Below are 69719 nucleotides of genomic sequence, written 5' to 3'. Positions count from 1 at the left end.
TTCGGAACGTTGAATTTTATATTTTTGAACTAAAGTTTGTTGATTTTTGTTGCACATTGTAGTCTTTGATGAACTTTCAAGTTCCACGACCGGATGACGATTTCGATTATTATGGGAATAGTAGTCACGATGAGAGCAGAGGTAGCCAAAGTAGGCAGTTTGTCTTAGTTTTTGGAGTTAAGCTTTTTATGACCAATTATATTTGATTTTTTTCTTGAAGATTTGCATGTGTGATATACATTTGTATATGGTTGTTGTCGGTTGGAATGGTGATTAGCGAACTTATAGATGTGCATGTTTGTGATTTTTTGCCGGTTGCATGTGTAGATGGAAGTGTTGGTAACGGGATGATGTCTGACAGAGAACTGAGTTCAGTGAAAAAAAGAAGGCGATCCCAAATTAGTGACTGTGAGGACGATGACAGTTATTACGGGACACGCATTACAGAAGAAAGGTATCGATCAATGCTTGGAGAACACATTCAGAAGTACAAAAGGAGGTTCAAGGATTCCTCGTCAAGTCCTGCACCAATTCAGATGGGGATTCCAGTTCCAAAGGGTAATAAGGGCTTAAAATCTAGGAAACTGGGCAATGAGCAGCAGGGGAGGTTATATGAAATGGAAACCTCGTCAGAGTGGCTCAATGATTCTAATCCTCAAAAATCAGTGAACCACCATGATGCAGATTTGGCACCAGAATGTGGCACCGATAGGTTTGCTTTCTCCTCTAGTTTCCATTTCAGCATGGGTTTTTCCAATTGCTAAGCATATGTATGATGATTATATTAAATTATTTGGTTATTTTATTTTCATCTCTGTATTTCATGCAGAATAATGTATGAACCTCCTTATCTGGATATAGGAGATGGTATAACTCACAGGATTCCACCAATTTATGATAAGCTGGTGTCATCTTTGCACTTACCGAGCTTTTCAGATTTTCGGGTGGAGGAAGTTTACTTAAGAGGCACGTTGGACTTGGGATCCTTGGCAGAAATGATGACTAGAGACAAAAGGTTGGGCCCTAAAGGCCAGGCAGGGATGGGCGATCCCCATCCCCAGTATGAATCCCTTCAAGCTAGACTTAAGGCATTGCCCACTTCGAATTCAGCTCAAAAGTTCAGCCTCAAGGTCTTTGATATTGGGTTAAACTCTTCCATCCCAGAGGGTGCAGCTGGAAATATAAAGAGATATATTTTGTCTGAAGGTGGTGTTTTACAGGTCTACTATGTGAAAGTTTTGGAGAAAGGAGACACATATGAGGTTTGTGTTCCTTCACTTATGATTATCTGGTGGGCATTGGCTGGGTTATGGGTGTGTCTTCCTTTTCATGTGACATCTTGGGCTGGTTTCTCATTAATGTCTTGTCCTGCAGATCATTGAACGAAGTCTACCAAAGAAGCAAAAGGTTATTAAAGACCCTTCTGTGATTGAGAAGGAGGAAATGGACAAGATTGGGAAAGTTTGGGCAAACATAGTAAGAAGAGACATGCCAAGGCATCATAGGATTTTTTCGAGTTTTCACCAGAGGCAACTAGGTTATGCTAAGAGGGTATCAGAGAACTGTCAAAGAGAGGTACTTATAATGTGTACGTGCTATGTAGTCTTCTACTTGTTTCCCCTTCACAGAATGTGAGATGTGGATTCCGATACCCAAACTTGGGGTTTGATTTTCATCAGATGGCATTCGTAGTACTTATACTGAAGCTGTCTACTCTTTTATTCTTTGTAGGTGCAATTGAAGGTCAGTAGATCTCTTAAATTGATGAGGGGTGCCGCAATTCGTACAAGGAAACTAGCCAGAGATATGCTACTATTTTGGAAGAGAATAGATAAAGAGATGGTATCCTTCCCTTCTCCTCTGTGAAGTGCATCGAGTACAAGAAGTATATGCATGAAAATATAAAAATGCATGTCCTTTAATCCTATTGGTCTTAAATTTAATCATCTCTAATGATGTGTAGTTGGCCTGAAATTCATATTTTTTCAAAGCTCATGGCTAAAGTTCTGTAGATCTTCTGTCTAATCATTCCTTTAGAGATTTAACTGTCTATAATTTTGATTATTATTAGTATGGAAAGTTATCATGCGTTATTTGGTTGTAATGGGTTCTTGGGAGTTAATCCTAGAAAGAAATAGTATATTTGATTTTTTTTTTCTTTGACAAAAACTTGGTAATATTTTATTTTAATTTTAAATATGGACACTTGCAGGCGGAAGTGAGGAAGAAAGAGGAGAAAGAAGCAGCTGAAGCTTTGAGGCGCGAACAGGAGCTTCGAGAAGCAAAGAGACAACAGCAAAGGCTCAATTTTCTTATACAGCAAACGGAACTTTACAGTCACTTTATGCAGAACAAGTCAAGTTCACAGCCATCGGAAGATCTGCCTGTAGGTGAGGGGGAAAAAAAGGACAAAAAAGCATTTTTGAGCTCCTCAGATGATGAAACTAATGAGGAAGAAGACCCTGAGGAGGCTGAACTGAAGGAGGCCGCTTTTAAAGCAGCTCAAGAGGCAGTTTCAAAGCAGAAAAAGATAACCAGTGAATTTGATAATGAGTATTTGAAGCTATGTGAAGATGCTGAACCTGAGGCAGCACAGGATGTTGCTGGAGCTAGTAGCATAGATCTACATAACCCGTCCGTTACTCTTTCCTTTATTGTTTTAGTCTTGCCTTTCTTCTGGACTGTATTAGGAAATTGGAGGCAAGGTTTTTTCAGCCAAACTGATAATGTTTCTATTTATATATGTGCAGTTCCACAATGCCTGTAACATCAACTGTTCAGACACCGGAGTTGTTCAAAGGATCCCTTAAAGAATATCAGCTTAAAGGTCTCCAGTGGCTGGTTAATTGTTATGAGCAGGTTAGTCTGTACCCAAATGGATACACGTAATATATACACGTACAGTTTAATTTCCTGGATTCATTTTCTCTTGATCTATTGTTTAGAGGGTTTATTTCTTTCTTTTATTTTCTTCCGTTTATCAGGGTTTAAATGGCATCCTTGCTGATGAAATGGGCCTTGGAAAGACCATTCAGGCCATGGCATTTTTGGCTCATTTGGCTGAGGTAATAGTTCAACTTGCTGTTTTATGCATAATGATTGCCTTTGATGTAACTTGGATTTCTTGACCTATTCAGGAGAAAAATATTTGGGGGCCTTTTCTGGTTGTTGCTCCTGCCTCTGTCTTGAACAACTGGGCAGATGAAATTAGTCGTTTCTGCCCTGCCTTAAAAACTCTTCCATATTGGGGAGGAGTCAACGAGCGTCAGGTACTTAGGAAAAAGATCACCTCTAAAAAACTTTACCGCAGGTAATTTTCTTTGCCCTTGCTATTATTTTACCCTTTCAAGAGAAGATAATGGTGGTAACTGGCCAGTCTTGGAAGTATATTAGTGCTTGAGACGGTGTCTAAGCAGGCTTGCAACACGCCCTTAGACGGAAAATTTTGTGTTGACCTGGAATATATTAACAAAGTTTTATATACCAAAAGTTTCTTACCTAAATCAGTAAATCCTATTTTCTTTACTTTAAGAAAAGGCAATTGTGAACAAAGAAAACAATACTGATAAAACAAAGAATTATATAGGTTTTAGAGAACACTATGTAATAAAAAAACAGTAGAACCTGTAAATTGGTTGTAACTACAGCCAGATTTGTATAATTTCTTCTTACAGCTTCTTAAAAGAGAACATTGTTTTAGTTAATCTCAATTATCATATTGGTATGGGAACGAAGATTTAGTTCATTGTGTTTCATTGGTGCTGTTGCTTATATGGGAAATTACACTTTTAAAGCCATTGAATAAGAAATGAATAGGGTTGTTTTGCTAGGACATTGTATTTCATTGATGCATGAAATGGTCAATAATTAAAAAAGCCCTCATATAGTTATTGTCAATCAGTAGCCTTGGAAGTCATCCCTAGAAATAAGCTAACACAGTTGTTACAGCCTAGATTAGTGGCAAATGGGATTTGGAGAGGGGTAGAGAGAACGGTAATTAGAGTGTCACTAAACTTTTATTTCTCAAAAGTACGCCTTAATTGAAGGGGGGGGGGGGGGCTAGGTGACAGCTTAAGTGGCTTTACCCATGAGCTGGCCCTAGATGGTGTCCTATTTCATTAATTCTGTATCTTGGTAATTTTGTTTGTGTTAGATGTTTTAACCATTGAAGTATGACTACAATTTACTATGGCTAACCTTATAAGGAAGTTTACAGCAATGGTTTTTGAAATTGTTGTGTTATTATCCCTTGTGCGGAAGAAAATAAGGACGGAATAGGGGATTGACTTATTCTTTGGGATTTGGGCAACCAAAGTAGCAAAATTTGTTGGAGCACAAAACTATGTACATCATAGAAAAGTAAAAGTGAGCTATCCCAAAAAGTCGTTGTGCACTTCTCTCTATTGTTATTCTCCCCTAAGTTTCTCATGGGGTTAGTGTAGATTGACTATTTTGGAGTGCCAACAACAGCACACAAGTAAATACGTGCATATTGATTTGATTTTTTTGTGCATGCATATTGAAAATCAAAAGAAACCGAAAATTGAAACAAAGAAAAAACAGAATTTGCTAATTTCCTTGCGGACCACTCAAGCAGTTGGAACTCAACTCTACTAAAGAATGCTGCACCCCTTGAAAGGCACTTTCTTTGTTTATGATTTATATGTGGTAAAGCATGCTAATCATCCACCCGAGCAATCCCATGCTTTATTTCCTGTTATCGTGTTAAATGATTAATTCTTTTTGAATTTCTTTGCAGGGATGCTGGATTTCATATTCTCATTACCAGCTACCAGCTGCTAGTGGCTGATGGAAAGTATTTTAAACGTGTGAAATGGCAGTATATGGTATTAGATGAAGCCCAAGCAATCAAAAGTTCCAACAGGTTTGGACTGAAATCTTCTTTGATGTTTATTAAGGATTTTGAACATAATCATAGTCCGTGGTCTTCCATTATTGTGACATATTGAATGTATGATAAAGTGAGACCAGGTGCCATAAAGAAGAAACCATTTTTATCTACGAGTGCCAAATATCCTAAGATTTTCATGTCTATCGGGTGTTTTTGTTGTATTATTTAAGAAACCGTGTTAATTTTAGAGTGCCAAATATTCTGAGTAAATGAAGGTTTGTTATTTGAGCATCCAAAGAAGCGTCCAGGGGTGTACATGATGTGTTTTTAGTTGTCCCAGCATGGAAATCTCTTATGGAAGTAGTTTCGTACAACTCATTGGTTTTACATTCTAGTTAGATTTGCAGCCGTAATAATATTTTGGTTTGGTTCCCCTTGATCCTTGGACCAGCCATATTATTAAGTAATACTCAACTACACCTGCTGACGCTCGAAAAATCCCATTCAGTTTGATTTCATTTATTTCATTCTTATCTCTTAAAATTGTGTGTGCTCATCCATATCTCATTTGATATTTTGATCTTACAGCATAAGATGGAAGACACTTCTAGGCTTTAATTGTCGAAATCGCTTGCTGCTTACCGGTACACCTATACAAAATAATATGGCAGAGTTGTGGGCTCTACTACATTTCATTATGCCAACCTTATTTGACAGCCATGAACAATTCAATGAGTGGTTTTCAAAAGGGTAGGCATCTTGGACCTGAAATTCGTACCCGCAAAGTCATAAAGTATTCTTGTTAATTAACTATTTTCTCAAATATTACCAGAATTGAAAACCATGCTGAACATGGGGGTACTTTGAACGAGCACCAGCTTAACAGATTGGTTAGTACCCTGACGCTGATACTTGTATTCATTAGTACATTTTTGGATTGACTGTAGATCTTCCTGGCCCTTCGGTCTGATCTAATGTTCCTAATTTGAACGGTCTGATCTAGTGTTCCTAATTTAATATTTTTGGAAAATGCTGGTCTGTCAAATATCTACTGCTTGCAAGACCTGTAAATTGTGAATAGAAAAAAATGTATATAATCCACTTTAAAATTCTGACTAAAACTAGTGTGTCAAAGAAACTTTTATGGAACATTCTGACTGGAAAAGGGTTGATTTGTTTTTCGTATGACAATATAGACCCAACTATAACTATCTGTATTGAAGAAATCACGAGGCTTCTATGATATCATTTCCTATTCCATCATTCCATCTTCCTGTATCCGTTGACTGTACGTAATCAGTGTATATACTGGTTTAATCTTTTGTAGTAATCCCAGCGTTGTTGCATCACACCTCTCTGCAGTCCCAATGTCTGACCTGTGCTATGAAATGTGAAATTTGCTTTTTTTTTTTTTTTCTTTTGTTTTGTGGAACACTGCTGACCACTTCTGTTGTTATTCTCCTTACAGCATTCCATATTAAAGCCATTCATGCTACGCCGAGTTAAAGCAGATGTGGTTTCTGAGCTGACCAGGAAAACTGAGGTTACTGTGCACTGCAAGTTGAGCCCTCGGCAACAAGCTTTTTATCAAGCCATCAAGAACAAAATATCTCTTGCTGAGTTGTTTGACAGCAATCACGGTCATCTTAGTGAGAAGAAAATTTTGAATTTGATGAATATTGTCATTCAGCTGAGAAAGGTATGCTAATCTAACTTGGTATCCATAGCGGTTTTCTTTTGTCATAATTTTACGTGGCGTATAGGGTGCGAACCGTGCGAAACAATTATTAAATGTGTTTTAGTTATGTTGTTTTATTTTCTATAATATTGTCCACATCAAGTGTTCTATTTGTGCAATGATAGGTCTGCAACCATCCAGAGTTATTTGAGAGGAACGAAGGAATTACATATCTATACTTTAGTGAGATACCAAATTCTCTTCTAGCTCCTCCATTTGGGGAGTTGGAGGATGTGCACTACTCAGGAGGTCAAAATCCTATAACATACTCGGTACTTTCTTAGATCATTTTTCCTGTTACCCAATTATGTAGTTTTCTTTTATGTTCTTTAAGTTTTTCTTTAGTGCATAGGTGAAATAATCACTTTGCTTGCACACTACACTTGACATACTGGTCACTGAAAAAAAGGGGAGAGAGAAAGAAAGAGAGGGTGGTACGTAGGTCTTGTGGTGAGCGGTAAGGGAGGGAAAATTGAAATAGAGGGAGGCTCGGGGGCAATTCCATTATTTGATGAGTAATTTGCAGGCATAACACCATTTGATGTCATTTTTCTGGCACAACATGTAATTCTAACGTGATCTGCACTTGTACTTTCTGTATGTTGTTGGTTGTGTGAGCTATGTAACTTGATTTAGAAATCCAGATTTTAATGTTTAAAGGAGACATTAGAGCTGGTCAGAAAGTGCAAGGGTAAATGAAATGGCCGTTTGATTTCAATGATTTGTATGTGCTATGTACTGAGACACTGAGTCAGAAGTCTCATGGTTACACCTCCAATTTACAGGTTCCCCATTTCTTGTAATCTTAAGTGATGATTTATTAGAGTAGATTGAAAAAGTCAAAGACAACATCCCTAAACTAATACCACGCAAACTAATATTGCATGACCGAACTTATTCTTGTCAATCATGACATTTGTACTTTATCGAATTCTTCAAACTGTTTTATGTGAGCCAAGAATTTATTTATACATTGATTCGAACACTTCCTTTCACATGTGGGTTCTCTCTCCACCACTAAAGCCATACACGTGAAATGCAACCTATATTAGTTGCAATTGCAGGATTCAAGCTCAGGATTTTATGCTTTGCAGAATGATATGCTTATTGGTTCACCATTATTTTCAAAAGTTTAAGCTGTTAGGTACCGAGCTAATCCGAACAATATGATGGACCATGAACTTGTACTTTCAAGTAGCTCAAAGCTATGTGAAAATGTTCCTTCGTGTTCTTATGTATAACCTCTTAGAAATCATGTCCTTTCATGTTGTTATGACCTATGCAGATTGGACCTGTATTTCGAAGGTGGATATCTTTTAATGATGTCTGAAGAGGAAATTCAATACCTGCTTAATATGATGTTATTTTTCACAAAACTGCTAGCACAATAATCACTTGTGTATCTTATAGTAGCATTTGCAATATACTTATTCACCTGCAGAAATAAATTAAACCAGCTGCGTCCATGCACTGGTATTTCTGCTTTTAGTTTCCAGTAACTTACTGACTAAAATTTTAAAATGGAATTTCTTTGTTTCATCCAGATCCCTAAACTTTTCTATCAAGAAATTCTTCGGAGCTCTGAAACTTTTTGCTCAGCAGTTCGACATGGTGTCTACAAAGAATCATTTGAGAAATATTTTAACATATTTTCACCGGGAAATGTTTATCAATCAACACTCTTGCAAGAGGATAGCTCATCTGTTGGAAGTGGAACTTTTGGCTTTACTCGTATGATGGATCTGTCCCCTGCTGAGGTGGCATTTCTAGGAACTGGTTCTTTTATGGAGCAACTGATGTTTTCCATTGTGAGATGGTACGGACAATTTTTGGATGGAATTGTGGACTCACTAATGGAAACCATGAATGATGATTCTGAATGCAGTCATCTTGAAAGTGGACAAGTGAGAGCTGTTACACGAATGTTGCTGATGCCTTCTAGATCTGTAACTAACTTTCTTCAAAAGAAATTGGCTACAGGACCTGGTGATGATCCATTCGAGGCTTTGGTTGTCTCTCATAGGGATAGGCTACTCTCTAACACTAGGCTTCTTCATTCAGCATACACATTCATCCCGCGAACTAGAGCTCCCCCAGTATGTTTATATTTATTCATTTTACTTTATTTTTCCTTTGTAATTATTTTAGTTATTCAGAATGACCCTAAAGGAACAGCAAAAAAATTGTCATTATCTTTGTTAACACTAGATTGATATTACTTGATCAAGATTGTATAATTTTGATAGGTCACTGTCTGTTGCTCAGACAGAAACTTTGCTTACAAAATGATTGAAGAACTGCAATACCCATGGGTGAAGAGGATGTTTACTGGGTTTGCACGCACATCCGACTTTAGTGGACCCAGAAAACCTGAGACTCCACATCATTTAATACAAGAGATTGATTCTGAACTGCCTGTTTCACATCCTGCTCTTCAGTTAACATACAAGATTTTTGGGTCTTGTCCTCCCATGCAAAGCTTTGACCCAGCAAAATTGCTCACTGTAAGACTGTTTGTCCTTTTTTTGGTTTCTTTTCATATTCTCTAATGAACACGTTTTTTTTTCTGTGTTTTTGGATTATACTGAAGTGTAAAAAAGATGAGCTTTTCTACTTTATATATAGGATTCTGGGAAACTTCAGACGCTTGATATATTGTTGAAACGCTTGAGGGCAGACAACCACCGTGTTCTCTTGTTTGCTCAAATGACGAAGATGCTGAATATTCTTGAGGTAATTCACTTCTTATTGGACCTTAGTTGCTCTAAGTTTGTGGGTTCACATTGGATTTTCTAATTTGGTTCCCATTTCAACCATACCTAATTATATACGATGAGGATCACTGTAAAAAGAAAGTCAAGTTTTTCCTCCTCTTCCCCAATCACCATCTGAGTGTTAAGATAGGTGTGATCATGTTAGTCAGTATACATGATGCGTCTTTATGTGCCTAAGGAAATGTTTATATAGGGTAGTTACCCTTTAGTTTTGTACTTGTTGATAAGTAAGATGTTTTGACAAACTTGAATTAGATGTTCCATCAGGCTTAAGTTAATTGAGTTATTTGCTAGTCAGCCTGTCCTTTTGGAAACTTTTACCGTACCATAGTACATATTGTATTTCTCTTGCTGATAACTCTAGATGTGCAGGACTACATGACCTACAGGAAATATAAATACTTACGACTTGATGGATCCTCCACCATTATGGATCGGCGCGACATGGTTAGGGACTTCCAGCAACGGTAGGGATGTCATTATCATATGAAGGCTTTGATGAGCTGCGTCTGTTCTCAACTCCTATGAATACACACTTATTCATTATTATAATAGATGATTGTCTTCTTGCAGAAGTGATATTTTTGTGTTCTTGCTGAGTACAAGAGCTGGTGGACTTGGCATTAACTTGACAGCTGCCGATACTGTCATATTTTATGAAAGTGATTGGAATCCAACCCTGGATCTACAGGCAATGGATAGAGCTCATCGGTTGGGTCAGACAAAAGATGTGAGTGTTTGTTTGCTGAATCCAGGCATAGACTTTCTGTTTTCCAAATTTGGTTTTCTTTGAGCGACCGATAAAGGCTTAATTAATAAGGAAAACTAATGAAAAGGGCTTGAAAACTTTGAGTTTTAATGGTAAGGACAAAATAAAGGGTAAAGTGAATAGTACCAGGATTGACTTTTTAGTGTAAAAATGTGGTTTTTCGTTAAAATGAACGGTACCGGGTGCTTTTTGTTAAAGTTCCCAAATTAATATTCCTCCCTGTGCTTTGACAAAAACCCCACTTTCCCTCGTGAACTTGCAAATGGGTCACTTTACCCTGTGCTTTCATCTTGCGTCCCACACAACTCCATTGAGTCCATTATCATCTAAAAACCGTTACTTTGCTTATGTGGCACGCATGTAGGGCCCACAGATCCAACGGTATAGCTTCATTTAGATCATATAATATTATTTCTATTTATTTATTTTAAATTTTAATATTCACAAAAAATGACTGAAAAAAAGGAAAAAGTAGATTAAAAGCAAAAAAAATATCAAATCCTTTTAAAAATAAATAAAGGTTAAAAAGTGGGAAGTGTTATTGGCACTTCAAAAATCTCATTCTACACTCCTCAGAAGTGTATTTTTCTTTCCAAATATAAAAAGTTTGGAGTGCAGAATGAGATTTTTGGAGTGCCAATAACAATTCCCTAAAAAATTTAAGAAAATAAGCCTCTAGACCCTTTCCCCGACCGCCGCGACCAAACCTCCTTCCCTATAGCAGCCAGCATCCAACCCCCTTCCACTATCGATTCCACCACCCACCCCCATCCCTATTGCAGCCAGGGTCTACCCTCTCCTCTGAGCTCTGCCCATCGCCCAAGCCATTGGATCCTAACCCACCCTGACGATCCATTTCGGTGGTCCTAATGTCCAAAAACCATGGCTTTTTAATTTGTGATTAGACATATTACGCTTCTTGATATCTTTCCGTTGGGTTTGAATTTTACACAACTGGGTAATTTGGAGTAGGCATTAGAGGAGTGGGGAAGGGGGTATTGGGCGGGAGGGGGTGTGGTGTGGGAATGGGGAAAGGGTGTTAGACAAGGGAGGAGTGGGGAGGGGGTGGGTTTGCCAACACCGACATGAGATGGGGATGCCTAGGGTGGGGTATGCCCTTTTCTTTTTCAATATTTTTAAACAAAAATTATAATTTGTGAAATTTCTAAAATCTGATGCCACGTTAGCAAACTAACGGTTCTTATGATGGAAAGGGTAACATGGGCACAATATGATAAACTTTATTGTGGGATTTTCGTGGGGGCATTACCACCATAAAGTTTTTCATATTCAGGGTTGGCCTCTGGGATTTTCGTGGGGGCATACCGATAAAGAAGCCAAATTAAAAACTTTATTGAAGATTATGTAATAGGTTTCGGGTTCGAGACTTGGGAGCAGCCTCTCCATAAATAGGGGTAAGGCTAGCCGACATTCACCTCTCCCAGACCCTGCGTAAAGCGGGAGCCTTGTGCACTGGATACGACATTTTATGTAATAGGGAACAAGACAAGGGAGACACCTTATAATCAAGCAAGGCATCTCCGAAGCACATTACAAACAAATGGCTCTACAGATAAAATGGTCAATTCATTTATAAGCTAGTAGCATTTACCGGTATTAAATGATTTTTTGGTTTTTAAATATAATTGTAAGTTCTCGTGTACTCATGGTACAGGTTACCGTCTACCGACTAATTTGTAAAGAAACAGTTGAAGAGAAGATTCTGCAGCGAGCAAGTCAGAAAAAGACTGTCCAGCAGCTTGTAATGATGGGTGGTCATGTTCAGGGTGATCTTTTGGCTCCTGAGGATGTTGTATCTTTACTTCTGGATGATGCTCAGTTGGAGCAGAAATTAAGAGAAATTCCGTTGCAGGTGCAGTTTAAGTTGTCTGTCTTTCAATTCCTTCAAACTTTTTAACTCATTTTGTGACTCAATTTATGTTGCATTCTACAATTTGGTAAATCGTAATTCGTATGATATGTTTTTTTTTCAGGTTAAGGATAGACAAAAAAAGAAACAAACAAAGGGTATCCGGGTGGATGCAGAAGGGGATGCCTCTTTAGAAGATTTAACAAACCCTGCATCCGCACCTCAGGGCACCGGTTATGAGGACTCTCCAGATGCGGAAAAAGCAAAATCTAATAATAAAACGGTAATGAACTTTATCTGGAACCTGTTGTATTTACACCTAGGATTAACACCTGGCAAAATGTAATGCTTATTATCGTATCTGTGGCAGAGGAAAGCTGCAACTGGCAGGCAAACTACAAGGCCGAAGAATTCACAAAGCATGGACGAACTTGATAGATATGAGTTGGATGATACCTTACCAAATACCGATCCACAAGCTACGAAACCCAAGAGGCCAAAGAGGTCCAACAAGAGTGTGAACGAAAATCTTGAGCCGGCATTTACTGCCACACTTTCTGCGGTTCCAGAACAGACCCAGTATCCACCAAGGAATTAGTTTGGATCTCATGGTTTCAGAGCAGATCCTGGCGAAACATCTCAATCAGAAGGCAGTCCCTTTGCTTGGTAATATCATGTATAGTAGATGACTGTAATTGCGTGATGAGCAAGAGCATCATTTCCAGGTCGTTCTGTCACTGGCCCCATTGTGCCTGGAAACGACGGGGGCAGAGTTGCAGAAAACAAAGTTAGAGCTGTATGATGTTTGTACAACATATTCATAATTTGTTCAGGGTTCTCTGGCCTTCAAATCCTTCGATGGAGAAGGGTTGTATATAAAAGTATGTTGATGCACAAAACCAGAGGTCTTGGTACAATGTAAATCCGACTGTGAATCTGCAGAAATGTAAATAACACAAGATGTATCGTGGTTCACCCTAAGGTTTGGGCTACGTCCACACTGATTGTATTGTACTTCTCTGAGAGGATAGAGAGGGAGAGGGTGAGAGCTTCTGAGGGTGAGAGAGGGGATCTCAGGCCTAGGAATTGGCCTTCCCTAATTGTGAGGGTGAGGGGTCATTTTATAGAATAAGGACTCCTCACTTATTATATATTTGCCCATTTCTTTATTACATAATTACATTTAAGTCATTCGAATATTTATACGAGGTCTAAATACAAGGCCCTAAATATGGTATAAATAGTAGTTCACCAAGTCTTCAGTCAAAAGAGTCTTTTGGCTGGAGACTTGAAATTCAGTCCATGTGTGGGCCGAAGTAACTAGATGCTGTCTTGAACTGATGCTCGATATGATGCAGTACTCAATCTGAAATGACGCTCAACTAGAAGTAGCACACGCTGCGAGATTGCTCGGCTCGTGGCTCATGTTGCCTTGGTTGACTCGGCTTGCAGCGTTTGAAGGTAAAGGAGTCCCTTTTATAGAATAAGGGCTCGCTTCTCAATACATGAATGATGGGCTAGAGTTGATGTTCTCTAATGATGGTGAGGGAGTCCCTTTTATAGAATAAGAGCTCGTTCCTCGATACATAAATGATGGGCTAGAGTTGATGCTCGCGGCGTTGCTTTCTAATGATGGTGAATGAGTCTCTTTTTATAAAATAAGGGCTCGCTCCTCAGTACATGAATAATGGGCTAGAGTTGATGCTGTTCTAATGATGATGAGGGAGTCCATTTTATAAAATAAGGGCTCGCTCCTCAATACCTAAATAATAGGTTAGAGTCCCCCAAGTATTTTTCATAAGGCCCAGTTGAGGCCCAATATATGGTACATAATGTAGTCCCCCAAGTCTTCGGTCAATAGAGTATGTTGGCTGGAGACTTCAAATTGAATCCATGTATGGGTCGAAGTGGCGGTTGTTCGGATGCGGTATTTGTATACCCTGCACTGAAGCTTTGTAAGTGAAGCTTTGAAGCTGGAGCTATGTAAATGAAGCTTTTGAAGCTAGATCTTTTGTAAATGAAGCTTTTGAAGTTGTAGCTTTGTAAATGAAGCTTTCGAAGCTAGAGCTTTTGTAAATGAAGCTTTTGAAGTTGATTGACATGAGTGATGCTCATGAATGTTTGATTGACATGAGTGATGCTCATGGATGTTAACATGAGTGATGCTCATGAATGTTGACATGAGTGATGCTCATGAATGTTTATGTATGATTGATATGAGTGATGCTTATGAATGTTTGTGTATGATTGACATGAGTAATGCTCATGTATAATATGAAGTATTGGGCGTACTTTTGATCACCTGGTTGGTGGTATGAAGGAGAGTACGGGTTGTACATTTCATTACCTGGTTGGTGGCATGAATGACTAGTTGCCAAATGATAGTAGAGTACGGGTTGTACATTTCGTCACCTAGTTGGTGGTAATAGCGGCAGGTTGCCGAATAATTGTGGAGTACTGAGCGTATTTTTGATTGCCTGGTTGGAGCTATTTTGGGCTTATGGGCATTCGCCCTCGACACAACATTCCAGCCCATTTATTTTGGGCTTTTGACTTTTTTTTTTTGTTACCCTTTGATGGGGTTTATACAGATGTCTTCGAAAGATAAATAAATTACATCATACAAAAACAAAAAAAAGTAAATTACATCATTGTGGTGGGATGTTTATTTCTTGCTTTTGCTTTCTCTTTCTCTTTTCTCTTTTGGCAGATGGCAGATGGCAGACAAGGAAATCACGTAGAGTGTCTCTTTTCCCCTTCTGCTTTTGCCGATAAAATCAGTGGAGTCTTCAAATTGCTTACTTTCTCTTTTCACTTTCTCAGAAATCAAAGAATGCTTTCACATGCATGAAACATTTTCTCCTTTTGCTTTCTCAGAAATCAAAGAATGATCTCACATGCCTGAAACACTTTCTCCTTTTGCTTTCTCAGAAATCAGAAAATGATGGCTTTTTCCTTTTTGCTTTCTCAAACACATGATTTCACACGGTACCCCCTCATGATAGTACGCATAGTAGAACTCAAAATCAACGGCAAGCATATTTGCATTGTTAATCAGATAAATTCAATGAATATACCTGACCCAAAAGGGCAGCAACATCATCTCAGTCTCAGTCTGAATGCAGAAAATGCCTGATCTACGTCACCTTAAACTGAGAAAGCAGCTTAGCTCCGCCTTGTATCTTTTCTCGGCTGCGCGAACTGGTCGGAGAATGTGAACGGCGACCGCCGATTGGACGTAAACAACGCAACTTTTCTGGGAAATTTGGGGTTGGAGATTGAGAGAAGATGGAGACGCTCAGTCAGTCACTCTCTTCCTTCTACTGTTTTTTTGCTTCACTTTCATCTTTATCTTATTCTTCCTTAGTCTGCAGATGGACAAAACAAATCGCCTATGATCAATCAAAACCCATTAAACAAAGACTGATCAACGATTAGAAACGATCGAAAAAAAAGACCCAGAAAAACCCCAACTCATGCACATCCGTCGTACGCCTGAGAAGCAAGTCGGCGATCGGAACGCTGCATCGGTTTGGAGAGAGAGAAGACTCAGAGCCTGACCAACTGAAAAGTGAGTCTATCATTTCAACGTACTTGCACTGGCGCAGGGCATCCTTTGTCTTCTTAAAGATTGGCAGCTACTCGAATCTGGTGGCGCCGGCGTAGGGAGAATAGAGGGTGTTACCGAGACGGCCGACGGGGGCGTTGGAGGGCAAGGCGGGGAGGGACATGGGGTCGGAGCCACAATCGGGTTTCTGGGTCCGAGAGGTCCTTTTGCTTGCGAAAGTACTTCGATCTGGGTTTTCTCACTGCGGCTGGATCCGGCTGCGTTGAAAAAAACTTAGAAAAAAGATCGAATCTTTGGCGACAGAGAAGTATGCGCGAGACAGAGGAATGCTTTGTCAGGGGACACGATCGAAACTTCGGTTTTATTCCTACTATTCCTTCATTTGAACTTGAATGGTTCTCCGGAAGATAAGAACTAGGATTCGCATCCTTATGAGGCGGGAATCACGGGATTGGTGGAAATTTTTCAGCTTGAGGAGTTTTGAAACTTTTTGTAGTCTCGCTAGGTTCACACCACGTGGAACTCCAGGAACTGGGTCCGAGAACTTCGCCCGGAGAAGGATTTTTCGAATCTGTTGAAATCTGGAAATCAGGATGTGAAAGTCGTAGTGGTACCTATTGGGTTTTTTGTTTAAATCTGTGTATTTTGTAGAGAGAGAAAGGAGATGGGACTGAAGCAGGAAGTGAGTCAGCTGATTTTGTGTTTCTGGGTGGGTTTTGCAGATCCACGGTGGACAGTGGTGAGGTTGTGAAGATTTCACGGTGGTGTGATGAAAAATTGAGAGAGAACCGACATAACTCTTCGTGTTGTTTCCCACAGACGACGCCAAATGTTGATGCACAAAACCGGAGGTCTTGGTACAACGTAAATCCGACCATGAATCTGCAGAAATGTAAATAACATAAGATGTATCGTGGTTCACCCCAAGGTTTGGGCTACGTCCACACTGATTGTATTGTATTTCTCTGAGAGGATAGAGAGGAAGAGGGTGAGAGCTTCTAAGAGCTTCTGAGGGTGAGAGAGGGGATCTCAGGCCTAGAAATTGGCATTCCCTAATTGTGAGGGTGATGGGTCCTTTTATAGAATAAAAAATCCTCACTTATTACATATTTGCCCCCTTCTTTATTACATAATTACATTTAAGTCCCTCGAGTATTTATACGAGGTCTAAATATGAGGCCCTAAATATGGTATAAACAGTAAATGTTGATGCACAAAATCAGTGAGGACTTTGGTACAACAGAAAGTGTTAAGTTTGTGACCTTCGCTAGATTGCTCCGATCACTAGTGTGGATAAGTATGCAAATGGATAGAGACAGGGAAACAAACACAAAATGTACTTGGTTCACCCAAATTGGCTACGTCTACGGAATAGATGAGTTCTCATTAATTGTGAAGGGCTTACACAAGTACATAGGTTCAATCTCTCATTTTGTGAGTACTAGTGAATGATTTAGTACAAATGACATTAGGAAATATTGTGAGAGAATGATCTCTATTTATAGAATAGAGTTTCTAGTTTCATTCTGACATTGACACGTGTCGTGTTGTGATTGGCTTCTGATGTTGACACGTGTCGCGCTATGATTGGCTTCTGATGTCAACACGTGTCGCGATGTGATTGGCCTCTTGGTTTGAGGGAAACTCTTCTGGGTCCTTGACGGTATAACGTTGACCGGTGCTCAGTAGTTTCGGGATTGGTCAAGTATGGTACAAACAGTGCTCCCCTAAGTTCCCTAGTAAGGGAAGCTTCTCGGTTGGGGATTTGCAAGATCTAAGCCATTGAGTAATCACGAAACTTCTAAGTACCGAAATGTGGTATCATTTTCACTTGCCTTATCTGTCTCGTACGTAGATGTGGCATCTTCTCTTGAAGTACTTTTCCTCCATCTAGGGGTGGTATCTTTAACCGATGAAGATGCACAAGGTAATGTATCAATTTCACTTGAAGCTTACTTGTAGTTTCGGGCTTGGTCAAGTGCGATACAAAACCCTATAGTAGGAGTTCCCCAAGTCGCTGAGCTAGGAGATTTGCCGAAAGAGGTAACAGACAAGGTAAACAATCAGACTTCCAAGCAAGCAACCTGGATCGGAGGTTCGACTTCGGCTTCCGGTTGATTGTTCTCATTCTCCTTGTGTCGTAAACAGCAACAAGGATAAGGAGAAGCAAATGGAGAAGAGATGATATGAGATACTTTTGCTTTTGAAGAAGTAACTTTCCACAGGCTTATTCTTGAACTGGGCTAGAGGGTTTTATGGTTTCCTCTAGAGTATAAGGCCGACTCAAGAATTTGAGGGTCAAAACAAGTCCATCAAATCAAGAGTGCGTTCGACCTTGATGATATGGGATACTTTTGTTGTTGACGAAGTAATAGATGAATCGGCACGTGTTCTGTTGCGCTTGTCTCCATATGCTTCTTGTATCCTTCTCACTTGCCCTATCTGTTTCTCAGGCAGATGTGGTATCTTCTCTGGCATAAGATGTTGAAGATGAGTACTCGCAAGCAATGCCAAGTAAGTAATCAGGTAAAAGGTTCCAGGCAGTCAGCTCCTGACTGGAAACTTAATTCCAAGTGCTGACTAATTGCTCTCTTTCTCCTTGTTTTGCAGGTAAGAACAAGGCCAAAGGAAAAGACAGGGAAAAAGCATGATATGGGATACTCTTGCTTTTAACCCTGATGATATGAGATACTCTTGCTCTGGTGTGGCTTGTTTGCAAATGTATTATCGGGAGGAAAAGAAGCTGAGTATTTCGAGAGACTCTGCTGAGAGTGCCCTCTCGGATGTGAAGAAAAGTTGAGCATTTTTTTTCATTTGCAGGTCTGCCTGGTTGTGGAGGATGGAGGTCGACATATATAGGAGTCTCCCTAACAACAAGTAGTAGTGTTATTCCTTTACCCTTCTTGGTCGTAGCAATGTAGTGGGAGCTGCAAGCTTTATATGTTTTAACTTTGTCAGAGCGCTTTGGAAAAATGGTATGTGGTATTTGGAAAGCTGATGTTGCGTGTGAAGATTGTAGACAAGCTTTATCCAAGGAAATCTAGTTCTCGAAGTTCGTAGAGCGGTGTCTCTTCGGTTTTCGAACAAGCAATCCTGTCGGGGATCTGGCTCTCGAGATTCAAAGAACGGTGTCTCTTCGATTTTTGAGAAAGCAATCCTGTTGGGAGTCTGACTCTTGAGATTTGGAGAGCAGTGTCTCTTCGATTTTTGAGAAAGTAATCTTGTTGGAAGTCTGGCTCTCGAGATTCGGAGAGTGGTTCCTCTTCGATTTTTGAGCAAGTAATCTTGTTGGGAGTGTTTTCTCGAATGTGAGTAAAGGTTGGGCATTTTTGCTAGTCTGCCTTGCCATGGAGCACAGAGGTTGACACACATTGCGACTTTCTTGTTATCAAGCAGTGGTGCTGTTCCTTTACCCTTGTGGGTAATAGTAGGGTAGTTGGACCTTCAAAATTTATGTGTCTAAACTTTGTCAGAGATCTTTGGCAAAGTTATCTGAGGTACCCGAGGAGCTGATGTTGCATGTGGAAAATGGTGCCTCTTCGGAATCCGGAGAGTGGTGCCTCTTCGATTTTTGAACCAACGACCATGTTGCCCTTTCTTTTATAAGGGCACCAATTGTGTGCAAGAAGTACATTCAGAGAGTTATTGCTTGTAGGAATTTTCCCCTTAATTTATTGCACCTCATTTCTCCTTCATCAATTCTGAGAATGTCTGGCCCATCCGACTGTCATTTTGACTTAAACTTTGGTGAAGAGGGAGTCATGCCTTCTCAAGACAACATATGGTGCCCATCCTTCTTATCCCCTACTGGTCCTCTTACCGTTGGGGACTCTGTGATGAATAATGATATGACCGCAGCGGTGGTGCCCAGGAACATTCTCACTCCCAAAGATAACAGACTACTTTCCAAACTGTCTGATGAGTTGGCTCTTAAGGATTCTCTGGCTCTCAGTGTTCAATGTGCAGGTTCTGTGTCTAATATGGCCCAACGCCTATTTGCTCAAACCTGCCAAGTTGAATCATTGGCGGCTGAAGTGATAAGTCTCAAACAGGAGATCAGAGGGCACAAGCATGAGAATAAACAGTTGCACAGACTCGCACATGACTATGCTACAAACATGAAGATGAAGCTCGACCAGCTGCAGGAATTTGATGGTCAGATTTTACTTGATCATCAGAGGTTTGTGGGTTTGTTCCAAAGGCATTTATTGCCTTCGTCTTCTGGGGCTGTACTGCGTAATGAAGCTCCAAATGATCAACCTTCGGTGCCTCCTCCTTCTGGGGTTGTGCCTAGTACTGAGGCTCCGAATAATTACCCTCTGCTGCCTCCTCTTTCTGAGGCTTTGCCGACTGCTGAGACTTCTTCTAAGCAACCTTTGGGAATGCTCCCTCTTGTTTGTTTATTTTGATTCATGTATATGTACATATTTGTAACTTATCGGAGATATCAATAAACAAGCCTTGCTTCATTTCAACATTTTGTGTTAAATACACCAAGGCTTTCTTCACTAAGTTCTTTGAATTTTTCCTTTTGTTGAAGCTTGTATGTTGAAGCTTTGTGAGTGAAGCATGTAGGTTAGGGTAGTGCTCCCTTAATTTCCCGAGTGAGGAAAAATTCTCGGACCCAGAAACCCAATTGTGGCTCCGACCCCATGTCCCTCCCTGCCTTGCCCTCCGACTCCCCCGTCGGTCGTCTCGATAACACCCTTTATTCTCCCTATGTCGGCGCCACCAGATTCGAGCAGCTGCCCGTCTCTAAGAAGATAAATGACTCCTTACGCCAGTGCAAATACGTTGAAATGACAGGCTCACTTTTCAGTTGGTCGGGCTCTGAGTCTTCTCTCTCTCCAAACCGACGCAGCGTTCCGATCGGTGGCTTGCTTCTCAGGTGTACGACAGATGTGCATGAGTTGGGGTTTTTCTAGGTCTTTTTTTCGATCGTTTCTGATCGTTGATCAGTCTTTGTTTAATGGGTTTTGATTGATCATAGGCGATTTGTTTTGTCCATCTGAGGACTAAGGAAGAATAAGATAAAGACGAAGGTGAAGCAAAGAAACAGCAGAAGGAAGAGAGTGACTGACTGAGCGTCTCCATCTTCTCTCAATCTCCAACCCCAAATTTCCCATAAAAGTTGCGTTGTTTGCGTCCAATCGGTGGTCGCCGTTCACATCCTCCGACCAGTTCACGCAGCCGAGAAGAGATACAAGGAGGAGCTAAGGTGCTTTCTCAGTTTAAGGTGACGTAGATCAGGCATTTTCTGCATTCAGACGGAGACCGAGATGATGTTGCTGCCCTTTTGGGTCAGGTAAATTTATTGAATTTATCTGATTAACAATGCAATTATGCATGCCGTTGATTTTGAGTTCTACTATGCGTATTGTCATGAGGGGGGTACCGTGTGAAATCATGTGTTTGAGAAAGCAAAAAGGAAAAAGCCATCATTTTCTGATTTCTGAGAAAGCAAAAGGAGAAAGTGTTTCAGGCATGTGAAATCATTCTCTGATTTCTGAGAAAGCAAAAGGAGAAAATGTTTCATGCATATGAAATCATTCTTTGATTTCTGAGAAAGTGAAAAGAGAAAGTAAGCAATCTAAAGACTCCACTGATTTTATCGGCAAAAGCAGAAGGGGAAAAGAGACACTCTACGTGATTTCCTTGTCTGCCATCTGCCATCTGCCAAAAGAGAGAAGAGAAAGAGAAAGCAAAAGCAAGAAATAAACATCCCACCAGAATGATGTGATTTACTTTTTTTGTTTTTGTATGATGTAATTTATTTATCTTTCGAAGACATCTGTATAAACCCCATCAGAGGGCAAAAAAAAAAAAAACAAAGAAAGTCAAAAGCCCAAAATAAATGGGCTGGAATGTTGTGTCGAGGGCGAAGACCCATAAGCCCAAAATAGCTCCAACCACGCGATTAAAAGTACGCCTAGTAATCCACAATTATTCGGCAACCTGCCGCTATTACCACCAACCAGGTGACAAAATGTACAACCCGTATTCTAATATCATTTGGCAACTAGCCATTCATGCCACCAACCAGGTGATGAAATGTACAACCCGTACTCTCCTTCATGCCACCAACCAGGTGATTAAAAGTACGCCCAGTACTTCATATTATACATGAGTATTACTCATGTCAATCATACACAAACATTCTTGAGCATCACTCATATCAATCATACATAAACATTCATGAGCATCACTCATGTCAATATTCATGAGCATCACTCATATCAACATCCATGAGCATCACTCATGTCAATTAAACATTCATGAACATCACTCATGTCAATCAGCTTCGAAAGCTTCATTTACAGAGCTATAGCTTCAAAAGCTTCATTTACAAAAGCTCTAGCTTCAAAAGCTTCATTTACAGAGCTCCAACTTCAAAGCTTCACTTACAGAGCTCCAACTTCAAAGCTTCACTTACAAAGCTTCAGTGCAGGGTATACAAATATCGCCTCCGAACAACCGCCACTTCGGCCTATACATGGATTCAATTTGAAATCTCCAGCCAACAGACTCTATTGACCGAAGACTTGGGGGACTACATTATGTACCATATATTGGGCCTCAACTGGGCCTCATGAAAAATACTTGGGGGACTCTAGCCCATTATTTATGTATTGAGAAGCGAGCCCTTATTTTATAAAAGGGACTCCCTCACCATCATTAGAGTAGCATTAACTCTAGCCCATTATTCATGTACTGAGGAGCGAGCCCTTATTTTATAAAAGGGACTCCCTCACTATCATTAGAGAGCAACGCCGCCAGCTGAGCAACCGCCTCGCCGCGAGCATCAACTCTAGCCCATCATTTATGTATCGAGGAACGAGCTCTTATTCTATAAAAGAGACTCCCTCACCATCATTAGAGAGCTTCAACTCTAGCCCATCATTCTTGTATTGATGAGCGAGCCCTTATTCTATAAAAGGGACTCCCTCACCTTCAAACGCTGCAAGCCGAGCCAACCAAGGCAACATAAGCCACGAGCCGAGCAACCTCGCAGCGTGTGCCACTTCTAGTTGAGCGTCATTTCAGATTGAGCACTGCCTCATATCGAGCATCAGTTCAAGATAACATCTAGTTACTTCGGCCCACACATGGACTGAATTTCAAGTCTCCAACCAAAAGACTCTTTTGACTGAAGATTTGGGGGACTACTGTTTATACCATATTTAGGGCCTCGTATTTAGATCTCGTATAAATACTCGAGGAACTTAAATGTAATTATGTAATAAAGGAGGGGACAAATATGTAATAAGTGAGAAGTCCTTATTCTATAAAAGGACCCCTTATCCTCGCAATTAGGGGAGGCTAATTCCTAGGCCTGAGATCCCCTCTCTTACCCTCAGAAGCTCTCAGAAGCTCTCACCCTCTCCCTCTCTATCCTTTCTATCCTTTCAGAGAAATATAATACAATCAGTATGGACGTAGCCCAAACCTTGGGGTGAACCACGATACATCTTCTGTTATTTACAATTCTGCAGATTCACGGTCGGATTTACGTTGTACCAAGACCTCCGGTTTTGTGCATCAACAAAGTGTATTACTCTTTCTGGTTTTTAGCTGTATAAAGGGTAGGTGTATTTGTCAGTGAACCCTGTCCCCGGAACGTCTACACATCTCCGGCCGAGGTCCTCGACCAAGGGGAATTGTGTATGAAATCAACTTGTAGTTCTCTGTCGCATAATCTATTGGGTCAACTTAAATTCCAAACAAAGATTTTGTGTTGTCCCGATGCTGATGGAACTTATATCTAATCAAGTTGATCAGTTATAACATTTCCACTTTCAAAATCGATTAATGCCGTCTCTCATATTAAGTCCCGGACATCAATGTAGTCCTTGTTGTCAAAATCTGTTATATTTTCTACTCGTTGGAATTGGTGAATGGGAGCAGCGGCGTCTGGAGTTCGAAAAAGTAAGAATGTTGGTTCATTTGCTTCATCAAGTATTGGTTCATTGGTTCATATGCTTCATCAAGTATTGGTTCATATGCTTCTCCTTATTCTTCCTGCTGTTCACTGCCCTTAAATGCAAGAGGATATTGGTTCATATGCTTGTCCTTAGGGGTGGGTACAATTCTGTGCGGTTTTGAATGAAACTGAAACTTTTTGCGGTTTTGCTTGGTGTAGTTTTGAAATCAAAACCGAAATGAAATCAAATCGTTTGGTTCAGTTTGGTGCGGTTTCAAACGGTTTTGGTTCGGTTTTTAAGGAAAAAAATAGACAACTTAAAATACAAAAGACGCTTGTTAGCTTTACATGAATGCAATCAACAAAGAACTTTAAAAAAAAAAAAACTTATCTAGAAGAAAAGTAGTTTCTAGTAAGATCATAAATCAGAACTTGAAATGAAAGACATCATACATTAGAACATATTATCAAGCATTTCCCAATCTAGACATCATACAGAGTGCTCCTAAAGGGTGCAAATTAAACATAAGCACTAGCTAATCGAACTGCTACAAAATGTCATAATTAGTGTATAAAATGAAACTAATCCCTCATTAAAAACCAGTAAAAAGTCCTCACAAGGCAACCTTATTAGCTAGCTAGGTACCAATTGCCACACAAAAATTTTAAGGCTAGTGAAGATGAAATGCATGAACGGTTTGCAACTTTACATGCATATTTAGTGCAGTAGATAACATGTATCAATGATCCAATGTCATGGACTCATGGCAGATGTATATTATAATTGCCCAGCAAACAGACTTGCATGGTTGCACCCTCAAATCTCTTTCGATTTCTCAACGTTCTTTGTGTGGAACATTTACCCGTTGGTCACATATTCAATGTAGGACAATGCATTCAAGTGCCCACCCCTACTCATGAGTGGTGATATTATGTCGAAGAGAAAGAAAGTGATGACTGATGATATTCTAGTGTGGTTGGATTCATACTAAATGTATGGAATATAACAAACAACCTATTAAAACATGACATCTAATATGGACATTTAATTAAATGCTTATTAATATTTATGGTGCGGTTCGATTTCGGTTTTGGTGAGGTTTTCAAAAGCCAAAACCGAAACCAAACCGTTTCCTATTTTATGGTTCGGTTTCAAAACCGCAAAGACAAGCTGTTTGGTGCGGTCAGATTTGGTTGGTGTCTCGATTTCGATTTTCGGTTTTAAGTGCCCACCCCTACTTGTCCTTGTTCTTCCTGCTATTCACTGCCCTTAAATGCAAGAGGAAATTGTAGCAATGGTCAATTTGAGCAATGGTCACTTAATTAAAAATCCATGACCAATGGTCATTTAACTCCTTAAATGTGCATTTATGGTCATTTTTTTCAACTCTGTTAGAACTTCCATCAAAACGAGTCATGTTGAAAGAATCATTGCTACAATTGGGTTAAAATTGAGGGACCATTGCTCCAATTGGGTTAAAGTTGAGGGATTATTTCTCCAATTGGGTTAAAGTTGATGGACCATTTCTATAATTTTTTCATTTAGTTTCCCATATTTGGCCCTTGATTTTGACCTAACGTGCGTGGCACGTGACTAATTTTGACGGAAGTTTTAACGAAGTTGACGAAAAGGACCAAAGCTACATATTTTGATGAGTTAAGGATCAATGGTCATAGATTTTTAGTTGAGGGGTCATTACTCCAATTTGGTTAAAATTGAGGGACCATTGCCATATTTCTTTGTCCTGATTGTACTTGTGAGCCAAAGACATCAAACAAGGTTCAGTAACTCCTCTGCAGATCCTTATCATGCTCTTTCTGGATGTTGTAGTTAGCACGGGTTCGACCATATGGGAGCTGCTTGCCGGTGAAAATTAATTGAGTTTGAAAGTGAGGGACCATTTTAATGACTTGAGTCAACTTTAGGGACCAGTTGCAGTAATACTATAGAATATGCAATACAAAATTAATTTGGCTACTCAAAGGACGAGGAGTTGTTGGGACTTAAAATCTATGTGACCAATGTACGACAGTTAATGGTTATAAGGGGTATCTTTAATATTATAAATCACTATGTAAAAATCATTTTTGCAAAAAATAAATCAAAACTATGGTTGTTTCCGTAATGCTTTAACTGAATTTGTCCATCTGTTTTTATACAGTTTGATGATCAAACAATCTCACATTTTATTGATTTTTTTACAGAGATAGATCTTCACAAAATGATTGATAAATTTACGATATCGATCATAAATACAAAATTTTGTGAATTGGCTATGAATCCTTTTGAGAAGGGATTCATCCTCATTGTTGAGTAGCCAAGTATTATTCTAACCATACAATATGGTTTCTAGTAGATATTTAAGGTAGTTTAACCTCTTTAACCCTAAATTGAAATGAATGTTTCAAACAAAATACATATAACACAATTTTTTTCTTCATAGACAATACATAGCAAATTGAATGTATCTTAAGAAATCCAAATTAACTTTTAAGATTTGATGTTGAACTCTATTTCAATTTGAATTTTAGTACAGTGATCATCAATTTTTTTAATTAAATTGTATTAATGGCATAAAACATCTAGTTTACCAGTAACTAGATTTTGATTAATTCTATCATCATGTTGGCAATATTGGAAAATTTTCCGTATTTGAAATTTCCATGAATGAAAAATAAAATAAAAGGTGGCCATGGAGCAGGTTCCACTTTCTCTTGTGTTGGGTACACCTGCAGTCCATTTGGACCTTGCTGGGTTCAACTGCTCACTATCACCCTGTCCCGGCAAAAAAGAGCTTATTTTGTATTCTTAATGGGAAGCAGCAAGAAAATCACCAGCCAATACGAGCAGACATTTTGCCAAAGTTCAAAATTTAGTCCCGCTACCACCAAATACTCATCGGTTTACGTTAACTAATCCATATGTTATAACATGAATTGACACTAAGTTTATATTTTATAACAATATATGTCTATATAATATTATTTTAAGTTAATTGATCATGTCACCTGATAGTATTTTCAGTATTACACAATATTGCTAGATTGACTCAAAAAATTTTAAAAACCATAAAAGTTGATCTTCTACTACTAATCATATAGTCCACATGTGTAGAAAACAAAAGAAGAAAAGGTTTGATAATATTTGATTTAATTAACAATCAGCGGTTCATCACCATGGAAATGTCCGACGGAAAGTCTTCAGCATGACGTGTACTCACACCCAAGTGTTCATCATAATGGTCCCAAATCCTACCTACTAACCATGGGATAAAAAAACAGTGGAAATGCTTTAAATTTAAATTTATCCTCTTTGAAATTTAAAGCAAGATCAGATATATGTGCCTGGAAATGCCTCTTCAGAATCAAGTTGGAAACCAAGAATGATAATTACAAATTCACAATCAAATTTTCTTAACAAACTTTTACACTTGTAATATACTGTATCAGGCTCTGTTAACAATCGTGCGAGAATTAATCATATAATAATGGTTTCGCATATTCTTATCAGTTTGACGCAGTACACCAAACGTATTATGCGTAGTTTTTCTAAACATTCTTGTTTCACCTCAACTAAATCTTAATATAATTAGCAGTTGCAAATGACTTTGTTCTTTCTTGTATGCCCAAGCTGGAAGGATAATTAACTACAGCTTAGCTGCTCGGAATCTCTCCTAATCTGTCTTGTCCCCTAAGGCTTCTCATCAGTTTTTGCTGTGTGGGCGTAGGTGAGACCTTACAGCCTACTCCTCAAAACAATACTTCCACCCCAAGCACCACTCTTGAGAGAGAAATAATAATTACAAATAATACTTTAGACCCTTTAACCAATTTTCACTTATTCAAATCATATCTAGTACAAGGAAATCATTTTTAGTATTACTATAAATAGCCGTAATAATTTAGTAACTCTCTTCTTACATACACTATACTGCATTTCTTCGTACGTAAAGAAGTGGGCAGTTGGCCAATATAATATTAGCAGAAATATATACAATTTGTAATTTTATACATAAAGGAATGAGAACTGAAGTTGGTTAGCTGAAGCTGCCAGTATACCAACTTAAGAAAATAGCTGCCTTACCAAAACATGAATATTATAGTTTATTTATTGAAAGTGAATTTGTGATTGCGACATGAGTAAAATCAAATTAGCTATAGCAGATGATAAAAGCAATCTGTGAGAGAAGGGGAGGTAAGTGGATGAAAATAGGAGAGAAGAGAATTTTACTCCTAAATATATTGGACTACTAATAACAACGCTCTATAAAAGTGATGAGTGTAGTGTGTAGTTAAGAACAATATGGTACACTACAAATAGTTTTCATATTGAAAAAGAATTAGTGTTCCAGACCTGAGCATAGACAGGCTAGCTAGAGCATCATATAAATATTTTTGACGTTAATAACATGTCCTCTAAAAGTAAAAACTGTAGCTCGTGGGTAAGAACAATATGATGCCTTAGGCATAATTTTCCTACAGTACAATTTTATTCACTGCAAGGATTTAGATGGTGTTATCAAGTAGGGTTTTGAGTAAAGGTGGAAAGAAGATTAGAGGTTAATAAGTAGTAAGTCTTCGTTCAACAAAGGTAAATCCACTCTTTAACTTTTATGATTATAAGGTAGGCATTATGGTCATTTGAGGTCATTGTAATAATTCATGTTGTAAAGTAAGTTGGGGGGTTTGGATACCTTTAAAGCCAGCTTTGCTCGAACCAACTCCAACAGGAGAGAAAGATAGCAATCATTTGAAGAGAAAAAAAGAGAGAGAAAAAAAAAAAAAAAAAAAAGAGGGAGAGAAGTAAGGGTGTTGCAGCTGCAGAGGAACCAATGGCGACGCCGAAACAGATGTGGGAGCAGCAGCAATTGCAGGTGCAGCTAGTGAAGAACTCCGGTATCGTCAGTTACAATGGGAGTCCGGTAGCTGATGACAAGGAAGAAGAGATGTCAAGGTCTGCATTGGCTTTGTTCAGGGCAAAGGAGGAAGAGATTGAGAGGAAGAAGTTGGAGGTGAAAGACAAGGTTCAGGCTCAGCTGGGACGCGTCGAGGAAGCAACTAAGCGCTTGTCTGAGATTCAGGAAGTAAGTGATGAATTACAATTGCCACTGAATCTTATATAAACTAAAGTTATGGTTTTAAATTAAAAGAATTTTTTTTTCTCAGAATGATCCATTTAATGACTGAAATGAAATTTTTTGAACTGTATAACTAACTAGAATTCAAATGGTTTACCTTGCGTCCCTCTGGGGACATCGATAAAATGGTTTACCTTGTGAATTACAAGTTCTATCTTCTCCACTTCCAAGCAATGAACATAGATTGTTCGAGAATGTAATGTTATGATCTTTCTCAATTTATTAATTTGTTCATCTCAAACTAGTTGATCATGACATATAAAGGTTGCTTCAAAACTATTATATCTATCTTATAGGAGCTTGAAACGCTGATAGATCCAATGAGAAAGGAAGTTGCAATTATTCGCAAGAGGATAGACATCATTAACAAAGAGTTAAAGCCGCTAGGTCAGAGCTGCCAGAGGAAGGTAAAAACTTTGTGACAATTTTACTTGTTCTTCCAGCTGCTTATACAGTACGGAAAAAAAAACTAATGTTAAAGAAGAAAATGGAGATTCTGATTCTGTGGTTGCATTTTACTTTTTCCTCATCGTATGACACAACTTTGTTTGGGGTATTATGTTGAACACGTCCGAATGAGATTACTTATGCAAGACTAAGTCCTTTCATGTTTCTATATAATGTTCAATGGTCACAGGAGAAAGAATACAAGGAAGCTCTCGAGGCTTTAAACGAGAAGAGCAGAGAGAAATCTCAACTAGTTTCCAAATTGATGGAGGTGAGCATTTCATTCTTCATAAATTAATTTCTAATGACTGTTACTGTTACCATACATCAATTAATTGCTTATCTGCGTGCTTTATATCAGCTTGTGGGTGAAAGTGAGAGAATGAGGATAAAGAAGCTGGAGGAGCTGAACAAACATGTTGAAAATCTGCGTTAAGATATGCTGATTAAGCATTAAGATGGACTGTGCATGTGTGCTGTAATTAGGATCTTTGTGCTTACATTCTGATACAAATTATGATTTCTGTCTCTTCGTTTCACCGGTTATTATCAAGAATGGTTCTCTGTTATGGAGGACAGAAGTACCCCCAACGATGTTGCTTGCCATAGAATTATGAGAAATGTCTGTCTGCTAAATCAAATTGTGGATTGAAAAGGGAGGTTTTCCTTGTCTGCTTATGCTAATTTTTCAGCCATTCATCTTAATCACAAAAGTGATGTTTCATCAAGAATATTGGTATCTTACCGGATGTTGTTTCAAAAAAAAAAACTTCAGTTTTCTGCAACTAAGCATAGCCAAAACCAACGTGACTAATATGATCCATGCAGTTCTGTCGCTCTCCTGTCTCTGGCCATGTTTTTTCTTCTTTATACAAGTGATATTGTGGGAGATGGAATTCAAACTTCGGACCTCTGCCGACATTGGGAAGAGAAGTACTATGAGACTAGAAGTTGGTTGGTCCTCTATTGCCCTTGTTATACTAACCTATTTGTAGCTCTTTTTCCACCATTCGTTTGCTCTATTATTAGAAAGAAGAGAGCAGTAGGAGCAGGGTAAACAGCAGCTAGTTAAGAAACAAAATAATTAAGAGATTGTTAGCTTAAGAGAAAACTGTTGATACTTAAAGCTGATTACAAATCTGAAGCTATCCTAGATTTCCTTATTAACAGTTGAATGAAGCGTATTTGATGTTGCGGACGAAATAAATTGAGAAGCTAAACAACATTTTCCAAACTAATGAGAAACAAATTGGTTAGTTGAAGATAGTGAAGAAGGATACATACACCCCTTTTGTTCCGATTTTGATGTTGCCGACGGAATTCAGAATCATGTTATTAACCTGCTTTTGTCCTGTGATGTTTTTTTCTCCTGCCCCATTGGAGAACATAGGATCATCATCGATCGTTTGTCATGTTTGATGCTTGCAATATGAAAATAATCGTACATCAAACACAAACGAAGATGAAACCATACAGTGGCTTTCCCCAGCAACATCAATCCCACACGCCTGTTGGCAGAATTCTCTTGATTAAGTCCTTACCCATCCTCAGCCTCTTTCCATGCATTCCCTCATGACAGCCATGCTCAAGGAACATCATTTTTAGGGCTAGCAATTAATAATATCTTGCATTCACCAGATTCGAGGTGGTTTTCAAAATACGTCACAGTGTTCAAATTTATCACCGCCATGTAGTTTTGAAATTAAATCAATCTATGCCTCGTATTTGTTCGATTATCAGGTGACGTAAATTTTTATGTACAGCAGACAATGATTTTCTTGTCAAAATTTTTATTGTAATTTGTAGGAATTGTCATGGTCCGGTTTGGTTCAATTATTAATACATACCGAACAATTGGGTTTGATAATTGTTCTAGGAAAAATTGTTAACTATTTTTTTTTACTATTTTCCTAATTTGCTCCTAATCTTGTACCTAATTGCCGATTTGCTCCTAAAACTTGTAAGTAATCAATTTTCCCCTACTATTATGTTTGCCCACATTTCATTCAATTTTATGTCCGACTCGGAACCCTAATTATTATTTTTCTTTAGTAATTTTATTTGTTAGATGTACTCCCTTAAAATGTAACAATTTTAACAAAAAAAATTGAATGGATTGTGCCTAAATTGACCATTACAATTGTTTAGGGAAATTTTTGGTCATGTATAATAGTTCAAGGGTAAAGTTAGCTAAAATATGAAGTTCAGGAGGTAAAATATTGGTAATAGAGTACAAGTTCAAAAAACAAATTGACCGAACAACCATATGTTTTTTCGCGATGATTCATTTCCGTCTTTTAGGCTTATGAACATCTCGTTTTATATCTATTTTTTGCCTAAAATCCATCACATTGTGCTAATTAAAGTCTAAAAGAATAATGTCTTTGTTTTCTAATATAAAATTTTGCTTGATTTTATTTTTCTCTTGCTTGGCCCCTAATTTTGGTCCTAACTTCGCCAGGAAAAGACTAGGATTAATAATTAATTAATGATGCTAGATCTCTCAGTATCCTTGTGGATTTTTCCTCTGCGTACCACGATTAACATAAGGGCAATGAATCCTCGTTTTCTCTCCTCAATATACATATTGAGTGTAATTTAGGATATAAAATCCCAAACTTTAGATTAAATATATATATATATATTTTTCTTTTTTTTGTGTGTGGAAAATCTGGATGAGCTGGAGTGGATTATCAGCATAAACTCGAATAAGCAGTGAATCTCAAAAGGATTATAATTAAACTCCTTCTTCCTTCGTTGTTGATATCGTATCATATCACAAACACCTAAAAAGATGACTAAATATCTTTGACAATTTGATATTTCCATGATTTTGTATGCCTCCTTTTGCCATATAAATGCACCCAAACAATGTTATTCTGCTATAGTACTAGTGCATCGTTTGTTTTTCGAGTCGGGGTTAATTTCACGGGCAGGTTTTGAGATTGAATTGAGAGATCTTCGAGATGGCCGCTGCATCTTCTTCTTCATCTTCTGCGGCATCAATGGGGTTGGATTTTGAACATGAAAAAGTACCACATGTTTTGGCTGTTGATGATAGTTTTGTGGACCGTAAAATCATTGAGAAGTTACTCATCAAGTCTGCATGCAAAGGTAAACTACTATCATCTGCCCTTTCATAACCCTTTTTTCATCAAACTATTTTACAGTTTATATATAATTTTGTGTGTGTGTGTGTGTGTGTGTGTATATATATGTATATGACTCTTTGCATTCATAGAGAATTATACCACAACATTTTAAACTCACAAAAGGGATATCTTCTTTAAGTTAATATGAGTCTATGTTAATGGTTGATCAAGGTGACAAATTTGGGAACAATTTAGTAGGTTAGCGGGTTTAATTTAGAATCTTGGGCGCATGGATAAATACTTTAAATCAAACTAACGAGTATTGTTTGAGATACGATCTGAACTTTGCCATATTATTTTCTAGAAGATTTATTTTTTATTTTATACGAGCATTAACAATTTTAGCAATATTTGGGTTCCTCTGATGGCAGTGACTACTGCAGAGGATGGACATGGAGCACTGGAGCTATTGGGTTTGGCAGATGGGCAACAGAACTTCGCCAACACCGTAAGTCAATTAAATTCATGTACAATTTTTATCAATCTCAGAAACCTTTACTTTTTATTTTATTTTTCAATTTTTACATATTGAGAATTGATATTATATGTTGCAGGTTTCAAACGTAAACATGATAATCACTGATTACTGTATGCCGGGAATGACAGGGTATGAGCTACTAAAAAGAGTTAAGGTAATGTTAATTCTTAAATTTAATTAGGATTAAATCTAATTGCAATGAATATCTTCCAAATAATTAGAAATTAGAACCAGATATTGCATAAAAAGGAAACTGGTCAATTTTCGCATGTGGTCTAATATCCTAGTGGATATGGTGTTAAGTTTCCCACCCATATGTCTCGAGTTCGAAACTCTTTATTCCTTAAATTATTGTAATAGTTTCGACCATTTACTCATCCTCTTAATAATAATAAAACTAATCTAACCCTGCCAATATGTCCTTGTAATCAAACAGGAATCGCCAAAAGGGAAGGAGATACCAGTAGTTGTTGTATCATCTGAGAACATTCCTAGTCGAATCGAGAAGTAAGCCACTTGCACTAGAAATCTCAAATTTTTTTCTCTCTTGTTCTTTCTTGTTTTTTTTATAGAACAAAATATCTCAAGGAATATCAAGTTTATTGATCCTTTAAAATTTTCCATGTGAGATCATAGGTGCCTTGAGGAAGGGGCTGAGGAGTTCTTGCTGAAGCCGCTCCGGCAAGCAGATGTCAAGAAACTGAAATGTCATTTAAGCGAGTTTCGAAACCTTAGTGACGAAGGGAGAATTTGTTTGGGAAGATGATGATATTATATTTCGCCATACAAACTATAGAGATTTTTTATACAAGAAAAGAATGTCAGAAGGCTTAGTTTAAACTTGTTATTAGATGCAATGCAACTCTGTCATGGCTTGCAGCTGCCTTCCTGCCTCCTTCAGTACCATCTTAACAAAGAGTATTCATCTCTGCGCCCGTGCTCTCGATTTCGGTTATCCCCTACTGTACAAAAGTAAAGCCAATCTTTTTCTGCTTGGGCCGGCAATTCTTAACATGTCACACAACTTGAGATCAACGTATATATGCAAGGGTAGACAATAGACACGGTTTGGTTTAGTTTTGTTCTATACCAAAAATATAAGTGAACCAACTAGCTTTCAACAATTCAGTTTGGTTTGGTTTTGACCAACACAACGGTTGAAATCGAACCAAATCATTGTTAAACGGTTTTGTTTTCCAACACATTAATGAAAACAGTCAAATTTCAAGAGTTTTAATTTGATGAGCAACCACACATCTCACACATTGATGAAAAGATTTAAGTTTGTCAAGTTAACAAGGACTAAGTTTCAATTAAATAAAATCTCATGTAGCAAACAAATTTTCTAAACTGTTAACCGTCATTAAACTTAAATTATGGTGACACTTATAATATTTGTATTGTAAGACTTCAAATAACTCATAATATGTTGACATGTAAAAGTAAATAAAATAAATAATTAAAAATATATGGTCAGTAAGGTTTAGTTTGGTCAAGTTCAGAAGTATCAAAACCAAATCAAACCAAAATAAATCGGTTCGAATCGGCTTTTAAACTGTTTTGTTTGATTTGATCGGTTATGTGTTAAATGCAACTTTACTCTTGTTATATTAATGTTGTTTTATGTAGCGTAGTGTATGATGTGATGAATTGTAATATAAATAAGATTGAACGGTAAAAGGTTTTTTAATGTGGCTAAAACACGTGGTGATACACTACATGTTATTATTTAGTTGGAGAAATTTTTTTGCTCAAATGTTCCTACATTGGATAATAATATGTGATGTACTGTCTCGTTTTTCATAAGAGAGATTTTTCAACGTATCTAAAAAACAGAACGGTGCACCCCAGTATATAAGTGGAGATAAGTTTTGTTTTTCAAGTCCTTCCACACTGAAAATCACTGGTTCAAAATCTTTCCGGGATGGTTACAAAAATAGGGGTAAATTTTGGAATATTTGAAATTAGAGTTGGGCCCAAAAGCAATTCTACTATTCCAGAGTCAAGACTCAAAATGGTCTAAATTTGTTTGCACCTGACTGCGGAGGGCGAAGTCTGAGAAGACGGAGAGAAGAGGGAGAGATGGAAAGCAGTGACGCTGCCATTGAAACCCAGAGACCCCAAAACCATGAACCCATTGAAGAGAAGCCGAAGGTGGTGGTGATAATGGGACCCACAGGCTCAGGGAAGTCAAAGCTGGCCATTGATTTGGCATCCCACTTCCCCGTGGAGGTCATCAACGCTGATTCTATGCAGGTCTACAGTGGCTTGGATGTTCTCACCAACAAGGTCCCTCTGCACGAACAAAAAGGTCCTCGCCGTCTTCCACCCACTCACTTTTTTATCTTGTTTTTGAAAAAGAAACTAAATTTGAATTGGGAATTTTGATTGTGGAAATGGGTTGGTGCATATAAAATGTAGGAGTGGCTCATCATCTGCTGGGAACTGTAAGCCCGAATGTTGAGTTCACAGCGAAAGAGTTTCGGGACTCTGCCATTCCTGTAAGCAAATCCAATTCTGGTTTTTGTATTTATGGTGGTTTTTGCTGTTGTTTCATGCATGTGTATTTAGATACCCGTTGTATGTAATAAATTGTTACACTTTAGAGTCCAATCTTGATGAAAAAGGTGTCTTTGCCAGAAGATTGGTTTTCATTCGAAATCAAGGCACTTGCCAAATTTATGTTGCTGAAGGATTGACATTGGTTCTTGCTATTAGTGTAGTGTTGGAGATTTCTTTAGAACAATTCCGTGGTCCCTAAGATCTAGGAAGGAGAGGAAAGAGTTGATATTTTGTGTTAGGTGCGAGGTACCAACTGGGTTGTGAGCTACGAGTACTTTCTAGGAAGTCTACAATGTTGGTTTGGTTTTGTCTACATTGTGTTGTTAAGTTCCAGTTGGTTTATTGTTTTGATATTATGATATTATGTCTTAATCATGAATCGCATGAAAGTTAAATAAAAAACACTGCACGAATAGTTATTAGAACCCAATCTCGTAGAATCCAATCTTTCCAAACTTATGCGCAGACCAACTTTAGGTCATTTTGAGCTGTTTTCTTTGAATATAGTGATTTGGGTTGGTTAAGTTCATCATGTCCATTTTCTTTGACTTAGCAAATGGTCTAAATTTTCAATATCCAAGACTTTATTTTCGCTAGGAACCTACTGTCCAAGGATATGGATTATATCTGACTGTGGTCAGTTTTTTCCTCTTTGAAAGAACTGCAAAAGTAGATTCTGATTGTTTGATTACATGTTGAATTTCTTTGATTGTTGGGTACCATGTTGAATTTCTTTTTGGATTTCGTTGTACCATCCTGTGTTTTCTGTTTCATTGCACTCTTTCGGTTCTATTTTCATGTTTCAAATATTCATTTATATTTCTGTCTTTATTTGTTTAAACCGACTCCGCATATGGGTTTACAGCTCATCAATGACATATTATCTCGCAACTGCTTGCCGGTCATAGTTGGTGGTACCAATTACTATATCCAGGTAGAGAACTGTTTCATTTTGTCAGTGACTAGTACTTTATGGCTATTTTTATTGTAAATAGATCGTGCTCACGATAATGTTCAATTTTTGTTAGGTTCAAGATTTTTAGTTGATTGGCGCAAAATATGGTTGCAGCCATCTCTTTGGTGCATATTCTTTATCTAGAGTATACCGACATTTGGCCTGATCTGAAGTTTACTATCCTATTTTTGAAAAATGCCAATTGTAGACCCAAGAAGTATACTCAGGAATTCAAGAATTAAAAATTGATACAACGCAGAGAAAGCTAAGACCTTGTTTGGTTCATAGGGTGAAATCCGTTTTCATTATCCAGAAGAGTGAACCAAAACTGCCTTCATTTGTTGTTTCTGAAATTTTTAAAAGAGCTGCTGATTGGTAGAATAACATGTTCGCTCATCATCATCATCATTCTTACCATATTCTTCTTGTTTTCTCCAAGGACTAGGTCAATTAGTTGGTTTGGTTTTGCTTGGCTTTTGGTATTCAAACCAAAACATATTTTTTGTAAATGGCTATCTATTACCGAACCAAAATTCGGTTTTTAAGTACACTTCAACGATTACTAGACCAATAGAATCATATACTTATTGTAAACGATTTCAGAATTTTTCTAAAATTAATATAAGAACTCTGTGCTAATTATGAGTCAAATATAAGTGAAGGGGTTTCAATAACCATACCATGCTAAGTAGAGTAAGTGCTAGAACTTGTAATACTATATATCTTATATGTTCACAATATAGATGACTTTATTACGGATTTTTACAAATTTTGGCTTTCAAATTTCTTTTAATGGGTGCTGTTATTGGCACTCCAAAAAACTCGTTGTGCACTCCAAACTTTCTATATTTAGAAAGAAAAATACACTTATGTGGAGTGTGCAATTAGTTTTTTGAAGTGCTAATAATAGCATCCTTTTTTGTTTTTGATTTCTGAAAAATGTTTGCCAACACCAAAACAAAGTCCCTCAACTTAATCGGTTTGATAAACAGTTAAAAACCAATCTTCTATTATCACACAAAGCACAAGACCTTCACTTCTTCCACCCAAAATTATAATTAGTGACGGCCTTGCACATCTGAATCTTTCCAGATTTCCTGAACATGGTTCTCAGGATTTTGATGATGATGCAACAGTCAAGGCCATGCACAAAGTATTTAGGGCGGGCCATGTCTTCGACTTTGAGCTGGTGCTGCACAGGTATTTGTTGGTAGCTGGCTTCATAAAATAAGCCAGAATCCCTCTTGATAAGAGTTCCAAAATGTTTCCCAATAGATCCTTGTTTAGTTAATAGTGAAAATGAAAGCTGAACACTGATTACTTTTCTGGAACCAAACGGGGCTTAAGCACTGACCACTTGCTTTTCCACATGAAGAGAAGGGTTGTGTGACCTTATGAGTGTGTAATTTATGGTGGACTAATCTCAGTGGTGACATGGAATTTCTTTTAAAATAATGAATCAAAATTTTAACATTGAACTTATGTGTTTCCCAGCTCACTTGTTCTGCTTTTTGTCTTGTTTTCTGTTTTCATATTACAATTCCAGGCTCTTGTTAGTCCATTCCTTTTAGACGAAACAGTAGAAGATATTGATGAATGCTGTTTAGGTGATTATCCAGGTAAATAGCAACTTTTGTACTTCAAAATTGTATTTTCACCATTAAGAAAATCTCATATTTATTTATTTATTATATATTTACTTTTCTAAGGAAATGGGTTATACAGGAAAATATACACTTATATTGACCTTTTATTTTATTTATCTCTTGTTTTGCTCCCAGGAGATGGACAACCACAGGCTGAGCTGGTTATTGAAGTAGACAATTCCAGTTATGACTATGACTATCTTAAAGCCATTGATCCAGTTGCAGCAAACAGAATCCATCCAAAGAACCATAGAAAAGTAAGTTTGTGGCATAATATGTACTGTCGTCTTGCTGAATATATAGTATGTGATGATTTTAAAATCTTTTACTAGGTAATCTAGTATCCTTACAGTGAAAGAAATAACGGGTTAGTCCTTCTACTGCAGGCATTATTTTTTTCTTCCAAAAAAAAAAAAGAAATACTCATGGTAACCATTCAAGCTCTAAGGATATGCCACGTTTTGCAGATTTGAGACACAGTTTACCATTTTTCCTAGAACCATTGTTATGATAGTCAAATTTAGATTATTTTCATGTCTTTAGGGTGACTCCAATTGTCAACCTTATTTTCATACGAGGATTTTATTCAATAGATGATCAAATAGGGAAGTACAGGTGCCTTCAAATTAGATTGTTTTTGAAACAATTACTTCGTTACATGTCCAGAATTTTAGGATTGTTAGTTTTATTTTTTCTTTTTATATTCTCAAATTTATACTTTGGGATAAATGTTATAAATTATTTTACACTCCAGTAGAAATTCTTTTATTTGTCCTAAAGTCTTATTTAAGAGTCCCATATTCGATGCAATGAGTCATGCAAACATACATTTTTCAATTGCTTTTATGTGGTGTTTATTCTTAAGTATCGTGTATGATATCTGATACCCTCTGGCAGAACAGGTGTATTTCAGTTCCACATCTTATGTTGAATCTTTTGCAGATTAGTCAGTACCTTAGTCTGTATGCTCACCATGGTGTTCTTCCTAGCCAACTTCTTCAGGGAAATGCTGCCAAAGTGCGTAAGCTTTGTTTTCCTATTTTTTCATATATTCTGTGGTATTCAGTATTCTAGTTATATGCAATGTGATACATATATCTGTTTCCTTCACGGAGGAGCTATTTTTTTACCTCAGATCATGGGACATCTTCATTAATCAATGCATTATGATTTTCTTTCGACATTTTTTAAAGATAATGAGATATTATTCTAGCTTGAGCATAATGGACCATTTCTGTTGCCCTTTATTTTGTGTACAACTTCCAAGTTCCTGGTTGCTCATATATTAGCTTTCCTCTTCTTTTTATTTTTTATTTTTTTTATTTTTATAAAAATTCACTTTCTTTCCACACTTGAAGTTGGAAGTGTAATTGCTTTGATGAGATTGGACTTCCCTATGTTCCTTACATATTTTATATATAATAAAATTAATAAGATGAAAACAACATGATCTTTAATTTTTGCATGTGGCTGGCAGAACTGGGGGCGAGTTGATAATTTCAGATACAATTGCCGTTTTATATGTGTGGATGCTTCCCTCCCTGTGCTGGACCAATATGTGGACCAAAGAGTAGATTGCATGATAGACGCTGGGTTGCTTAATGAAGTCTATGAAATTTTCAACCCAAATGCAGATTATACTCGTGGTTTGCGGCAGGCCATTGGGGTTCGGGAGTTTGAAAACTTTTTGAGAGCTTACATTGTTGAATCCAGTGATGAAGGAAATCATTTGATAGATAAGTCCACATCCTTGAAATCAGTAGACCTGGCCGATAAGAAATTGATGGAGAACATGAGGGAAATCTTGAAGTCCTTCAGTGACAGCCAACCCAAAATTGTGTTAAAAGAAGCTATTGATAAAACGAAAATGAACACCCGAAGACTAGTTCGTCGTCAGGTAAATTGATTTTGTCATATTTACCTGAATTCTTTATGCATGAATTTCTGGTGATATTTTTCTCACTTTTTTAATGTTTGTTTGCACCATAGAAGCATGCCTCTGGTAGTCTGACTTAACTCTCATAACTTCTGGCCAGTGTACATTTTCATAAAAGTACTCCCAAGTTATGAACAGAACTTATTTATCTGATCACTTTTTCTGCTGTTATTCATCGGTGGAAATCCTTTAATGAATATGATGCCCTTGATATTGTGAGAGTGTTTTAACAACCAATTCTAGATTGTTTGAGGTGTACGTTATCCCTTGCACTTCAAAGGTCTTTCCTCTTGATTGAATTTCTTTCCTCCCTCAAACATTTTATGGAGCGTATTGGCAACGAACCCTGTAGACCATCTCCATGGGGGCGGTGAAGGGAGGACCCCACTCTATATTTCATTTAGCTAATCTATACTCTGAATGATTATATATCTACAATCTTAAACTGTTTCGAAAGCAAAAGTGAGAACATTTGTAATGCAATTATATTGTTTCACAGAAACGAAGGATAAATAGACTGAAGACACTGTTTGGATGGAACATACATTTACTGGATGCAACAGAATCCATATCCTGTATGCTTCTGTGTCTTATCTTTTTCCTAGTTTCTTTTTTTTCGTTTGTTTCTCTTGTTTTTCAGTGGGACTTGGCGTAATGTTCTTCTACTCGTTTTTTTTCTTTTCTCGTTTCTGATACATATAGGCAAAGCAGATAATACATGGGCTACAGAAGTGGTAGGACCTGCTGTGGAAATGATTAGATCTTTCCTCAATCAGGATTCAAGTTTGGTTCCTGATTCAGATACCCCAGATAGCACTGGAGTGAATACGATGCAGCGGGACTTGTGGACTCAGTATACATGCAAGGTTAGGACTGGTTGACTGCCCAGGGGCACTGTTTTTGTTTGCTTAATTTCTCCATCCCGCATTGTAGTTTATTTGTGGTGCTTATATAGATGCGTCGTTTAGTTGACTTGGGCTAAGTTGGTGTGCAAATGACTTTCCATTGCTAGGCCTGTGGTGACAAGATCCTGAGGGGAGCACACGAGTGGGAACAACACAGGCAGGGTCGTGTCCATCGCAAACGAGTTTCTCAGCTTAAAAAGTCTCAAGGGTTTCTCTCACCGGAGCAGCATCAGCTGCCTCAACATATAGATTGTAGTTAAAGAGTTGTTCACCTATTTTTCGACATAAAGGGAAGGAAAAGAAAATGAAGGCCTATATTATGGTTTCTCATTTGTGTCACTATGCCAGCGCAAACGCTGAACTATCCCGATGCAATTGAGTTCAGAAGAATCGAATCCTCGAGGAAGAAAGGTGGAGTCCAGATGGTGAAATTACAACTCAACCTTGCTAGGGTTTAAGGGAAATTAGATGGATTAGGAGTTTATGAGGTGGAAATAAGAAGGCCTCCATGAGGACTATTGCAGTTATGCATGCGAGTTACTGAGGAGAGTGGAGAGAGATGCAGAGAGAAAGAGTGTGGAGACACTGGAGAGAGAGGAAGTGGGTAAATCAAAATTTTTATACCACCCGTTATTATTAAAAGTTTTGATCATTGTCTATGTTGAGTGGTTGTTACAGAATAGCATTTGCTACGTAGAGAGTATTTTAGTTGTTAGATTTGATCATGACTAAAAATGTGGAAAACCGTTAGGAAGTTCTTGTAGAATACGATCTCTTAGTGGGTCACTATATATTGATATATGTATAAAATGTTCTTACACATAAAAATATATTGTTGTGACCTATTTTACTGAAAAGGGTGTGGGGGAGGAGAGAGAGAGAGTGCGTCGGCAGAGAGAACAAAGAGGGTTGCGTAATTTTTGTGATGATGTTTCCCATCACTACGTGCCTTCATTTGTAGTAAACTTAGTAAGCCTACTTGCCTTGCAAGTAACAAATATCTAGATGAATAAGATCTTCTAGATTACGTAGGAATCCTACAGACAATCTACTTATAATTTACACAATCACACATGTACTGTAATTAATATCACAATACTCCTTGAGTGTGTAAATACTCACGTGGTTGTCCTATCAGATCTTCATCGATGATGTAGACCTAGTTGATGAAGTCGTCTCAATTAGTTGGCACAATTAGCGAATGAGTCTCAAAACTAGCAGAATAATGCATATAGAAGTAAACCTCACAAAACCTAGTTATGGTAAAACCCATGGTAGGAGGATTCATCTCTTCTAGGACACTTCCATAATCTAAAATAACCTCATGCGTTAGAATGGACAATTTAGCGATGGTAGGATTTGAACCAGGTTCATTAGTGTCTGTCGTGGTTTTCTTTTTCCTGAGTTGTGAATTCTTTAAACCAATGGGTCTGCCACGCTTCAAGGTAGGAGCAGATGATTGGCTAGACATCGATGTACCAGGCCGTGCAATATGTGCGGCCGACCGTCGCTCGAGGGCGGCTCGTTCGTCCATGGTGTGTTTCAATGCAAGCAAGTCACATCTATCCTTGCAGGCAAAGTTACAGTTGGTATATGTGATATGGTCACTTTTGCGGCATGCTTTGAGCAATACTCTGTAGATCTAAAACACAGAAAAAAACCATGACCTGTTGAATAGTGATCACAGCGGGCCGAAAATTATTGAAGCTAAGAAACCTATAACTTTATAGTTATAGTAGGTAATGGTCATTACAGTGTCGGTGGTGCAGACAGTCTGGAATGCATTTGCCCTCCTTTTCTGTTCAAAAGGAGCGGTTGTTCAACTAAGAAAGCAAGGCAGCTGATTTCCTTTAAAGACTAGCCATGCACGAGGGGCTGCCTCTATTTCTACTTTTGTTCAATCAAAATGGACGCTATCTTTTTGGTCTGATGATATGAAAATTTGGAAATTATGATCTATTTTAAGAATGTAATATGGTGAACTGTCAATTTAATTTCTGAATTATCATCTCAACATTATTATAAAAATTCTCGCTTAGCGCCGCCTAGGTGTTAGGTGGCTGATCACCATCCCGATTAATGCCTAGGCATTTGAAAATTAAGAAAGAGCATTTAGATCTGCTAAGACGTCCGCTTAGACCGTCTAGGTTACGACTCACTTAGATAGAAAATAGATAACTTTCATTTTGCATTTTATTTTTTACAATAAATTATTAGGGACTTGTTGTATACTTAAATGAACACTCATTAATTGCATATGATACACCTTGAAGGGTAGATTGATAGTTTTCCATAAAGAAATAACGTATAGAGTTAACTTGGTTAACTTTGAAAGGTAAATTAGTAGTTTACATAGTAAATTGTGTAAATTAACTTTGAACAAAACCGCCCTGACAATTCTTAGTGGCGCCACTGAAGTAATGAATTTGAAAGCGTTACATGGGGTAAAACAAATTAATGAAGTAATTATGCAATACCTTAGACATGGGGAGGGTAGTGTGGACTCAATAATTACGAGATCAAGTCTTAATATTTGATTTCCACGCCACCACATGTTAAAAGAGTGGATGCAGAGTAGGGAACGTGGGATGTTTTTTGTTTTTGTTTGTTTTTTATTTTATTTTATTGGAGACCATCTAGTAGCTTCACCGCGTAGTCCTTTCATCATTAATTGATAAACATGTAATCTACGTGTACATTTATGTAAAAAAATTGAGTGTATCCGTCCCCAGTGGCCTTATGCATCCATCCATTAAGGAAAACAGCATTATTTTCCGGAATGAATGTATGTTGGAAAAATAAGGTAGAGCCAACTGCTACATTAATCACAACAAAAGTTCATAAATAGTCATCCAATTAATTACACAGATATAATGCATATGAACGATCATAGACAATGCCAAATGCAAATGATTAAGGGTTGGAAAAATCTGAAATGGGTCAAGACAAATGTTTGATATTATGTTCTTAAGACAAGTTTCGAGACAAATGTTCCAACGTCGAAGTAACATTAAAGAATTTATTATTCTTCAAATGCTCTTAATCGGGTGAATTATGTGTACTACACTAGAGCCTTTAATATAATTGAAAAGGAATCATTACCTCTAAACTATCACAAAACACTTCTCTAATCTTAATAAGATTTTTTCGAGGTTTCTAGTACATTAGCGGTAAAATGTTGAGATGGTGTTCCGGGAATTTGGAAAAAAATTTCTCCAAACCTCGAATGGTCGGCCCCCAAACCATTTTAATAATTGGGCTAAAATTATCCTTAGAGGAAAAAAATTCGTTTCGGCCAAGATTCTTCCCATAAATTGAGCTTGGGATAAAGGTGAGTCTCATCGGTGAGCGTGGACGCAACAAATTTGTGCCCACGCACAGCGTTCCGATGCATGCACCACATGCCACGCAACAAAATGTCAGTTGCGAGGACCTAGCGCTGACGTGTTTGTCAGCCACTTGCAATAAGCCCAACGACTTTTTTAACTTACAATTTTTTATATAACCCACACAATTGCACATGATTTGAATGCAGAGAAAACTACTACATCACCGTATTACAATACCCCTCCTTTTCATTTTCCCGAAAATTGTATCTAGATATAAGAATTAATCATTCATTGGATTGACAAATACACTTTATATCACCTTTATAGGATTCCTTAAAATGAGTATGTGACATATCATCCATGCATATTAGGTTCGAATAATACACCCTGGAGCATATGGCTAGGACATGGAGAAAAGTCCAGCAGTAAGAAAAAAATGAAATATAGAACTAGGAAATATATATACATATATATATATATATATTATATATAAAAATATACCTTACAAGGAGGAAATAATGATATTTAATATACATTTTAGAATAGTCACAGTAGTTCTGCAAAGTGATAATAGCCCCTCAACATACCAAGTCCCACAAGAGTCGTGTAATTTCAAACAAAATGGGCATAAAGGAACACAATCATCATATTCATGCGCAAAAGCAAAGTTGTGACAATAGAACTGGACAAAATTATACTGTGAGGTTAAGCGACTAGGTTGCTGACTAGTGGGACTATAGCCCCATAGAAATATTGAGTAAGAGATATTGTTGTCCCAAGAATGAAGACTGATTGATATCCTCCAAACAGGGTCATTGGGTGTGACAGTGGACAGGTAGGAGTAGGACTGTGGAGGTTGACACACAAACAACGGTTATGTAGGGTATTATAAATTGTGGACTCCGGGGACTCATTTTTCAGCTTCATGGGCAGTGCAGTGGAACTAGCAAAAAATATTATGGGGGAGTTCAAGCATTTGGTGATTGTTAAGTTCAAGGAAGATGTCGTGGTGGAGGGGATTTTGAAAGATCTGGAGAAAATGGTCGCTGAGATTGATGCTGTTAAGTCCTTTGAATGGTAATTAATTCTCTACTTTTCTTGTTAAATATTTGATATTTAATACGTTTATGTTGTCAGGCTGTCATTTAAGTGAACATTCCCACACATAAACTAAAAGCAAAACAGTTTTTTCCCCATGGGCACACCATTTAAAATCAAAACAATAAATTATATGATGCTTTATAACTGTAAAATAAGATCATTAAAAGTCACTTGACAAAACAATGTTACTGATCGCGAAATATGTTCGATCCTCGCCGGTTTGCTTTATTCTTTCTCTTAGGGGACAGGACTTGGAAAGCCCAGAGATGCTTAGGCAAGGGTTTACCCATGCCTTCTTGACGACATTCGACAAGAAGGAAGATTATACTGTGTTTGTTGGCCACCCTAAACATCAAGAATTTTCAGCAACATTTTCAACAGTTCTAGAAAAGATTGTGCTGCTTGATTTCCCGGCTACTCTTGTCAAGCCACCACCCAAGGCACCGGCGGAGGAACCACCAGCTACCCTGAATGATCAGAAGTAACTTAAAAATTGCAAAACTATGTACCCAATGGAACGGAATATGATGAAGTAGGCTGCTTCTGCTTGCGTGTAGTTTTTAGTTTTTTTTTTCTATTAAATTATGGGTTCTGTTTAATTATGGCGACGTCAATGGTTTTTAATGTAATTTCAACTTGTGTGAAACTATGTTATGGTCATTTTGCCTCACCTGAGGATTCACGAATGGACATGTAGCTTAACTGAAGGGATTTTGTTTATTATTACACTTGACATCGTTCTGAAAAGGAGATAAACTTAGCTAAAATCTGATGTATATGCTTATCTCTATCCTCAAGTACATAAAAAAAAGATACAAGCATCTTAAGAAAGGAGATAAGCACAAACATATATATACTTGTTGCACTTAAAATTTTGTCCATAAAAAAGCAAAAGATGATATAAGTACTTTTGACTTTGTTGCTTTTAGTTGTCGTGGCTCAAGAAAGGGAATTACTAGCAATGCTTCACGGTCCCATGTAAACAATTTGTCTGCGAGAAACAGAAAATTAAAGATTATAAAATTGGATAGATATTGAGGAAAATAATGGCCAAAAGAAAAACCCTACTCAGAGCTCATCAGAGTGCCATTTTATTATAAAATCTTAAGGTAAACTTCAAATATGTATAACCATCTACAAATCGTGACTTGTAATTTTCCATGATCGAACGTATGTGATTAATTATAGTATTCAGTAAAAAGCCATGTTTTAACATTAAACAAAACAGCGACCAAACATAGAGCTCTGATGATCCATCAAAAAAGCATACCATCGCCAACAGTAGTGGGTGGAAAAGGAGGAAATCAGGCAGCAGAATCTATAAAGGATGGAGAAGTGTCACATTCCATTGGGCCACGGAAAAGTGCGATTGCAATTGCAAAACTACATACATATTCCTGCCAAAAGTCCACAAGAAAATTTGAAATCACAAAGTAATATTCTTCAAAAGATTGCAAAGTGGATTCTCTGTTATCTTGATCTTCTTTGCTTCCTTATAACTCTATTGAAAAGTTGAAAACAATCTAACAGTGCAGTGCATTTGGATATGCAGGCATTCAAGAAAATCTGCCTCCTGCATCCTGTCCTTCTAGTTCTCCATTTCTGGTTAACAACTTCAATTTCTCAAAATGCTTCAACAATTATTTGTGACAAACTTAACACTCAAACACCTATTTCGAAGCCAAATTCAACCGCGTTTTCTCGGCTAAACCGCATTTTTGTTTGCAAATCTCAAAAACTATACCATAGTGATAGAACCTCTATTAACCTGTTCCCAATTTCCTACACTAACTACAAATGTAAAAGTCTGATCATCTCCAACCCTTCTTGTTCATCTCCACTACAATATGCTCATCCTAAACTTCGATCGCCTAGTTTTCGTCCTCCCAGACAGTCCAACTCACTTTTACTCTACAACTGCTCAAACAAAAACCTTGCTCCATCAATACATTTTCAAAATGTCATCTGCCTGCCTGCATGTGGAGCTTCTTCAAAGATTCAAGAACCCAAACTTGATGGGCTTACATTGTCCTCTTGCATACTATTTCATGATCGGACAAAGCTAGACATGGGTTTTCATCCAAGAGATCTGAATTGCTCATGTTACAGCAGGGTGTATGAAACACCTTCACATGGAAACAATGAAGGATATGGGTTGAAGACAAGGATGTCTTTCGACATCCCTGACCACGTTCCTAATATCTGCGACGAGTGTCAAAAGCCTAATGGAAATTGTGGTGCTGGGTTGAGGTGCGTATGCCACCCAAAAGAGTGCAGTAAGTGCCTAGCTTCATAAAGTGTGAATTGAAGATATATATTAATTAGATTTATCAACCATTTAAAAACTATTATAATTAATGTGGTGTTTCTAACGATTTTAATTTGCAGAAAACAAAGTGATTTCAAAGGGTGGATCCATCACCAGTTCTGGTAATATCCTCTTCTCTTTGCTTACTCTAGTAGTAGTGATGGTTTTGGATCACTGAAGCAAGAAAGTTAAGTCCCTATGTATTGGTCTTTTTTTTTTCCTTTACTGTGTAGCCGACATTCAAATGGGGTAAGGCTAGCCGACATTCACTTCTCCCAGATCCTGCTTCTGCGTAAAGCGGGAGTCTTGTGCACTGGGTACGACATTTTTTACTGTGTAGCTGTAAAAAAGAAATCAAAAGCAAATTTTGGTAGTTGTTCCCATTTCTCTTCATCTGTCTGTCCAGTAAAGATTCGTAGGCTCCATTTGGATGGAGAAATTTGAATGAAAGGATTTGGATGTGAAAAGTTTGCCACATAAACTAGAAATCATTAAATCGATTGTATTTGAAACAACCGGATGTAGGAGTGAATCTTCACTAGGCAAACTGTGAAGGAAATACATGATACATTCGTTCAACGAAATACATGATATATGTGTACAAGGAAGGCTATTCAATTCCCACTTCCACTAGCTACTTCTTTTGTAAAGGAACTATAAGTTGAGGTACAAGTATTACATCCTTCATGATTTACTGTATGGTACAATCTGCTTTAACTTGAACCTAATCAATCCACGGTTATTGCAGCAGTACTCAAACCAGCATAATTCCTTATACCTGATTATGTTTTCTGGCCAACTCTTTGTTGTGAAAAGGAACATGACAGGCAATGACAGAAACGAATAATTGTACTCAAAATCCAGGAAGTGAAAAATATGACCTTAGTAAAAAAAGCTACAAGGCATTGATCAAGTCGTGACGATACATGCCACCCAATTTTAATCAGTTACGTTCCAAAAGAACAAAAAATGAAACACTCATCTCTCGAATAACTTCCTAACAGCAATACATGAGGAAATAGAAATTGACCTGCAAAATCTCAGTACTTGTGAGTCCTTCACGTGAAGGCTCTCTGAAGCACCATCTCCCAATGCAGTATCCCCTTTGTAGGTACCCAAAGTTACTTCTAAATTCGCTTTGCACCTAGCAAGCCCACGCCTTTAGGGTACTCTGCTGCAGAGCCCGCCCAAAAGAGAATGAAAGTGACCAGGGTTTCTTGGTATTGTGCTTGTTCATAGCATTCAAATGGAGGGTAGCTTCCTCCTCACTCTGCCCCCCCCGAAAGAAACACCACAGCAGGAATAGCTGGAGGCATTGTTCGCTGCAATGCCCTTACTGTATGATTAGCCACCACCACAGGCGAAACCTTCTTGCCATCTGAACCAGGGGTAACCATGTTTGGCTTCAAAAGAGTCCCCTCGAGAAGGACATGGTGGTCGTTCAGTGCTTTATAGCACGCTGCAAGGGCACGCTCAGTCACATCTGTCTGTGCATCGCTCAATGTCATGAGATCCGTCAACTAATATCTCTGGCTCAACAATTGGTACCAAGTCATTCTCCTGGCAAATGACAGCATAGCGTGCCAAGCCATTGGCATTCTCATTTATAGCAAGCTGGGTTGGCTCGTTTGGGCCAATATTGAGTACAGCATGCCACTTTGCATATCGGGAACCAGCTTCATAGTACTGCTGGCAGCGCTGGGCAAGACCGTCAAGACCCTGAGTTGTGGTCTCACCATTAGTTCCAGCAAGCTCAACAGTGCCCTTGTCAACTTTAATTCCAGGAAGGACCCCGCGTCTTTGAGGATATCAACAAAGGGTTTACCGCCGGCTGTTTTCTGGTAAAGGGTTTCCTAAAAAGGATCACACCGCTGAGATACTGGAGTGCACCGGGGCGCAAAAGAGGAGCTCACGGAGGGCTCGCCTGTTGTTTTCATTATTCTCGACATTTATACTTGACAGACGCTTGCCAATTGTGCCCGTTGACTCGTCTGCAGTAAGGATTCCCTTCCCAGGGGGACCAATGTAGGCAGCATTGGCTACAAGTTCATCTGTAATACATGATGGCTTTTATTTTTGGTCTCTCTAAATGAATTATTTTGGGGATTGGGACTGGAAGCTGCAACAACATCAAATATTAAAATAAAAGTACAGAACAAATCAGAACAAATCAGACTACACATGTATGCTTTCCTTGTAACTAGATTTACATTGATCCCAAAAATATCTCGGAAAATTGAGAAATGGGCCAAACCATTGTTAAAAGAGAAGCTTGAAGCTTTAACAATGGAAGTTCACACATAGAGAGAGAAAGGGATTAAATAAGTTTTAGAGAGAAACTGAGAAAACAACTATGTATACTTCATTTTTTTTTTCACATTTCAATTGCTTGCAAACTATCTCTTTATATACTCTTCACTTTTCTTACAGATTAAGCAAACTCATAACAAACTTATCAACTTAATATATTGACACTTGGCTGCATATCAACCATTGGATTGACCCTGTGCCTTTATACCTTTACATCCCCCCCTCAATCTCATGCTTACTAGAACTAAGCATGAGATTGGAACAATGATCTTGAAATAGAGAAGTAGACAACCCTTTAGTTAAAATGTCTACAAACTGCTCCTTGGATACAGCCAAGTCACCTCTTATAACTCTCTCCCGGATAAAGTGGTAGTCGATTTCAATATGCTTCACCCTTGAATGAAAAACTGGATTAGAGGATAGTGCAATAGCAGAAATATTGTCACAAAATAGCATAGAAGCATCATATAAAGGAACATGAAGATCATGCAGAAGCTGTTGTATCCAAGAGACTTTTGCTGCAGTGATGGCAAGTGCTCGATATTCTGCCTCAGTAGAGGACCTAGACACAATATGTTGTTTCTTGGAGGCCCAAGAAATAGGTGTATTACCAAGATAAACAACATAGCCAGAGGTGGATCGACGATCATTGAGATCCCCTGCCCAATCTGCATCGCTATAGGCTTGAAGTTGTAATTTTCCAGGAGTAAAATGAATGCCATAGTCAAGAGTGCCACTAAGATACCTCAAAATTCGTTTCACCGCAACAACATGAATATCCATAGGGTTGTGCATAAATTGACAACATTGGTTAACGGCAAATGCAATATCTGGCCTAGTGAAGGTCAAACATTGCAATGCACCAACAATACTGCGATAGTGTTCTGGACTATGATAAGGTGAACCATCTGTCTTAGATAACCCGTGATAAGGAAGGTAGGGTGTGGCACACGATTTTGCATCTTGCATATCAACCTTGGTGAGAAGATCGTGAATATATATGGTCTGAGAGATAAACAAGCCTGTGTTCTTGTAAGTGATCTGCAAACCTAGGAAGTAATGTAAATTTCCCAAGTTCTTCATATCAAACTCTTGTGTCAGAGTTAAAATGACTTTTAGACATAAGAGATGTATTGCTGCCAGTGAGGATGATATCATCCACATAGAGTAAGAGAATCACAATACCATTGGATGTTTGCTAGACAAACAAAGATGGATTGGCAAAAGAGGCTTTGAAGCCTAAACTAGGTAAGAAGCTTGTAAACTTCTCATTCCATGCCCGAAGAGCCTGTTTAAAACCATATAAGGACTTCTGTAGTTTACAAACATAATTAGAAGGATGAGAAGAACATACAAAACTAGGAGCTTGACTCATAGAGACCTCGTCAAGAAGATCTCCATGTAAAAATGCATTTCGAACATCCAACTGTCTTAAACTCCAGTTAAACTGAGCTGCAAGTGCTAAGATTAATCTGACAGTAGTAGGCTTAACCACTGGACTGAAAGTTTCAGTATAATCGATGCCTTCCTCTTGACTATACTTTTTAGCTACAAGACGAGCTTTATACCTTGCTATAAACGCATCTGGATTCCTTTTAAGCTTGTACACCCATTTGCATCCAACTAAGTTTTTGCCAATAGGAAGAGGAATAAGAGTCCAGGTATTCTGAGCATTCAAAGCATTTATCTCATCTTGCATGGCAGCCTGCCATTCTGGGACTTGACTAGCTGACTTGAAAGAAACAGGTTCCATAGGCACAATTGATGATGGAACAGAAGCTGAGAAAGATTTTTTCTTAGAAATCCCACTTTTGGATCTTGTTTACATTGGGTGCAAGCTCACAGAAGGTACTGGCAGAACCACACTTAGACTTTCTTGCTGGAAATCAGGATCCACAGGGATTGGAGACTGTGTAGGTGCAAGAGGGGCTAACAATGATGATTGTGACTGTATAGGGTTGGTGGAAGAAGTTAAGAACTTTGGAGCTATAGTGGGAGATGCCAAAGACTCTGAAGCACTAGGGTTTATAGAAGAAAACTCTGAAGCTCTAGGGGTTAAATGCACTGATGTAGATGATGGTTGAGATGATGATGATGTGTGTGATTCAATAACATTATGAAGTGTAACTGATGGTGGTACAATTGAAGAAGGCATTCTAAGTGACTATGTAACCTGAGACTTAGAGATGAAATCCAAATAAGGATAAGTATGCTCATCAAAGAGAACATGTCTTGACACATGAAACTCGCTAGTAATGGGATTAAAACAAATATACCTTTTATATTGACCAGCATATCCCATAAATATGCACTGTGTAGTCTTGGGTTGGAATTTTGAAGTGTTGTAGGGTTTTAAGAGAGGAAAACAACTACCTACATCCAAAAACCTTTAAATGTGTTAACACTGGGGGTTTTTGAAACAGACAAGTGTATGGAGACTTCATGGTTAAAACTTGACATGGCATTCTGTTTATTAAGTAGACAGAAACTACACAAGCATGGAACCAAAATTGTGAAGGCAAATGAGCTTTTTGAAGAAGAGTAAGTGCAGTTTCAACAATAAGCCGATGCTTTCGTTCAGCAAGACCATTTTGCTCAGGTGTGTGTGGACAAGACTTGCGATGCAAAATTCCTTTTGTTAACAAAAATTGTTTGAACTTGTTACTGGTGTATTCACCACCACCATCACTCTGGAAAATTTTAATGGCAGTGGAAAATTGAGTTTGTATAAAAGAATGAAACTGCACAAAAGTATGAAACACCTCACTTTTATTCATTAAAGGAAATATCCAGGTAAACCTGGTACATTCATATATGAAAAGTACATAGAATTTGAAAACCTCAATGGACAAAGTAGGTGATGGTCCTCATACATCACTATGTATGACTTCTAAGGGTTTTACAATTTTATTTGCAGGATATGAAAAAGGAAGTTTAGTAAATTTTCCTAGCAAACAAGATATACACACATGTTTAGAGTGATCCACAGAAAAAGGAACTTGAGATTGATGCAACATTTGAGAAACAACAGAATTAGATAGATGGCCTAATCTGGTGTGCCACAAATTTGTGTTCACTTGATGACCAAGGTAATAATGCTGTTGTTTGTGTGAGTGAGGTGTCTTTAATGCTTGATTGAAAATGGATTGTGGTATGTATAATGGAATTGGATATAGGCCAGCTTTACATAGTCCCTGAAGAAGAACTTTCCCTGTGATCTTGTCCTGAATCCAGAAAGAGAACTCATCATATATGAACCTACATTTGTTATCTTTACAGAGTCTATAGATAGACAACAAATGTTGAGATAATTTTGGCACATGCAGTATTTTCTTTAGTTGAAAAGCATGTTTTGGAGCATGCAAAATAGAAGAACCAGTGTGAGATATGGGCAAACCTGCACCACTTGCAGTGGTAATAGTATCAGTGCCAGTTAATAGAGTGGCAAGAGTAAGATTGGACAAGTTAGACGTCAAGTGGGATGTAGCACCAGTATCAGCTACCCAGAATTGCTCTTGAGGGGCAGATGGTTGATAGTTAGTGTGCATTGCAGTAATGGAGGATGGTGGAGATCTTCCTTGGTATGAAAAATTAGCTCTGTGGTAACATTGCATTGCAGAATGACCAAATTTCCAACAAATTTGGCATTGCACTGGAGATGATGAAACAGTGGTAGAAGAATGTCTCTGGAAGCAATCAGCAGCAATATGACCTCTAGGTCTTTGGAAGCAATCAACAGCAATATGACCTCTTTTGTTGCATATTTGACACACAGGTATGTCATTGCTATGCTCAGGACAAGTGGAAACATGTGGTCTCACAGGACCAAGTATGCCAGGACTGTTATTAGAACTGTTACCCAAGAACCTAGAATTATTACCAAAGTGGTTTCTGCCTCTTGCTCTTCCTCTGAAATTTGGTCCTCTATAACTTCCAGAATTGGTGTTATAAGATCCTCCAAAATTGTTGTTATAGGTACCCGTATTATAATAACCCCCAGAAGAACTTCCAGGATGATACTGAGAATTTGTAGAATGAGAAGACCCTTCACCAAGCATCAACGTTTTCCCTTTGGACATAGGTTCTTGTGCTAACATAGCAGTAGAGAAAGATTCAGAAACTGGAGCATGCTCAACAGTTGTTTCTTCATCAAGTAACCGTGCTCGAAAATCCTTAAGAGATATAACACTCTCCCTACCCCTTATTACTGTGCGAAATGTGTTATACTCAGGAGGTAGCCCCTTTAAGGCCAGAATGATAATATCATCATCGTCAAAGGAAATTCCAGCAGCTGAGAGATGATCTCGAGCATCTTTAATTCTCTGCAAGTACTGAGAAATGTTCTCAGACCCTTTCTTGATATTATGCAACTCAGTCTTCGTCTGAAAAATATTGGCTTTGGTAATTGTTGAAAATATGTCCTTGAGATTGGTCCAAATGTCATTGGAATTGGTATAACCAATGATACAGGATAAGGCAGTAGTAGAGAGAGTAGCAATCAGAAGTTGCATAAGAGCTCTATCATGCATTTTCCAGATTTGGTACGTTTTAGTTTCAACACCTTTAACATCTAAATCAGCAACAAAGCGAGGTGGACATCACCGTGTTCCATCCACAAAACCAAAAATGCCATGACCTTCAAGAAGCAATCTCATTTGATAATGCCAGACTAAGTAATTCGTATCATCTAATTTGACCGTCACAGAGACCGACACATTAGGAATCAAGTGCATAATTGGAGACTAAACTATATGGAGTTGTGCAACAGTCACCATGCTTTTGAAATTCTTATAGAAACAGGAGAAATCTTGAAGAAATTGAGAAGTTAGTGTTTGCGATTATACGCACTGCACTTTTCAGAACTAATATCCAAGATTGTAGAAGAAGAAACTCACAGATTCAGAGAGAGAAAATCACTCACACATATCATCAAACAGTTCATGTGCAAGAAACACAACCGACTTGTAGACTATAATTCACCATATCAGAGAGGATTGAAGAAAGAACATTTCATACCACAGATTCAGTGAAGTAGTTGAGAAGAGAAGATTGAAGATAGCGGAAGCAACACTTGATCAGGATCGAGAAATGCCATCCGTTCCCGGCGAGGATACCATGTTAAAAGAGAAGCTTGAAGCTTTAACAATGGAGGTTTCGCACTTAAGAGAGAGAAAGGGATCACAGAAGTTTTAGAGAGAAACTGAGAAAACAACTCTGTATATTTCATTTTTTTCACATTTCAATACTCTTCACCATGGTCTAAAATATCCATAATATCCCGATATTTCCATTGAAATTTCCTTGTTTTTAGACTACCGATATTTTTTTTTACTACCGATATTTCCGATATCATCGATATTTTAGACCTTGCTAAGTCACTCATGTATTTTACCATGCAATGTATAAAGTGTAAAATATTGTACTAATTCATTATATATAAATGATTATGGTGTGTTTAAATTTCTTTCATTAATTACTACATATTTTCTACACTCACAATGTTTGCCAGCTCGCTATATAATCAACTTAAATCAGTTATATCTATCATGCAATGCATTTCTTTCTAATTTTTTGTGATAAACTAATAGATAATTGACTAAATAAACATCCTGCAAAGTTTCAATAAAAATTTTCAAGTTTTTCTTACAATTTCCATGGTTTTTATTCAATTTTTATCGATATCGATAATATTCCGATATTTCCATCGAAATTTCCGTGTTTTTGGACTGCCGATATTTCCGATATCATCGATATTTAATACCTTGCTCTTCACTTTCCTTACAGATTAAGCAAACTCATAACAAACTTATAAACTTAATCTATTTACACTTGGCTAACCATTGGATTGACCCTGTGCCTTTATACCTTTACAACCATATGGACCCGTACCAAAGTGGCACGAACCTAAGATAGCCAGGGCAGGAGCACAAGTAAGTTTGTAAAGGGTCCAAACCCGGGACAGTGCGAAGAAATGTCGATTACGCCTAGTAGGAATGAGTTGTGGCGTGTCACAGTACAGTTTACACCTCAACTATCGCTAAAAGAATCCGTATGATTTTTCTAAGATGCATTTCAACAGCATTATGTCCAGACAAAATGTATCATCCATCATTATCAAGATCATCGAGGGGACTGCATGGTGTCCACCAAAACACAGTTCTAAATGGTGTCCACCAAAACACAGTTCTAAATTCTAATAAACAGATGTTTGAAGCGGAACTAGAATCTTTTGAAACAAAAACGATATTAAGGAATGTCCTTGTGAGCCAGCTCTTTCAGCAGTTCTTTCTATTCCGCTGAAGCCCTAAAATTCTCTTTTCCTCACAATTCTACTCTCTTCTATGAAGTAGCAGAAGAAAAATCATAATTTGACTACATGATTGTTCTTAGTTTGTTATCCCTTATTTGCAATTTACTACAAATATCTTATCAATTTAGATCCAAAATATCCCGAAGCCGATCGAAGCAAACCTCAAACCAAACAACTGCTAAATCCCATGCACATAATCAATACCCTATCAAAATTCAACAAACACAAACGATCCAAATATTAAAAACGAAAAAAAAAACCCCTATTGATAATTCATTGCCAAAAAATAGCCTGATAGGAGGCAGAAAAACATAATAGAATCAAGAACTCATCAGATTAGAGATTAGAGTAGAGAAATAAATAAAAGAACAAAACCCATGTACAAAAAATGAGGCAGAAAAAGGAGATGTAATGCAATTACCACGATACTTTCCCTTAAAGCAAGACATGGTTGGTTTACTAGTGAGAAAGACGAAAGAGAAGCAGAAAACGAAGAACATAAAGAGAGTAATTTTAAGGTTCGTTTTATTTCAAGATTTAACTGTGAGTGCAAGTGTTAGTGCCGCATGAAGTGGTGGACGTTGTCGCCGCCACACACGGTGTGTACTCAATGCCGATAGAGAGGGCAACGTTTAAGGCAGTTTCTTTGACTTTTTTTTGGTTTTCTTTGTTTTTCGCAATCTTTGACTCTTTCTTAACAAACTAGCCTCCTGTCACCCAATTGGTTCTTTTGATTTTTTATTTGAAAAAAATAAAATAATATATTTATAAAAAAAGTTAGTTTCAGAATGGGGGGTTTTTTTTTTTGAATTTCTATTTTATTTGAAAATATAATGGAAGAGGGCAATTTTGGGATTATGACTTTTTGCCTTCTCCCTTCATATTCTTAACAAATAAAAAAAAAAAAAGAGATTTAAAGAAAGGGGTGTGATATCCACACACCATTTTTTTACACCTATCTAATTTTCAGTCATCGAATCAGATGGATTAAAGAAGATCAAGGGACAAAAATTAGTAAGGGGCGTGTGAGAAGTAAAAAGGGATGTGTGGATAGCACACCCCTAAAGAAAAGGTTTCCCAAACTATTTTTTTTTAAAACTAAAAATCACCTAATAACTTAATTTAATAAAAAGAGATTGAATATTAATGAAAAAGACAAAAAAATAATATAATAATAAAAAGAAAAAAATAATTGGAAAAACAAACGATATTATCTACACTAGGGGAGGGTAGACTTAGTCTCACAATGTGCTAGCAATAATGTGGTTCAAATTCGTCTTTGACGAGAATCAATTTAAGCATATAGATTTAAACAATTTAAGCAAATCTTAACAACTTGAAAAATGAATCAATTTAAGCAAAATTCCCAGGACGCAAACGTTCCCTTTTAATCAATTTAAGCATATCGATTTCATGTTTTTATTCAATCATAAAATATAGCAAACAAACCATGGAAACTTGTCTTAATATTGTTGGAAACATAGGGTATAATTGCTATATTAAATCACATACAAAATTAAGAAATAATTCCTGCAATTATATATCAAAATAATGCATGCACATGAGTAACCAATGTTAAATGAACACAACGTAATGGATTAGAAAAACTTGGAAATACGGTTGAGCCAAATGCTAGACATTCTGTTCTTAAAACAAGTTTACGCCCCACTACAGTGCTCATGTTTGCTTGGCGATTGTATCCCAGGCTACAACGACCACATCCTTGTAATAGTAGCATTCCAAAGCACAAGGCTTCAACGAACCACAATTGTGTTGGATACTCTCTTCTATGGACTCCATGGAACATTACAAAACTCTCTAACAATAGTGCACTATGTGTATGAAAATGTGAAAGTAAAAGTTATGTATTACAAAAGAGGACTACCCTATTTAGATATTGAAGATACCTCTTTGGAAATCAAGTGACTAATCATGAAGAGTCAAAAGTTGCAACTTTTCATTTGAATTTGGATAGACACATCTTTCTACCAAAAGGCACACTTCTAATTTTCATTCAATTAATAAATTTAGTGCAATAATAATACTAAATTCTCCAACAATTATCAATAAAATTTTAATAAAAACACTTAATAAAATTTTATTAATAGGAAATATTGTTTCTTAAAATTAATAATTTTTTAGAAAAACTAATGAAAATTAAGCCTTTTTCTTATTATATTAGTCATGTTTTGTTTTTTGTTTTTTGTTTACTTTAGTTTTTTATTTTTTATTTTTTATTTTTGAAAACGGGTGACACTGATTCTAGAAACGACAACACTATTTCTAGAATCGGTGCCATTATTTCTAGAAACAATGACAATATTTCTAGAATTGGTGCCACTATTTTTAGAATTGGTGCACTAATTCTAGAAGCGGTGTCACTATTTTTTGAAACGGTATCACTATTTCAAAAAGAGGTACACCATTTCTAGAAATAGTGATCACTATTTTTTGAAACAGTATCACTATTTTTAGAATAGTGATCAATACTTCTAGAAACAGTTATATTATTTATAGAAATTATGGTTAACATTTTTAGATAGTGAAAACTATTTCTAGAAACAGGGTCATAATTTCTACAAAGTGACACTATCGCCAAATTAATCATATCTTTAATGCATTTGACTTTTCTTCCTTATCACGAACAAGGGAGCTTAGTGGTGTCATAGTCTACTGCTCAAGCCTCCAGAAATTTTGGACTATGTGTGGGAATAGTCCATGTATTAACTCTAGAATTTTTAGGATTACTTTTACTCCACAAATTCTCCCACACATGTTGGGCTGCACACAGAAAAGGGTATGATGTGTAGAAACTCCCAAACTGAATAGGCAAGCAAAGAGTTGTTTCTTGATTTATTGTAGATTCTCCACTTTGACTTGGAGTTAAAATCTTCTAGAAAAGGGAAACCAATTTCCACCAAAATCTACTTTAGTCTACCTTAAGTAGAGGATTAATAAATTTGGAGAGCAATTTAATCTTAACAAGAAAGAGAGAAAAACCAGAGGAAATTGTACCGTTCCCCTAGTTTTCTTCTTTGCTTGATTTGAGAACAGTCATTCGTTGTCGTTACCTTATTCTTCGTGCCGCACCAAGGTAAGAAAAATTAAAATTCTTATCTTTTTATTTTTCCGAAGTCGCAGGGCTTGATGGGTACACTCAGCTAGGGTTGAGATCTAACTGGCATAGTTTGAAGCCATAGGGTTGATGTCCATCTTTTAATCTCATGTCTCTACTGCAAATTTTTTGTAGAATTTTGCACATCCCATTTGGAATTTGTTTTTGAACCACTTGTAAAATCTCAAAAATTATGAAGTTGAGTGAAATAGCATATTTATATGTCTACTTCATATTTGAAAATTTTCATGACATATAAGAATTGAATCTTAAGTGAATTGACAACTAAGGTGGTACTACTATTTTTTTCTTTTGTGACTTCAAATTAGTGATTATGTTCTGAAATATTATTTTCACTAATTTGTGCACATCTAATGGTACCAATTCTCCGACATAGTCTAATGAAGTTTAGGCGACATTGATTAAACTTTGGTTGAAAGGAAGTATTGGTTTAATCTTGCTTAAACCAATAATTTTGTTTGGCCATCAATTTTGATTATTGTAATTATTGATTTTCAAGACAATATCAAACTGTGGCATAAACTAATTGGTCACAAATGTATTCCTTTTGTGGTTTCATACATTAGACACACGAAGATAGAATTTTCTGCTAAACTATATGTTATGATTAATGTTCGTTGATAATTCATCTATCCTGATCTTCAAATACCATGGATCTCGAATTTTGTGTTTGCATTGAGTTTTGTTAGTAACATGTATTATTACATAAGTCTATGTTGTCATAAATAATGAGTGTCTGCCCAAGTGGTAGATCTAATATATGTTGTGGACTTCACACTCATTAAATTTTTTATTAGGCCTCGTGGATTTTCTGATTTCCCTATGAGCAATAGGTTGAACAACAGGTTAACCATCACGAATTTGGTATGAAATTATTTCTTGTTAGTTCAAAATTTGTTGTTGTTGGGGAGCTTGTAAATCATTCTGACTAGTAGCTTGACCAGTTGGTACACTTTGGTTGACTAAATGACTGAGAAAAGGTGTTTTGACAAAGTAACTTGACCCATCAATAAATAAGTTGTGGGCTGCATACTCATTAAGTTGCAGTAGTAGAGATAAAATTTATAGTATTTTGTTTGTATTTTACTGTGCTTTATATGTTATTGATGAATGAGTCTAATGAAAGGATTACAAGTTTGTATATACTTCATCTGCTCAAAAGTATAAAGCTATATATGTGTACCATTGTGTTTTACGTTTTGGCTATGCAAACCAAATATAATTAGTTAAGTCTATTATGTATGAATTTTAGTTGCATGAATAATTTCTCTATAGTTGTCTCACATGGAGATGAAGCCAGAAAGTAGGTAAATTTTTGTTGGGCTCACAAATTCTTTTATTGTAGATTGCATGACCTTTGTTTTATCAATGGGAGTATTTAAAAGGGATTTATTTCATTTTAAAAGGCATGTTCCGGGAATGGGACTGCAACCTTCTGTTGATCTGCCTTGAGTGTGAGAGAAAGATATCGTGGTTTTACGTGAATCAAGTTTATGTTCTGAATATTCAGTTGATATTTTGATTCAGTCCCATATTATTATCTTGTAAACAAAACAGTTAAGTTCTGATGAGTTGTTTCACTAATCATGTTAATCTTTTCAAAGCTATGATACAAAATATTTTGTATAACTTCATGGGACCAAAAAACATGTGGGAGCTATAATTGTACTAACTAGCCTCCAACTTAGGTTCTCCAGTTTACAACTTTATAATGATGAGATTGATTTTTGATTCTAGAATACAAATGCATATAGCTTAAAACCAGCTCTGGAGTTCGAACTAGTGAATCATTATAGTTAGTTGCGGGAGTCATGTTGTTATAATATCAGTCAGTGATCACCTTTATTTGTATAACATATAAGACTAGTTTGACCACACTCGTGTGAGTGAATGTAAGAGTTTTACTCTTAATGTGAGTGACACCAACTCTTAATGTGAGTGACACCAAACTATGTTTGGAGTATATGTATTTGATATATAAGTAACTGGACAAATATTATTGGACTTAATATATTTATTTTATGGAGACGTCTTGAACTCAATTTTGTATTAATAGGTGATTAAAACCTCTTAGGAAAGTGAACAGTTGTAACTGACTTATAATATGAATGGCAGTTACTAGCACAAATACAAATGCCTTTGGCCTATCTTCTTGAGCTAATTGGTTCATTTATACGCATGTCTTGTTGAGAGCAAAACCGTAAGGAACTTAGAAAATAGAAGATCAAAGATCAAACTCAACTGTCATGAATTTTTTGTAGGTACAAACTGATATTAATCTGGGTTATTTTTTATTGGATGTTCTAAACTAGTCGAGCATGATTTAATATATGTGGGTAGCTTGTGCCTTGTGGTGTTTTGATACAAGAAATTAAAATATGTGGGCCATGTGTGATGTGGCTACCAACAAAGTAACATTACACACGGCAGCCCACTTTTACTGATAGTAAAAAAGGACTAAATTTGCAAACTAAATGATGTGTCACTAATAGGAATGAACACGTTTATCAATGCTTAAGTTATAATCTAATGATCAACTTCCATATCATTTAGTTTAGAAAATTTTGTCAATAAATTTAGTCTCTCTAACATTACTCAAAATATTATCAGTTTGACCCATTGAGAAGCTGCACAACCTTGCAAAATAAGATTATTAATCTTGTAGTTTTAATTTGTTTACAAACACAATAATCTTGAAATTCTAATCAAATAATAGTAATATGTGTTTTGATGTATGTGATGGTATGGTTTATTACGTTCTCACGATATTTTTCTTGTTTACTAATAAAATTCTCTTGTGCCATTAAGTTTTGTTTATAATAACTTTAGTTTTACCCAATTCAAAAATTGTAATAGAGGATAACTCTTATTTTACATTTTGTGTTTTTATGTTAACAGCTAATGAATATTATTTTTGTATAATAGAATATACTAGCAAAAAAGAAAAACTAGAGAGTCTATACTCTAAAAATTAGTACTTGAGTGTTACTTAAATTGAACAAAATGACTAAGACAAAAACAAGAAAACATGGGGTGTGCTATTTATACACACCATTTTACTTTTCACACGCCTCTTGTTAAACTTTGTCATTTGATATTCTTCATCTGATCCAACGGCTAAAAATTAGAAAAGTGTGTGGAAAGTAAAAATGAGTGTGGATATCACACCCTTAAAACATATGGGTGCCCTTTTGGTATTAGCTTCCAGCTTCATCCCTGGTCATAGAGCCGTCATATTTTTTGAAATCGAGGCCGAGAAGGCATCACTTATGAACTTTTTTTCAGTTTTATTGTCTTGGCAAATTTTTTAGGGAAATACCCCAAAATTGGACAATTTCTTTATCTTGGGATAGAAATTGGACAAACCGGCCATGCACAAAATTGAAATTACTAAAATGTCCACATATCAATTCTAAAAATCCTCAACTCATTTCATCATTTTTGTCATTTGGAAGAGACATACCGAGAGAGCTCTATGAGCTTTGGGTTTCTAGGTTGAGCTCATATTTTGAAGAGAGGGAAGTCGAGAATGAAGCTTCGAAGTGAGGGTTTCTCGTTTGCATTAGTGTTCCATCCTTGAAGATATGATTTTTGTACCAGATTTTACGTTTTGACTGGAAAGTTCCATTCTTTTTGGCCAATGAAGCTTCGGCAGCCATATTTCCACACCATCCAGTTTGTCTTTCTCTCTCTCATCTCATTCTCTCTCTAACTCAATCATTGTCTCCGTTTTTGCAATTAATTACTTATTTGTTCAATTGGCTTTTTTGGATTTGTAGAGATTGGAAGTCAAACAAGAGAGGGAAGGGGAAAAAGAGGGCTCAAAATGTGTTTTGGAAATCTTTATTTGTTTATGGGTTTTGTTATTTTAGAATATGGGTTTCAATCTTCGTTTTGCATTTTAATTTTTGTTTAGGGTATTGAAGATTCAGGGAGTTGTGTTGGTGGATTTGGTTTTGTGGGTTTATTACAAAATGCTCAATATTTATTAATTTATTATAAACTTGCAAATTTTTGTGAATTTGATATGGAATGGGTGTAAACACGAAAATTCTATAACGAATGAAACAAGAACATGTGTACAAAGTAGATTTGTATTGATGAATTTGTAGGTTACAATCTTTGTTTACAATTTTCCCCTGATTCAGTCTTCAAATTTGATGTAGATGGTTGTTGATCCAAGGGTCGCAATGACTTGATCTCGGACAAACGATTGAACAATTGCTTCAAGTTTTGAGCTTGAAACAATGCATGGATAGTCTTCACCTCTTTATTTGCATATGACCTACAGCAAAGGTGATGTTGATGAGGGATTTTGTTAATTTAAGGGTTTTGAGACTTGATCTTGAATCAAACGTCGTTACAAGTTTTAAGCTTGCAACAAAGTCTTGAAGGAATCGGTACAAGTGCTTATTGATTCTTCAAGGGAATGCTTCCGCTTTTGGTTGTACGTTCTTTGAAAAGAGCTTTGCTAGCGTATTAGTCTTCAAAGATTTGGTAGCATATTAGTCTTCAATTTAGAAATTGTTGACCTTTATGCTTGTCTGAGGACCTTGTATTTATAGACTTTTCAAAGCTTGCATTTGGATGGATTTGGCTTTGATTTGTGTCTTGATTCGTCCATAGGAGAATTTATGCATGTTTTGTGTCTTAATTTCAGCCACTTTCCCTTGCTTGGCCAAAATCTAGGGCTTGTTACCTATTTTGTGAGCAATCTTCAATTCTTACTTGTTTTATGAAGATGCTCTAGCTTTCTTTCTTGTTTTGGGAGCAACTTGGACCCATTGCCGATTTTAAGAAGGATTTTCTCCCTTTTGCTGACTTTTGGGAAGGTTTTGTGCTTTCTTTGCTTGATTTGTGCTGCATGTCTTTGATGAGTTGTCTATTTGTGATGAATCATATGTCATGTGGAGCTTTGTGATGCATCATTTGTGTGCAACGAAATTTACATGTCTACAAATGCCCCCATTTCAAGGCACGCTGTAGGCATGTTCTTGTCACATGTAGGAAACGTTTTTTGAAGTCTTGCAATGTGAATGTTCTAACTCAAGGGTCGTCGAGACTTGATCTTGAATTAGTTTGCTTCTTCAAGGACCGTTGAGACGTATTTCTTAGACGAAACATTTATTCAAGGGCTGTTGAGGTGTATTTCTTAAATAATTGAAAACTTTCTTCAAGGGCCGTAGAGGCTTGATGTTGAATGAAATGGAAATTTTCTTCAAGGGCCATAGAGGCTTGATCTTGAATGAAATGAAAATTTTCTTCAAAGGACCGTAGAGGCTTGATCTTGAAAGAAATTAAATTTTTCTTCAAGGCCGTAAAGGCTTGATCTTGAAAGAAATTTTGGAAATGGATAAATCGGCACATACTTATTGTGCGTATTGATTTTCCATAATTTTCACAAAATACATTTGGTGTATTTTGAATTTTTTCCTTGTGGTTGTAGGAAAAAAAAGTTTGTCCTTCCTTAGGTAGGAACCTCCTTCAATTTTGGTAATGAAGGTGATTTCCTTCAAAGTGTTGGAAAGTTTTTGTGATTTCCTTCAAGGTTTTGGAAAGATTTAATGCTTGTCCTTGGGTAAGTAGGATTTGCATTTTTTTTCCTTTCCTATTTTTTTTTTCTTTTCGGCCAAGGGGTATTTTCCCTCTTGGTTTGGGAAACTTGAAGGCTTGTCCTTGCTTTGGATGGATTACCTTTTGTATTTTGGCAAGGAAGGGTACTTTCCTTTGATGTTTTGGAAATTTTGAAGCCCTTTCCTTATTTCTTTGTTTCCTTTTCTTTTCTTTTCCTGATTTTTTTTTGTTGTAGGAAAAACAACATTTTCCCCCTTTATTGCTGTGTATCACGTTGCCCTTTTTGCTTCCTTGTTGCAGCTGGAATATGCCTCCTTGTTTTGATTTTCCTTGTGCTATTTGGTATGTATTCTCCCTATAGCATTAGGAAGCAATTGACCCCTATTTATAAGATAATTGGGTGTGTGTTTTTGTCACAAACTTCCCTTGCCGTGCACCACCACTGTGCTTGGTGCTGTGTCGTGTGCAATTGCAGCTTGTTGCCAAGAATTTTGTTGTTTGGTGATTGTTGCAGTGCATCACTTTTTACTGCGTGGTGTTGTGCAAAAGACTACAGCTGGGTTACACTATGTAGTGCCATTTGGTCACAATTTTCCCTCAGTGGTGACGTTGTTGTGCAGTGTAAGAAACTACTTGCGTAATCGTTGCGAGGTTGCGTAGTGCAATTGCGTATCACTTTGGTTTTCTTTGCTACCGCAGCGTGCTTTGAAGGATAGTCTAGTAGCTGCCCTATTTGTCGTGCTGCTCAAGCTTTGTGGTTGATTTCTTTTCATCGTTGTGACTTTGTCATCGTCATCATTTAACGTTCACTAGGTTTGTCTCGCATGTCTTTTGCTTTAGTGAAGCAATTTTTTTTTCTTGTTGCCCCACTCTTGTGCTTATGTTGCCTTGTTTGTTTTGTTACAGCCATGGTATTTTTCAAGTGTTTTAAGAGCAATACCATCACCATTCTTACGAAGGAAAACGATTTGCAAGATAGGTGAATGATGTTGAAGCTTTGTGCGCTGTTGATTGGCCCTAAGGTGCTTGTTCTTCTTGTGAAAGACAACTTGATGTATATCAAGTCGGGTCTTTTGAAGTATCTTGGGAGGTGACAGATTTGACCAAATATGAAGAAGAAGGCGTGTACGTCGAGAATTCTTATCTTGAATCCTTTGTACCATGTTCATGACAATGCACCTGCTTCGTTTGAGCTTCTTGGTGATCATATCCGTAGCGGAGCTATGACTTGGAATGGCATCTTGTCGACTACTAGAGAAACCGTCTTTGCTGAGTTTTACTAGGAGTGGCTTGAAGATGTCTTAAGCCGATCTAAAGATGTGCTTACCAACGTGGGGCTTTATCACGTCGTGTACGTATCTTTGTTTAGTTATGATTGCCATCATTCCGTCCTTCATGAGTTCTTTGAGCATTGGTGTTCAGCAACCAACATACTTCACATGTCACAAGGAAAGATGTCGATTTCACTTTGGGATCTCCACAAGATAGAAGGTTTACCGATCCAGGTAAGTTTTACGATGAGGTTGTTCTTAGCGTGGACGAATTTTCTCATCGCAATAGTTGAGGATTGTCTGCGAGTTGCTGCTATTTGTTTTCGACGTATCACAAGCTTTCCTATAAGGCTCAGGTTAAGTTAGGCATGAAGATTTCTTCATGGATTCAATTTTGGTATTGGGATGCCATGAAGTACAAGAAGCTTTCTAAGAAAAGTGGCCGTAATAAGAGCACTAAGCCAAAGGGCGACTTAGACCTATCAGGAGCCATTGGTTCAGCTAGGCACCGTGCCTTTACCGAGTTAAAAGCGTTTGAAGATCTTGGCGTAGCGTCAGAGCACATGGATGAATTTTACCTAACCGCTTTCTTAGCTTATTAGCATTATAAGTTTGTTTTCCCCAAAGACGACATCAACTTTATCAACCCTGGAGTCTTCAACGTGGCTAGCAAGATGGATGCAGGTGAATTTTCCAGCCTTGTTATTCTGATTGTAGCTAATATTTATGGCTTGGGTGTTGTTTTGAACTCGGCAAGCACCAAGTTGGGGCATTCTTCATCAACTTTGGCCAAGCTGGGGCTTTTGATGACAAAGTACTCTGGTGTGTTTTCCGCAAAAAGCCTTTATGATTTGTAGGCATAGACATTGCTTAGAAGTTGTGAAGGTTTAAGAATTGACCATCTAGCAAAGGCTGGCTTGGCGCGGCGAGGTCTCATAGATGATTCGCACCTTCGTTTCTTAGACCTATCTTATCTTACAAGTTTTCACTTAGGGTATGTTTCTTTGCTGCAGGGAGACCGATGTATTGTTTAGCCGTATAATCCTCACCGTTTTAGCAAGCAATTTGGTTTTGTCCAACATGTTCCAGGCAAGCTGAAGGAAAACACATAGCTGGAATCCTTGCAAGTTACGTATATGCATTGGGAGTCTTGTACCCGTTCATGCACAAATGCTTTTATCAGCCTACCGGCCAATGCCAAGTTCAAGAGCAATCTGGCGACTCGTGCCTACATAGGTTGGTGGTCAAAAGTACACCATGAAGATTTAGGGACGGCAAGTGACACCAATTCTTCTCATTCACGCAATGATACGTTAAGAGATGGTTATTCTGCGGTTCCTATGCAGCTGGCACCTTTCGATTATGCAAGCGCAGCTCCTTAGCAAGATAGACCTACAACTTTAGCTTATTAATGCCCATGTTTGTCTTTTCAGCGTTCGGATGCTTCTGAAGATGTGGGTGACGAAGTTGACTCGCACAAAGATGAACTTGTTTTACAGCAGCGTCAACAAGTTTTGAACAAGCGACTACTTAAAGGTGCTCAGGATGACAGCGACATTAATTTCTATCATAAGAAGAAGAAAGTGTTTAGGCCTCTTCAGTTTGATGGTCATGTGTCACTTGAGAAAGATGTATGTATTTCTATCTTTCTTGTGATTTCTTCTGCTTTCATTGGTTTAGCTTTTGTTTCTAACACCTTTCTTTGCCTTATTTAGGTTGGGCCCTCTTGTTCTTTTGACTTGGTGAAGATGGGCATTCATTCCTTTACGGAGATGCTATTTGGAAGCAATTTACCTACAGACGAGGAGATTGGGGATCTGCTCGATGCGGAGCTTGTTCCAAATCCACCAAGTTGCCCAAGTTTGTTGTGTGTAAGTCAAGGTATGTAAAAGCCTGTCATGGGTCCAACACCTTTGCCAGCTAGCTCTAAGATCTCTCTAAGATGGCCAAACCTTAGTGGCACTAAGCAACTTATCCATCTCATGAATCTTCACGTGGCTATGGATATCAAGAGCCATATTGAGAAGAGGATTTCAAAGTGCCCATTAGAGGACTTTGCGTTGCTCAAGGAAGACTTGTCGAAGCTTGTTTCTACGATTGACAATCTTAACATTGATTCCTTGCTCTTAAAAGTCAATATTGCCTTATGGCCGCCTCAACTGAGTATTCTTCCTTGCATGTTATTTCCTCGAAGAAGTTGAGTCCAGAGGTTAGAGCTCAGCAACTTGTGGCAATAGACTTATCAATTACCCAAGTTCGGTCTTTACATCTAACTGCTTTGGAAGGTTATCACGCCACATGGACTATTTTGGCTTCTGCCCAGGCATGTCTAGAAGCGTTGGCACGAGAACGAGAATAGTTCGAACTTAAAGCATCACGATTTCAGGGTGTTCTCTTAGAGCAGGAAGCTACACTTCTCAGCATCAAGAGGAGATTTCACTCCTAGAGCAAGAGAAAGGCATGGCTAAGGAGTTGCCTATTTTGTCTCCCACCGATATGGAGACTTTGAAGACTTTGAAAGACTTGCTTGAAGATAGTCGCCATAGTTTTAGGGAGATAGCTTTCAAGTAGTGTCTTTTGTTCTTTGTACTTTAAGCATTCTTTGGTTTTTTGCTCATTTTGTAACAACTTTGTAGCCGAATTCTTCCTTTAAAGAAATAAAGTATTCACATTCTTGAATTTGCTCTTTATTCTTCAAAGTGTTTGTGTTTTTCTGGATGATGTGACTGTACTTAAAGTTTTGAAGTTTGAAGTTGACTACATACCCTCGGTTGAGGAGGGATCAAGTCATGACGTAGTTTAAAGGAATGATGGATTTCTTTTGCTGGCTTTGACGGTTTTGATGGTGATTTTCATGATGATTTTGATTTTGTTTTGTTTTGTTTTGCCGTACACAGTTTATGCTCTTGTGGGCCAGGAGGGTTGGGTGTCACCTTTTAAGTTCGTTCGAACAAGGAGCATTAGGTGTCACCTTTTAAGCTCGTGCAAACATGGAGCATTGTTGCTGTGTGCAGTTTAGGCTTGTGCAGGTGAGGAACTTTGTGCCTTATGCAATTTAGGCTTATGCAGGCGATGAGCATTGTTTGTTTGTTTTAGGAGTAATAGCATTTTAAGAACCTGTTGTTGATGGGGTCGATCTTCAAGTCGTCTTCCGCCATGATTAAGTAGGCACCATTGGTGTAGACCTCTTGTATTATGTAAGGTCTATCCCACTTTGATGTGAACTTGCATTTTGTCTTGTGAGTTGTGATGATAGGCCTTCGTAATGCCAAGATAAGATCTTCAGTTTGGAATGACCTTGGGTGGACATTCTTGTTGAATGCCTTGGATTACAGTGCTTGGTAGCAGTCCAAGTGTTGTTGAGCTTCGAGCCTCCTTTCGTTGAGTGCTTCCAACTCTTGAAGTCATAGTTTTGCATTTTCCTCTTCAGTCAAACCTTCTTGTATAGCTATCTTTAGTAAGGGGATTTGACTTTCAAGCGGTAGAACAACTTCCACGCCATATACGAGAAAATAAGGCGTAGCTTGCGTAGGAGTCCTATGTGTCATCTTATATGCCCAAAGTGTTTTGCTTATTCTTTCATGCCGATTTTTCTTTGTTTGACCGATCACTTTCTTTAGGAGGTTGCACAACATTTTGTTGAATGCTTCCATAAGATCGTTGACCGAA

The 69719-nt window shown here is 37.5% G+C and overlaps 6 protein-coding genes, 1 long non-coding RNA gene and 2 pseudogenes across 12 annotated transcripts in view; 6 read left to right on the top strand and 3 right to left on the bottom strand.

The window, feature by feature from the left end:
• The window catches only part of LOC126616626 (chromatin-remodeling ATPase INO80-like), a 13722-nt gene extending 528 nt beyond the window's left edge, over window positions 1–13194 (top strand). The window contains exons 2-23 of one of the 4 annotated variants that reach the window (XM_050284693.1): window positions 63–141; window positions 328–712; window positions 830–1262; window positions 1375–1575; window positions 1732–1842; window positions 2213–2634; window positions 2751–2859; window positions 2985–3065; window positions 3138–3310; window positions 4760–4885; window positions 5441–5602; window positions 5685–5742; window positions 6321–6551; window positions 6716–6862; window positions 8135–8686; window positions 8837–9094; window positions 9216–9323; window positions 9737–9831; window positions 9938–10094; window positions 11809–12006; window positions 12128–12286; window positions 12374–13194. In XM_050284693.1, the coding sequence (XP_050140650.1) occupies window positions 63–141; window positions 328–712; window positions 830–1262; window positions 1375–1575; window positions 1732–1842; window positions 2213–2634; window positions 2751–2859; window positions 2985–3065; window positions 3138–3310; window positions 4760–4885; window positions 5441–5602; window positions 5685–5742; window positions 6321–6551; window positions 6716–6862; window positions 8135–8686; window positions 8837–9094; window positions 9216–9323; window positions 9737–9831; window positions 9938–10094; window positions 11809–12006; window positions 12128–12286; window positions 12374–12601 (4473 nt within the window). In that variant the 3' untranslated portion in view covers window positions 12602–13194. Of the gene's footprint in view, window positions 1–62; window positions 177–327; window positions 713–829; window positions 1263–1374; window positions 1576–1731; window positions 1843–2212; window positions 2635–2750; window positions 2860–2984; window positions 3066–3137; window positions 3311–4759; window positions 4886–5440; window positions 5603–5684; window positions 5743–6320; window positions 6552–6715; window positions 6863–8134; window positions 8687–8836; window positions 9095–9215; window positions 9324–9736; window positions 9832–9937; window positions 10095–11808; window positions 12007–12127; window positions 12287–12373 lie in introns of those variants that run through there. The other 3 variants (XM_050284692.1, XM_050284695.1, XM_050284694.1) reach the window with 3 other exon arrangements.
• A 1403-nt stretch (window positions 13195–14597) lies between these two features.
• Window positions 14598–16786, bottom strand: LOC126616631 (uncharacterized). The gene is made up of 2 exons (XR_007621219.1): window positions 15598–16786; window positions 14598–15395 (listed from the first exon to the last, which is right to left on the bottom strand). It is a non-coding gene; the product is annotated as an uncharacterized LOC126616631 (long non-coding RNA).
• An 11425-nt stretch (window positions 16787–28211) lies between these two features.
• LOC126614382 (uncharacterized) lies at window positions 28212–29808 on the top strand. The gene is made up of 4 exons (XM_050282039.1): window positions 28212–28576; window positions 28927–29037; window positions 29268–29348; window positions 29439–29808. The coding sequence occupies exons 1-4, from the start codon at window positions 28325–28327 to the stop codon at window positions 29511–29513; spliced, it is 519 nt and encodes a 172-aa protein (XP_050137996.1). The 5' UTR covers window positions 28212–28324; the 3' UTR covers window positions 29514–29808.
• A 2235-nt stretch (window positions 29809–32043) lies between these two features.
• LOC126616742 (two-component response regulator ARR17-like) lies at window positions 32044–33475 on the top strand (annotated as a pseudogene).
• Window positions 33476–34686: 1211 nt separating this feature from the next.
• On the top strand, window positions 34687–41370 carry LOC126616574 (tRNA dimethylallyltransferase 2). Its single transcript, XM_050284646.1, has 10 exons — window positions 34687–35018; window positions 35129–35208; window positions 36135–36203; window positions 37771–37843; window positions 38006–38127; window positions 38813–38887; window positions 39348–39767; window positions 40306–40381; window positions 40509–40672; window positions 40819–41370. Exons 1-10 carry the CDS (start codon window positions 34790–34792, stop codon window positions 40969–40971), a joined length of 1461 nt encoding a protein of 486 aa, XP_050140603.1. The 5' UTR covers window positions 34687–34789; the 3' UTR covers window positions 40972–41370.
• A 3521-nt stretch (window positions 41371–44891) lies between these two features.
• On the top strand, window positions 44892–45848 carry LOC126615781 (stress-response A/B barrel domain-containing protein At5g22580-like). Its single transcript, XM_050283678.1, has 2 exons — window positions 44892–45117; window positions 45383–45848. Exons 1-2 carry the CDS (start codon window positions 44966–44968, stop codon window positions 45624–45626), a joined length of 396 nt encoding a protein of 131 aa, XP_050139635.1. The 5' UTR covers window positions 44892–44965; the 3' UTR covers window positions 45627–45848.
• A 732-nt stretch (window positions 45849–46580) lies between these two features.
• LOC126615780 (uncharacterized) lies at window positions 46581–48053 on the top strand. Of its 2 annotated transcripts, XM_050283677.1 has the most exons (3): window positions 46581–47417; window positions 47530–47571; window positions 47683–48053. In XM_050283677.1, the coding sequence occupies exons 1-3, from the start codon at window positions 46688–46690 to the stop codon at window positions 47700–47702; spliced, it is 792 nt and encodes a 263-aa protein (XP_050139634.1). In that variant the 5' UTR covers window positions 46581–46687; the 3' UTR covers window positions 47703–48053. The 2 variants fall into 2 exon arrangements, with proteins under 2 accessions (XP_050139634.1, XP_050139633.1); XM_050283676.1 differs by having other exon boundaries at window positions 46582–47417; window positions 47530–48053.
• Window positions 48054–48280: 227 nt separating this feature from the next.
• On the bottom strand, window positions 48281–49519 carry LOC126617000 (fructose-bisphosphate aldolase 6, cytosolic-like; annotated as a pseudogene).
• Window positions 49520–50154: 635 nt separating this feature from the next.
• On the bottom strand, window positions 50155–54288 carry LOC126615779 (uncharacterized). Of its 2 annotated transcripts, XM_050283674.1 has the most exons (3): window positions 53157–54288; window positions 52036–52132; window positions 50155–51932 (listed from the first exon to the last, which is right to left on the bottom strand). In XM_050283674.1, exons 1-3 carry the CDS (start codon window positions 54286–54288, stop codon window positions 51815–51817), a joined length of 1347 nt encoding a protein of 448 aa, XP_050139631.1. In that variant the 3' UTR covers window positions 50155–51814. The 2 variants fall into 2 exon arrangements, with proteins under 2 accessions (XP_050139631.1, XP_050139632.1); XM_050283675.1 differs by lacking the exons at window positions 50155–51932; window positions 52036–52132 and adding an exon at window positions 52512–52983.
• Window positions 54289–69719: the final 15431 nt, after the last annotated feature.

The sequence above is a fragment of the Malus sylvestris genome, chromosome 3 (assembly GCF_916048215.2).
Source record: "Malus sylvestris chromosome 3, drMalSylv7.2, whole genome shotgun sequence".
In the NCBI taxonomy this organism is placed as follows: Eukaryota; Viridiplantae; Streptophyta; class Magnoliopsida; order Rosales; family Rosaceae; genus Malus; species Malus sylvestris.
The sequence above is the reverse complement of the archived record's forward strand: the minus strand, read 5'-3'. Positions and strand labels throughout refer to the sequence as shown.

Bases quoted from the DNA above. Each gene is read 5' to 3' on its own strand.
- LOC126614382 (XM_050282039.1), top strand. From the start codon at position 28,325: ATGGCGACGCCGAAACAGATGTGGGAGCAGCAGCAATTGCAGGTGCAG. The intron at 29,038-29,267 runs GTAAAAACTTTG...CAATGGTCACAG, and splicing joins GTCAGAGCTGCCAGAGGAAG to GAGAAAGAATACAAGGAAGC. The intron at 29,349-29,438 runs GTGAGCATTTCA...GCTTTATATCAG, and splicing joins TAGTTTCCAAATTGATGGAG to CTTGTGGGTGAAAGTGAGAG.
- LOC126616574 (XM_050284646.1), top strand. From the start codon at position 34,790: ATGGAAAGCAGTGACGCTGCCATTGAAACCCAGAGACCCCAAAACCAT. The intron at 38,888-39,347 runs GTGCGTAAGCTT...TGTGGCTGGCAG, and splicing joins TTCAGGGAAATGCTGCCAAA to AACTGGGGGCGAGTTGATAA. The intron at 40,382-40,508 runs GTATGCTTCTGT...TGATACATATAG, and splicing joins TGCAACAGAATCCATATCCT to GCAAAGCAGATAATACATGG.
- LOC126615781 (XM_050283678.1), top strand. From the start codon at position 44,966: ATGGGCAGTGCAGTGGAACTAGCAAAAAATATTATGGGGGAGTTCAAG. The intron at 45,118-45,382 runs GTAATTAATTCT...TCTTTCTCTTAG, and splicing joins GCTGTTAAGTCCTTTGAATG to GGGACAGGACTTGGAAAGCC.
- LOC126615780 (XM_050283676.1), top strand. From the start codon at position 46,688: ATGCAGGCATTCAAGAAAATCTGCCTCCTGCATCCTGTCCTTCTAGTT. The intron at 47,418-47,529 runs GTAAGTGCCTAG...TTTAATTTGCAG, and splicing joins ATGCCACCCAAAAGAGTGCA to AAAACAAAGTGATTTCAAAG.
- LOC126615779 (XM_050283674.1), bottom strand. From the start codon at position 54,288: ATGCATGATAGAGCTCTTATGCAACTTCTGATTGCTACTCTCTCTACT. The intron at 52,133-53,156 runs GTTTGCCCATAT...TTTTGGATGTAG, and splicing joins TACCACTGCAAGTGGTGCAG to GTAGTTGTTTTCCTCTCTTA. The intron at 51,933-52,035 runs GTATATTTGTTT...TCTAAGTCTCAG, and splicing joins TATGCTGGTCAATATAAAAG to GTTACATAGTCACTTAGAAT.